Source organism: Pterocles gutturalis, unplaced genomic scaffold (assembly GCF_000699245.1).
Source record: "Pterocles gutturalis isolate BGI_N339 unplaced genomic scaffold, ASM69924v1 scaffold7109, whole genome shotgun sequence".
In the NCBI taxonomy this organism is placed as follows: Eukaryota; Metazoa; Chordata; class Aves; order Pterocliformes; family Pteroclidae; genus Pterocles; species Pterocles gutturalis.
This window is the reverse complement of record NW_010133110.1, coordinates 3,160-61,526: the sequence shown is the minus strand read 5'-3', so window position 1 is coordinate 61,526 and position 58,367 is coordinate 3,160. Positions and strand designations below refer to the sequence as shown.

Here is a 58,367-nt window from a genome sequence, read left to right as displayed (position 1 = left end):
TTGCGAAACCTCCCGGGTAGGGCCCTGCCCGCGCTGCGGCTCCTCGCCACAAGTTGCCATTGCTGAGCCCAAACCTCCTGTGTTTTCTTTTATTTTCTTTTTTTATTTTATTTTTTTTTCCCCCCCCTGCCAAAAATACCCTCAAAACCTACAGGAGGGACTTCCCAGTCCCTGGCAGCGTGCACCCAAAATGGGGTGGTTATGGCCCAGGGCATTTGTCAAGGTGCTGCCCACTGCTTATTCCACCCGCTTTGTGTCCCCAAAGACGTTAAAAATGCTCCTGGTGCCACATAAGCTACTTAAAGATTTCGCTGTGACCTCATTGCTTGGCCTGAACTCTGTAATTACTCATTTTTTCCTCTTTCCCAGCGAGTGTGGTAAAACCAGCGTTTTAACATCATTTTAGGAGCTTCTGTTTATTTAGCAGTGTCATTTATTGCGCAGTGCATAGTTAACAAAGTTCCTCGAGTTTAAGCAGCAGCAGATGTCATTAGTACAGCCTATACACCTTTGGACGTTCAGGAGCTGTTTCCTGAGGCAGGTTGCACCTCTTGGCACCCGGTTACCTGCCAGAAGAATGGGCTCTGCCTGCGGCTGCCCGCAAGGCCAGAGCTACTGGGAGATGTATTTTCATATTCACTTTTGGTTTTGAGCAAGCTATTTTGTGACGGGCTTCCAGGCTTTCAGCACAAGGGACTCTAATCTCCTTTTTAAGTCTGGAGGTAGCTCTGCAGAAGTCCTGGGGGGGGGGAATAGTTAATGTTCCCTTTTGTAGGTTGTATTTCTGTTGCAGGCTTTGGGTTAGCCCTGTAGAGAACACACCTAGTGCAACTATTGTTTTGCAGCCCTGGGGACAAACATATGGAATCTAATCTCAGTGCCCTGAGCTTCTGACTTTGATGACTTTGAATTTAGCTCTCCCTAGTGTTATCTGCTTCCTATCCCACCCTCGCAGGTTGGTTTTTCTGAGTCTTATCGGGAGGTATTTGGAGTATGAAGCATCTCCACCGAGTTCAGCTAAAAGCATTTTTAGTTGGGTGCCTCCCATGAGTGGGTACCCATGGAGGTGCCTGTCTGGGCTCCAGCGTCCTCCTCACGAGTGAAGCATGTCCCCTGTGCTGCCCGGTGGTCCCGCACCAGCTCCTTGCCACCTCTCGTAGTCCCTTGGCATGGAGAGGAAACGTGCACCACTGCTGGGGCGTGATGTCCACTGGAGTGGAGAAGAAACAGCCCTAAGCACTGAACGCAGGTATTTCTGACAGCTTTGTTCAGGGCTGAACACTCACAGCATGTGTTTGGAAGGTTGGAGGTGGTTTTCTGGTTAGAGGAACAGCTCTGCCCAGGGACCAGGGCAGCGTGCCAGGGTGTCTGCAGCATTGCTGGGGGTTTTTAGACTTTTTCCCCCCCACATACTGGCTCTGTAAGCAGTGTTTGAGCAGCATTGAGCTGTGTTTGTTATCAAGCTGGTGCAGGTGGCACCGGTCCCCCCAGCCTGGGCAGATAGCAGCTCCCACTGCCCGCCGTGATGCTGCAGCTCTGCCCCATACCCAGCCCTGCAGCATCTCTGTGAGGTTTGGGTTGGTCCCCTTTCCAGCTCTGTGGGAGGCGAGGGCAGCCCATGGTGATCTCCACAAAGGGATCCCCAAGCTGCCATCTTGCCCTCGGTCCTGTACGGACAGCACGGGGCTTCAAGTGATGCTTGTTTTGTGGCAGTGGCATTGCAGAAAATTCACTGCAGTTATTAAAGGCTGCAGATTATCTGACACTTAAGATCCCATAGGGCTCCTCAGACAAATATTGTCACCTCTCCACTGTGTGGTCTCTGTCAGAGTCTCATAAATACTAAAGGATATTAAAAATCCTGTGTTCAGTTGTATTTCACAGCTTAGCCACAATGAATGTGCCTTGTCCTGTCAATGTGACTGTTACGTGCCTCTGTTTCTCCCTCCTATAAACTTTTTAATCCTGGATAGGGTATGAAACAGGATGGTAAAAAGAACAAGGGCAGAGTGGTGTATGTGGGTCTGTTTGGCTACCCTGGGGTACAGACTGATGTTCTCTGCAGAAACAAATTGGATTCTGAACTTCAGTTCACACGGCTGAAATCATCCCTGCCGAAAGAAGAGTGGGCCAGGATTGCTGCAGGGGGGTGGGATTGGATTGCCACGGTTAATCCACTTTCATGAAATATTTTCAACTTGAAATATAACTGTAATTATTTTTTGGGAACAGATTATGGCATTGGAGTCTTATTGTTAGTCCCATGCTACTTGTGTGGCTGCTGTGGGGAGGGTGTGGATGGGGGGAGTGTGTTGGTGACCAGGGGAGGGTTTGGGTCCTTCCCCTCATGCTGGGCTCCTCACAGGAGCAGGGCGAGTGCTGCCCACTTCCAAACATGCTTGGTAGATGCCTGGGAAGCACTGGTCCCGTGCATCAAAGACAATGTGCTTTTTTCCTTAATTACTTTTCCTGGATTCTTCTGAAGCCTGCAGACAGCCTTACCTCCGGGCCACAGCTACGCACCGCGGCTCTGCCGATGCAGAGCTGCGCTGTTGTAAGAACTAAGTGAGAAATCCAGAAAGAAAAGTGACTGATGCCCTGTACAGGTGCAGGAAGGCTGGAGATGGGGGTGGAAGCACCCCAGGGTGCCCTCTCTCCTCTTGGGGTGCCCAGTGCCAGCAGAGCCCCTGGGCCAGTGCTCGCCCGTCGTGGTGTTGCTGCCTGGGTCTCTTGCCTCTGCAGTTGGTGCAGGTTCTTGCTCTGGTGTTCTCCTGTTCTCGTGTAAGATCCAGGGTAAGAACATAACGAACAGTCCCTAACGGGGAGCAAAATTCTTCATTTCATGCATTGGTGCAGTGTCACACAACAGGAGCTTAGTTGTGTTCCCTTTTAATTAAACACCTTGGGCCTGATCCTCTGCAGCCCATACCCTGGTAAATCCCTGGTGCTGGCTCTTGAGAACATTTGCTCGATGTTGAGGGAAAGAAGATGCTTCTTAGATGGGCATGCAGTGCTTGTCCCTGGCCTGGACCTGTGTTGTGACTTGGTGCCTTTGCCTTGCTCTGGGCTGGTGATGCTGTCCCCTTGCTGCTCTTCTGGGGTCTCCATCCATCTCTGCTGTGTGGCTGCCTGTGATGGGGGTACCCCCCCACGGTTGGTTTCCCCACTGGAACACATTGGGCTTGTCCCCTTCACAGCAAGGGGACAGTAAGGACAGTGAGGGGGGTTGTGTTGTGCAGCCCTGGAACCATGGAGCTGCCTTTGGAGCCGACCGTTGCTCTTAATTTGCATGTGTGGTGCTTCTTTCCTGTGGAGCTTTTCTGCCTGGGGCTCATTTTGTCTAATTAAGAAAAAATTGCGTGCAAACTGCTGTGAGGCAGGGTTGCAGGGACAGGCACTCAAGGCCAAGCTTTGATGTCACCTGTGACTCGTAACCTCTATGGGGGCTGCCCCAGCCAGGTGCCCTGGGCACTGCTTCGCCGCTTGCTTTGCATCCCCCAGCTACACCCACTGTGTCACTGGTGTTCTGTGGACAGCACGGATGGGTTTCCCCTGTTAAAGCACTTGTGAGCATCACAAACTTCCAAATCCTCATCCTTCCCAAAGGAAGGACGGGGGACAGATGCTGTCCCGGCGGGTGGGGGCTCACATGGCCAAGAGCAGTGCCTGGTGTGAGATTTGGGCTCTGTGTGCACTCTGCTGTAGTTTTGCAAAGCCCCTTTGGGTTTTTTTGAAGGTTGTCTTACCCTGAGTGCCCCTGACCCCACATGCTTTGGGGGGCAAGGCTGGTGATGCCAAGGGGGGGGTGGGTCTGGGTGAGGATGCCCCACTGCACCCAGAGCCATCAGCAGGACCAGTGTGCAGTGTTGTGTCCCCTTGCGTCCCCAAAACACTGCCTGGTCCCTTCCGGAGGAACAGAGGCAGGAGGAGGCGGGTGTTGACTCAAGAGGTGTGTGCCGGAGGTTGGGAGATGATTCACACCCGGGAAGGAGCAGGGCAGGTGGTGATGCTCAGCCCTGCGGGGCAGGTCCTACCTGGTGCTCTGCGGGAAAACACCCCCATTGAGACCTAGTCAAAGGGCAGAAAGTGAGAAACAGCCAAAAGTCATTTTTTTAAAAGGGAAATAAATTCCCCATGCGTGCGGTTGGCAATGGGGATGGGTGAGGAGGGGCAGAGATGGATGGGAGAGCCCCTGGGGTGCGCTGGGCTGACCACCGCTGCCTGCCACCCAGCCAGCCTGGTGTGGGGGGATGCTGCAGTACGTCTTGAGGGAGATGTCGGAGTCTGGGGTGGACGATGCTGATTTACACTCCCGTCTTTGGTTTTTGCAGCAAATGTGTAATAAAGTCTATTTTGGGACACAGAGCACATCTGTGATTTTCTTTCACACTTTTTTTTTTAGAGAGTGTGAACCAAACATTAGAGTGTGTGATTGCAGTTCCTGTTCTAACAGGAGCAGCATAGGTAGGAGGAGGAAGAAGCCTTGAGGATCACTTTATTTTTTCCCAGTCCAGCCATGCTGACACCTCAAGAGTGAGGCTGTGTGTCACATTCCTTGTACCTGACTGCCAGCTTCTGTAAGAAGCATTTTGCTTTCATTAAGCTGACAAAAACCCACAGCAAAGGTTGGGGCTGGGGTGTCTCTGTGACACCAGATGGCAGTTCTGCATGGAGAAATCTCACACTTCAGAAGGAGCGTGGATTTTAATGAAGCGACTTGAATTTTTCATGAACGTTGCTGGAATTTATTTTGTAACGTGTATTTAGCGTGATAACGGTGTTTCATGCGCTCAGGGCCAGTTCCCCTGTAGCAGCCACAGGACAACCCATGCTTGACCGCAGAGAAGACAAGCGTCAAACTGGGAACCTGGAGCTGCAAAAGACTCTTTACTGGGCCTGCAGTCCCTCATTGATGCCCCTGCCATGCTGCATGGGAAGGTTCATGCGTGCAGTGAAAGTCTGTAGAGGTTGGGAATCACTGTAAGGAGGGACTGGAAAGCGCTGGTCAAACATTAATGATAGGTGGTGATGCCAGTTAAACCCGTGGTGTGCAGAAACTTTTCTGTGGAGAGTAACATGCATCTTGAGGCTGGTTTTTTATTCGTCATTCAAAGCCATTTTTGTCTGGGAATGATAACGATTGTATGGGCTGTGCGGGGAAAGTTTGGAGCGGAGTTGCAGCTGAAGGCAGGGCAGTTTGCTTTTAACAATAAAAGTTGTCAAAGCAAACAGGCCATCTATTAATAGCAGGCTTTTCAGCCTTGCCTTTAATTTCATCCTGTTGCCTTTGGTTTATGCACTTCCTTTCTGATTAAAACTGCTCCTTTCTGGCTGTAGCCGTTGCTGCCCTCTTTAGTGGAGAAATATTTTTTTTTACATGTTAGCTAAAAGCAAAGCAGGTGGGAAGTATTAATGGAGTCTGGCAGCCAGAAGAAACCTTCACACCATCAGTTCTGCCAGTCACCGTGTTTTCAGCGATGGGGTTGGGTCCCTGTGAGCATCTTCCTCCCGCAGTGCTCACACTTGCATCTCTTATGTGTAGGGGTCTGCAACAGAAAAAACAGCCTTTGGCTGCTAATTCCGCGGGGTGTGGGACTCAGTGTCCCCTTGGGGGACTTTAACCTGCTGTCCTTGCTGAGAAGGTGCAGGTGGCCTGGTGGGGGGACATCCCTGGTGATACCTGTGGCTGAGATGTGCCTGCCGAGGGGCAGGGGGTCCCCGAGCTGCTCAGCCCAGCTGGGATGTCTGGGAAGTGTCAGTTTTCCAGGAAACTCGGACACGGGGTGGCTGAGTGCACTGTTAACCCGTTTGCCTTTCCCCAGAACATTTGCTCGGGGGATTTCTCGAGGGAGTTTCCAGTACTTAGTTGGGTGTGGGAAGCGGGTGCTGGGGCTGCAGGGCAGTGCCGAGGTTTTCCTGTGTCGCTCGGCTGCTCGCTTTGGTCGCCTTCTGCCCAAAAGTGTCCCCCAGACCCCCTGCTGAGTCCTGCCTGGGGGAGCAGGCAGCAGCTTTTGCCCTGTGCCAGGAGAGGCTGTCCCCAGATAATCTTAGAAAATACCTTGCCAGTGGGTTTCGACTGAAATCTGCTTCTCGTTGCTCATCTCGGGACTATTTATGAGCTTGCTGAGGTCTGGTGGGGGGAAGGACGGGCTGGGTTTTGCCAGTGCTGTGCATGGGGTGCTGCGGACATCACCTGCCCAGGCTGTCCCCAGCACCCAGAGCTGGGCCCTGGGCTCTGCAAGTGATGCCCACCCCTGCATGGGAGCTGGGAGAGCCCTGCCACCCATCACCTGCAGCCTCTGCCCCTTCCCCAGATCCCTCATCTCTTGCAGACAGTATCTTTGTATTTTTTTTCCTATTTTAATTGCCAAGCAATACTGAGGTTCTGTGATTTTTACTATTTTCCCTTGTTTGCTCAGAGATCTGCAGCTTTCTCCAAGTTATGGGGACCAGGCAGGGCTCGTCCCTAGCAGCTCTGGGTGCTGGGCTGGGGCTATTTACTGGTGATTAACAGCTCCTGCTTGGGAGCCACATGCTGCTGGGCTGGTGTTAGCAGAGGGGGTGGTGTGAAGGACACGTCGGTGAAGTTTGCTGTGCTCAGACCACGTCTTGCCGTTAGGGACATGGTGCCAGTCAGAAAGTGTGTCCTACTATTGGAAATGGGTCATAAGGACACTGCTGCTGATGTTGCTGATGATTGTAGGCCACTCTATTATTATTATTATCATTATCATCATTATCATTATTATATACTGATCTCTCTCCCGTAGTTCTGCTCTCCCGTGGCTCCCTGCACCCTTTCCGCAGGCTGCCTCTACAACCACAAGCCAACCCCGGCTGCTCTCGGTGTAACCGTTGCACTACAGTTTGCTCAATCGCTTTGAGTTATCTAACATCTGACCAGCAAGTTGTTCGCTGGAGTTTGCCTGAATTGGCTAACATTTGGTATGGGCAGTTAAGTATTTTGCTTTTTTGCAGTAAACTTGGCTCCAAGACTTGTGCATGGAGCCGTTACATGGATTGCCATCGCCCTGTTGTGGTGGGAGAGCGATGCCGGTACTGCCTGTATGCTGCAAGGGATGGGCAGTAAGTGGCAAGCTGTTCTAAAGTTTAATTTACTAATTTATAGCCTGAGGAAATGGTGAAACTTTCCTGTTTTAAAAGATCTCCTCTGGCCCCTGCCCTCACCCAGCTCCTGCCTGGCAGCAGCACGGCTGCTGGGTCAGGAAAAGCCTGTTCTGCCCGGAGGCTGCAGTGACTTCAAAATACATATATATATATATGCATTAAATATGTATGTATGCAATATATACACATTAAATATGGATATATGCAATATATATAGGTGCATTAAATGTATTTATTTTTGCTTATGGGCTCTTTCTTGGCTGTAGCCGCTGGCCAGTGGTTGGCAGAAGGCACCACTTTGGCTGCAGAGGGCATTTGGGTATCGAGCTGCACCTGCAGGTAAGGCAGCGGGGCTGGCGGGTAGGGGAGCTGGTCGTTACGCTAATGAGGGGCTTGCTGATGGAAGGGAAGCAGTCCTGGGTTGTGCTTTCCCTCCCCTCTGTCGTTTTTCATGCTCTCATGGGGATGCTCTCTGCCACGGATGAACCAGTACCCAGTAAAAGTCTTTTTTAGCCCATCTCTCTTTTGGACACTTGTTGCATCTTGCTGACGCCAGTCATTTTTTTCCCAGAACTTTAGTTATTTTATTTGAGATGGAATTCCAACTGAAGCCAGTTTAGTCTGAAGGCGTGCCTGCTCGTGACATCCAGCTGTAATTGATAGCCTTTGTAGTTCAGAGACGTTTGTCCTGTTCTCCTTAATGGAAGCTTAATGCACTTATTCTTGGTCCAGCTGTTTGTAAAGGACTTTTTGTTTTCCTCCTGCAGCAGAAAGGAGGGGCACAGACCTGGGAGATTCTTGTAGTGGGGGATTTTGGGAGCAAATCGGGCTCGTTATTTTTGTTCACAACTTGAACACGATTCCTGTTAACCTCCTTTGTGGCCTTGGGTGAGCGTTGCTTCACTGGGGGCTTTTTGCTCTGTGATTCCAGCTGGATTTTGCAGGATCTGTAAGCAAAATACTTTACTTTCATAGGGCTTGGTAGGTTCTAGCTGTGTGTTTTCAAAGGGTCAGCAAGCAGTCTTTATGTCTGACCTATCTTAAAGGATGCTGTACACCTTAATAAGATTTTATGAGACTACTGAAGTGTAAACCAGAGGAAAACGCTCACTTAGTAGGTGTAATTTGTTTGCAATATTGTGACAAATGCACTGATTTGCCAAACAGGGGGATCCTATTTTTCTTGTCCAGTACAGGAGCTAGAAAAGCTGAGTGAGATGTGCAACAGGCAAGACTAGACAATTTGAAGTGTTTCTTTGGTATTGCAGTCCAAGATCTTTTCAGCAGTAATAAAAATTAAGTACCGCTAGACTGCAGCGATGCTGTGCTCCGTCACCTGAGTCTCAATTGGCTTAAGAGGGGAAAATAAAAAATCTCACTGCCGGAAAATTAAATGTAGGAAAAAAAATACACTTTGTGAGCAGCCCTGCCACCTTTTATTATGATTTCTGTGTAATTCCTCCCCAGTGTTCGCACAAAGCCAAGCGGCTGCTGCCTGTAGGGACCAGGGGTGATGTGAGGTCCTAAGCACTGGTTGGGGCTGGGGGTCTCAGACGAGCGGCTGCTGCCTGTAGGGGCCAGTGGTGATGTGAGGTCCTGAGTGCTGGTTGGGACTGGGGGTCTCGGATGGCACTGGGGGCACCCGCTCAGCAGCAGCCCTACTGTTATGGGGCTGCAAAGCCAGGCTTAAAATGCAATATTGATTTTTTTTTTTTTTTTTTTTTTGGTCTCACAGAGTGGTGTGTTGCATGCCAGTTTTGTTCGCTCTGAGGTGTGGAAGTTTTTTATTCTTTTTTAATTTGTTTTTTTTTTGCCCTTCCTTCCAGCTCACTTTTCCTTGTAAATGTTTGCTCAGGGAGGGAACACAGTAAAATTAGCTGCGATGCCCAGAGGGCTGTCATCCTCGTATCAGCCACATTAATTTTGTGGAGTACATCATTTCTACAGGGTGGTTTCTTCCAGTGCAGTTGAATGGATGGAAGTGACTCTTTCCACTTGACAAGTACCATTCCAGTAAGCGCAGGGTGGGACAATCGGATGTGCAGAGAGAGGAAACCTTAGGTGAAGGAGCTCATCTTGATAACTGAGAGCAGGAACGCCCTTATCCCAGTGCCCATCTAGGGAAGGTGGCTGGTGGGATGGGGGTCGCTGTGAGTCATCTCCCAGGATGCTGCCCTGTGGTCCGGCACAGGATGGGCTTCTGCAGCTGATGGTACTGGGATGGACCCCACCAAAACCCCTCCAGCACCAAGCCCAGCATCCTGCGGCTAGCTCAGTCTGTGTCCCTGTGGATAAGCGGATTTCAGCCCCGGCAGCGTGTGCTTTGCTGGAGCTGCTCTGCATTTACCCAGCCTGGCGGGAACAGGAGCCAAAAGGATTTCCTGAAGATAAACAATTCTGGGCCACATGTTAAGGATTTCTCTCCTGACTGGGTGGATTGCACTGAGCCAGTATCCTGGTGTGACTGTGCCTGCAGCCCCAAGGATAAATCTGCTGGTTGCTATAGTATCTGGAGGTGAAAATACTTCAAATGCGGTCTGGGGCGTTTGGGGCTGGTTTTGGCTGTGGAGCAGGGGGTGAAGTAGGTGATTTCTCCCTCTCTTCCCCCTTTTATCTCCTGCTACTTCAGTGGAAGCATTTCTCTGCAGGACAGCAAGGGGAGTGTTAGAAAACCACAGAATTTACTTTTTTGGAGTGGAAAAACTTCACCTGAACCAGCATGAGTGTGCAGCATGGGGCGGCTGGGACCTCAGACCGTGGGTACCCATTGCAGGGGTGAGGGCACCCCGTGATGCTGGTGCAGGGCTGGGTCACCCCCTGATGCTGGTGTGGGGCTTGGCCACCTCCTGCAGCCTGGACCTGCACTTCCATACCTCCAGGCAGCCATTCCGTGGGAAATCCGGCAGCCTCCCTGGGGAAAATCCTGACCTGGGGGGATGTGGGCTGGGTACCAACCCTTGCTCTGGGGTTGCTGCGGGGATGCACACCTTGGCAGGGGGGTCTGCAGCCTCTGCCCCTGGGGGAAAGGGAGGAGACTGCTCTGGGAAATGAGCTTCTTGCTGGCAGCCTGGCTCTGAAATGCTGGGAAAACTTAAAAAGGGGTGAAATGTTTGTAGGTGGCAGAGTTCAGAGTAATGTCTGGTTAAACTGGGATGCATAACATAGTATTTAGGGGCTTTGGTTTTTTTTGTTTCCATAACTGAAGAGCTCAGGCTTTCGGAGGACCAGAAAGCAACAGGAAAACCAACAAATTACAGCTCTGCTGGCTGATGCAAGCATTGACAATTGCAGACTTGGAGATTTTTTTTTTTCCAGTTTGCTCTTACTTTAATTTTTGCCAGGGCAAATCACAGCACTGAGGAGCTTGCTGCCCTGCTAAAATAGCTGCTGATGAGCAGACATATGTGCACAGCTTGAGCCGGGGAAAGGAGGGAGGAAAAGGTTTGAAGATGGGAAGACCTTGTTGTATTTGCTTTGTGACCTCTGCAAAACATTTGTGCTCTTTATTCAAAGTCGTTTTTCTGTTCTTGAGCCTGAAGTGTTCATATGAGCCTGAATTTGGTATGCCAGCAGCATGCTGGTCAAACTTCTCTTTTGAACTGCCAAAAAAAAAAAAAATGCTGTCTGCATTTCAAGATGAGCGGTGGTTTCATAACCCTGGCTGCCAACAGGGCAGGGAAAAAGAGTTGACATTCTGAAAGCTTCCAAAAGTTATGTTTGAACAGGAGCAACAGATTTTCCCCCAGAACAGCAGCACTGAAGTAATGCTATCCTGATCGATATCTTCTGGGTTTGCCTTTCGGCATCATACATGAACCTGACTTTCTGCGAAGCGCCGCTGAACTGAGGCTGTGATTACAGATGATGTGGCGTATTTGCTGGGCAGATGCAGTACTGTGTGATTTGTGAGTAGACTGCCTTCAGATGGAAAAAAGAAAAAACACAACCAACCATACCAAACCCCACACCAAAAAAGCTCTTTTTGGCTGTCACCTCTGTGTGCAGTGCTCCCTGAGCCCGGGAGAGGGCTGGGCCCTCCTGTACATTTTATTATCTGGGGAAAAAAAACACCTGTATTTCCTCCCACCACCCTTCTTAAATCTTTCAAGTAGCCCTTTTCCCTCCCCTCCCTGCCGTGTCTCTGTTTTTGTCGGTGGCTTTGTTGGCTAAGTCAGCTTCTCCAGGAACCTCAGCCTGGCTGGGCTCCGCTGTTCTCCAGCCCATTGTCCTTGGTGAGGTGACCTTCCTGCAAGCCCTTATGGTGATATGGTGAGGCAGTATGTCCTTGGGACAGAGGGGACATGGGGACAGGCTGTGGCAGGGTCCTCTTGTGTCGTTGGATGCACCTTGACTTGCCTTAAGGATGCTGTGATCTGGGTCGATGATAGTCTGCTGGAGCCCATCACCCGCCACTTTTTCATCCCCAGCAGGGGACCAGGGACAAGGTCTGGGCATTGAGCCCCATCGTGTGTTGACCACAGTTTAAAAAAAGTATTTCTCCTTTTCCCATGGCTTCTCTTCTGCTCTTGCCTGTTCTGCTTGGTCTGGGGGCTCTATGGTTACCCCTGCTGTCCCCTTGCCTTGTCTGGAGCCACCTTGCCTTGGGTGGTCTCTCCTTGGTGGTCCTGTTCTCTCTCTGCTTGAAATATCAGTAGCAGCTTCAGCCTCAACATAGAAGGGAGACTGGTTTAAATTTCAACTTTTTGCTTTCCCAACTTACTGGCCTTCCCTCGTCCGCTTGGGGATGAGCAGCAGAGGTCCCCTCCAGTGGGACACGAGCTGGGAGGTGTGCTCACCTTTAGCCCTTCTCTTGGCCTATGGGCTCTGAGGGTTGTTGCAATGCTGATTTTTTTTTTTTTTTTTCCTCTTGCATGTTATCAACCCTTTGCCCCAGGGGAGCAGGGGGGTTGATCCTGATTGCTGGAGTTGTCTCTGTAAATCAGGAGATTGGCCTAAAAATGTCATTTATGAGGGTAAGCATAGTCCCAGCTGCTCAGTTATTAAGGGTTTTCTCAAAGCATCGCTTGTACTTGCGTAGAAATGACTAAGGACAAAGAGTAATAGAAAAATTGGCAAGAAAAATTTCAATTAAAAAATATATTGGTTGGGCAATGAGGTCGGTGTGCTGAACGATGTTCTGATACTACCGGAGAGTTTGGGGAGGTTATGGTAAATTTAGAGAAGCTTTTTAAAATTGTGAATGCGTTTTTTGGGGGCTAAACGAAACAAGAGCTAGAACAGGCTGTTTTGGGAGGTGTTGTTTTTTGCTGTCTTTTTTTGTAAATCAGGTCATCTTCTCTACTACTTTTATGATAAATGGAACAATACAGGAGTCATTAGACTTTAAACGATTCATGAAATCGAAGCCAAGCAATGTGATTTAATCTTTTTTCTGCATATGTTTAATATAAGCTGTGATTTCATTCAAATGTTTGAGCTTTGTGTTTGTACCGTATAATTATCTCTGGTTTTAGCAGATGTCTTTTTTTTAAAAAATGCCTGTGGTTTTCAGTAGATCTGTTTTCTATGAGTTATTGGTGTTTACTTTGTGGCTTGAAGATATCTTCAGCAAACATGAAAGGAGTTTCTTGTGATTAGTTAGTTCTGGTTTAGGTGCTTTCTGCAACTGTAGTAAATCAAATGGTGGGTTTGTGGTTTTTTTTCTTTTTTTCGTGCCACTATTATTTTCTGGAAACAGGGCCAGCAGGTAGCACAGACACTTGTTTTCCATATGGGGGGTATAATTAAACCCTCTGTTTTGCAGCTGCCCTAGAAATAGCCCCCTCAGAGCGGCTCCTCACGAGTCATGGCTGCAGGGCACAGGTTCACCTCTTCTGTTGAACTGGGTCTAACTCCATTAATTTTTTACCCAGGATTGCTAATTTTTACCCAGGTTTGCAACTTTTATCAAGTGCCAGCTGGCTCCTGTACACGATGCCGTGATGGATTCCCAGAAATTTGGGAGGGCGGGTGAAGGGGAGCCTCTCCAGGAGGCAGGCGGGAGCTGTCGTGCTGGGGCAGGAGATGTTTGTGGGAGAAGGGCACAGATGGCGAGGGGAAAGAGGCACGAAGGGAGCCTTGCCCAAACTCAGACGGAGAATTCTGGGGATTGCTCTGGGCTGCAAACATAATTCCTCTGTCTCAATGCAATGCTCCAGTGGCTTTAAGTCATAAATTATGTTGGGTCATTAGTTGCACCCGTGGGCATTTTTTAGCCCTGCTCTGATGCCTTCAAATCGTACCTGTTCTTAACTCCTCAGAGAAAAGTTTATAGCAAAATGCCAAGCCTCAGCTCCCCTTCCATGGGCTCATTGATGTGTGTAGGTGGACTTTTAAATTTGCACAACATAGGAAAATACCTACTATCCCTCCTGCCTTCTTTTCAAAACTGCTGCTTCCAGCAGTAAGTGGGTTTTGTACAAAGTTGAAAGCATAGGAAGGTTGGGTTACATCAAAATGTTTAACAGAAATATGTTCTGTATCTTAATTTCTCCGTGGTGCGAGGAAAGCGGTACCGCAGCAGCAGCGCTTTGCCCTGCTCTGTGTGCCTGCACCGGCGGGGACGATGCGATTATTTATTACTGCAGCCCGGGCGCCTGGTCCTGCCTGAGCTGGGAAGCAAAGACAGATAGCAACCTGTCAGGTCAGAAAGATGTTCCTGGCAGAACAGCCTCACTAGCCTCATTTTTATCTCCTATGATTTGTGTTTGACTCTCTGGCTGTTGTTTTCCAGCCGAGCTCCTTCAGCAGCAATCTGATTTGGATGCCCTGCTGAGGGGTTGGTTAGATGCTGGGGGAGCGGAGCAGGAGCCCCGAACTGAAGCTTGAAACATTGCACAAGAACCCCACATCTCTGGGGCTGCTCTGCTGGGTGGTTGGGGTGTGGTATGGCAGAGCTGGGACTGGGGTCACCTGCCACGATCCTCATGGTGTGGGCTTCCCACCGTGCAGCTCCCGGGACGCGGGCAGCCTGACGCCACTCATCCCTATGGACAGCTCTGGTTCTCCCACTGCTCCTGCAAACACTGCGCCTCGGATGGAGGGAGGTGATAAAGTGCATATGGGGGGAATGTGATTGTTTATTTTCACAAATAATCCTTTTGGCATGCCTGGCTCCGGACAGCAGAGGAAACTCCGGCTTTTGCTTGCCCCAGCTGACTCCTGCCCCGTGGGCTTTATAAAACCCCACTGAGTAATGAGGCAGCTCTTTGAATTGTATCCAAGTAATATTTTCTTTTTTTGCCATCAGAATCAAAATTTTTGATGAAAGGCAGTCAGGAAAAGTTGTCTAAATCCTCTCCCTGCTAATCTGCATATTTTATAATTTTCCCCAAATCCTGGCAGTTACTCCCTAAATCTCCTCTTAAGTCTCCGTTGAGAGCTGTTATTAAGACTTAGCAATCTATTAGCAACCCGGCGAGCCGTCGGAGGTGAGCTTGTCAAAGTGAGAGCTTTTAATTGCCGAGCTCAGCCAACGCCTCTCGCTGCGGGTATCATCACGGTGCATGCTCGCTTTCTGCAAGGTGAAAAAAGTGGAGAGATGCGGTGTGAAGCCTTCCAGCTGCTCGTGTGACACCGTGGGGTTTCATTTAATGGGAAATGAAATGCTGGGAGTGGTGGGAGTCTGGTTAGACCATGGAGCGAGGACTTCTCGGCCGCTGTCCCCATGGAGGGGGTTTCTGTCATCTTTGTAGGAGATGTTTCAAATAAATAACTGAAGGGGAGTTGAGGGCTGAAAGCCCACCTGGGAGTTGGTGATCCCTTGGTGGAAGAGCAGAGGAGCGGGCTGGGTTAGCTGACACACTGCACCCAGGATTTGGCTTCTCTTCTTCACATGCTGGATGCTCCAGGTTTTCTGTGGCTTCCTAGGGACAGTCTTGCAGGGTAAATACTTGTGTGTATTTTTCCAGGAATGTTTTAATCAGAGGTTTGTTGCTTCCGTGCCAGTGCGTGTGTTTCACAAAGCCTCGCCTCGGCTCCTTCCCACCGCCCTTGCTGGTGTCGTGGGCCAGGATCTCCTGTTTCCTCCCAGTGCTGGAGGGGTGCTTGCCAGGCACATGGCTCCAGCTGCTGCCTGGGGACACTGTGCTTCAGGCTCAGGGACAGCCTGTCTCTGCTCCCCGGCACCGCTGTGGTGTGGGTGAATGGCTCTGCCTCTCGCTTCTGGGGCACAGGTTGGCGAGACCCGTGGCTGCCCCCTCCACAATGCAGCAGGTCCATCAGGGAACCTTTTTTGGGTCTGGTTTCCAGTTCAGATGTGCTGTTTGCTGCTGTGGGTGATGGTGAGGCTGGGAGGGTGCTCAGCCCGGGCCGGGGCGGTGCCTTGGGGCAGACCCTGGTTCTGGTGCAGCAAGATCCATTCAGTTGCTGCTGCTCCAGGTACATGGATAGGGCTGGCTTACTTTTTTTTTTTTTTTTCTTTTTTTTTTTCCCCTCTTTGCACTTCCACCAAGCAGCAGTTAGTCCCAGGCCTTGCTGTATTACTTGTTCTCAGAGCACCTTTTCTCCAGCTGAGTTTTGCTTGCAGCTTGCCAAGCAGCTGCCTGCGGCGGGCCCTTCGCACAGCCGGGATGCTCAGCCGGAGCCGGGGCACGCTGAGCCCATGCCGGGCAGCTGACACAGGACAGGGATTTGGCATTTTTGGCACCTACCCTGATGAGGTTTAGAAGCAAACAAGCTCTAGGGTTGAGGGATTAATAAGACTAAGCGGAGTATGAACAACATCCGCCGGTGTTTTAGCAGCCCTGCCGCCTGTTAATGCCCTTGAACCATGAACAGTGACAAATGTCTTCCCTGATCATGTTTTAAAATCCAAAACCTTAACTCTAAGAAAACCTCAGCCTGGCCTAAGAAGACCCTTTTTTCCCCCCCCACTCCATCTTCTTCGTGGGCAATTTAAATTCACTTTATAATATGAAGTTCAACCTTGCAAAATGCTTCCTGGTGCCAGGCGGGTCCCCTCCCTTGGCATCTCTGGCAGGGACACTTTGTTACGTGCAAGGTGGAACCTGGACAGAACAAAAAGCTGATTTTTGAAGTATTGCACAGTTTTGTTTCATTTGAAAATAGACTTCCCTGATCCATCAAGGACCTTGCATGTGCTGGGCAGCTCGGAGCTGGAAGCTGATGGAAGCAGAGCCCAGGGTGTTGTCCTGTCCCCCCGAGAGCTCTCCTGAGGGCTGGGGCACTGGTGGGGACCTGCATGGCCTCTGCCTTGTCACAGGTTTGCAGGGGTTCTTCAATGAAGTTATAGGAAGTTGGGAATTTGATACTTAGGAGTTACATTTAAGGAGAAGAGCACTGTTACTCTCATTATATTCAGATACCTTGTTTACTTTGTGTTATTTTAATATGCTCTCCATGGGATTGGGAGGATCTCTCTTGAATTTTCTGGGTGCTGTGACCTCCCGTGGGAAGCCCGCAAGCACCAGGGCGATGGCTGGGGCTCTGCTCGAGCCCCGTGTTGCTGGTTGCAAGTATCTCTCATGGCTTCGTGCAAGGGATGCTCTCCTCCCAGGGGGTGGATCTGCTTCCCCGCTGGGTTTATTCTTCTGTTATATCCCTCATCTTTCCCCTGGCTGCCGTGGAGCAGAGGGATTATAATTCATTTAGGACATCTCGTTCTGCTTTAAAATAAACCCCAGCAAGACAAGCTGGTGTCCCCAGCACCCTGCCTGTCTTTTTGAGGAGTTTGTGGTGTGAAACTGTCCGCTTTGTTATTTATGGTTTTATCTGAGATTTTAAAAGAAAAGTATACCTTTTTTCTTTTTAAGCTAAATCCCAAGTCTACGTGCACCAGTGAGACATTTTGGGTGGGTTTGAGGGTTTGAGTGAGTGCAAAGGAGGGTGCAGTTTCCACCATCCTCCGTGGGGGCCTGGGGTAAAGCCTGGAGCTGCTGTAGAAACCCAAGGCTGAAGGGACCAGAAGGATGTGTAGAAAAGAAATTATATTCTTAATGACTTGAAGTGCTTGATAAAGATATATTCTCCTTCAAGAAGGAAAAATTGTCTGTCAGATGGGCACAGGCTGCAAGTACAGGCAGCAACCATCCTGCATTGGGCAGGAGTGTGGTGTACGGGAGCAGTGACCTGTCACCTGTCCTGTGGGGTGACAGCTGTGGGGTGAGCTGTGGGCATCCTTTTCATTCTCTATTCTTTTGCTGGGTCAGAGAAGTGAATGTTTGAGGTTCCCTCTGCCTTATTTCCCATGAACAGCAGGGTACATTCAGCAGCTGGAAGCTATAAATACAGACATTTGAATTCTTTTGAGCTAAAAGCTAATTTTTTTTCCCTTTCCTGGTTGCCCCGACAGTGTGCTGGGGAAGAGAAGCGGGTCGGTACGCGCACCGTGGTGGTGGGGCACCGGCCGGTTTTGGAAACAGATGCGTACGTGGCACAGAAGTTCTGCGACAACAGGATCGTCTCCTCCAAGGTGAGCTTGCTCCGCTCCTGCGGGTGCATTCCCTGCTCATGTGTTCACCCTGGCTTTATTTGATGGTTGTTTTTGAAATTGAGGAACTCTGAATTCCTCAAAGATGGATGTAAAAGTCCCTTTGCAAGCGGAGCAGCCTGGTACACACCTTCCACCACAGCTCCTGTCTCTCTGAGACTTTTTTTCTTCCTGACATTCCCAGTGGGGGTGCGTACAGGTTCCTTTCTTCTGGGCTGGGTGAGAGCAAAGCACATGGACACACTGGTTTTGTGGGGTTTTTTGGATAAGGTGATTGATGTGGGGTTTTTTATGTTTTCGGGTATTTCCATTGTGAGGAAAGGACAGTTAAGTGTAATACAGCACAAAATGACAGCAACTCAGATTTGCAAAAGGAGGTGGGGATTATTTTATAAATAGACAGAAAAATACAATTCCGCTTTTTTTTTTTTTAATTCTGTGGGGTTTTTTCTCCTCTTGAGATAAGACGAAAATAACCATGCTCTGTTTATCCCTTTGGATGAAAGAGGAAACATTCATACGGTATTAATGCAGCTTTTGTTTATGGTGGAAAACTGTGATGACACCCGTCTGCCTTCTGCTTAGCTTTTTTTCCGTTACATTCATGAAGCTGTTTCAAAAGGTTTGAAGCCAATTCAAGTAAAATATCAAACAAGTGGCATCCCATATTGTCAACACAGCTGCATACATGTGATGTTGCTTAGGATTCATGGTGCTCAGCATACAGTGAGGCTTCAGTTTCACTGTACTTGAGCCGTAAGGGGGGTTTTTCCCTCTCCTTTCTTTTTTATACAGCTTGGATCTTTTTTGTTTTCATGTCTCTGAGCTGCCTGAGTTTATATTGGGGAAAAGTTTTAAGTCTAATCATGTTTAATTCGTTAGCATTCCCACTGATGCTTCCCTGGGTCCTTCAGAGAGGACACCTTCCCTTGTTTCAGTTCCCTCTCAGGGGTTGTTTTAGCGCTAATTTTAATTATTCCCTTTTTTATTTTTGAAAGTTGTGTCCTTGCTCTTTTTTTTTTTCCATTTATATTTGCTAGGCATGGAGTCTTCTTACCTGACCAGTCTCTTTTTATAATTACGTGGACATTGGACTTGCAAATTGGCTCCTTATTATTCTTTGTTTATTTGAGGCAGACTGAAAGTTCAAATATTAGACCCATTATTTTGCATGTTGTTCTTAAATTCTACGTTTTCCAAAGCAGATGATTCAGCAGCCTTCTTCAAATGGTAATGAAGCACAACCTAATAACAGATTTGTATGGGCAACATGGCTTTTTTTTTTTTTTTTTAACAGAAGAATGACTCTAAGTTGTTTTTTGGAATTTGTTTGGAAAAAGAAATCTCTGCGCTGTGCATTACCTCTTTGTGAGATCACGTCTCTACAAATGTTTGCTGAAACAGATCCTGTTGTTTTTATCTTCTTTTACCTTTCTTCATTTCCAACCATGTGGTTTGGGTTATTTTGACAAAAGAGAAATAGTTGCCTACTTTAAAGCAAACAAACAAAAAACCCCAGGTGAGTGAGGGACACTTCCAGCTGTGTAATGAACCGGCGGAGAGCTGGAGCAGGTCAGTGGCATCTAGGCATCCAGCTGCGTTACGTTCCCAGTTTTAAAGCAGGGACCTGGAGCACGCCAGGGCTGCTCCGACAGCTCGCCAGGTTAAAGGGAAATCTCCTTTCCGATTTTGTGCAGATACTTCCCATTTTGTAGCTGCAGTCCCCAGGCAGCCCCGTGCCTGGGTCTGTGTGTGAGCCCCCCTCTCTCCCCGCAGTACACCCTCTGGAACTTCCTCCCGAAGAACCTTTTTGAGCAGTTTAGAAGAATTGCCAACTTCTACTTCCTCATCATCTTCCTCGTGCAGGTAAGAACTCTGATGCCAAGGGTGGGTTTGATTTATGTACTCATGGTAGCACAGCTTGAACGGGAATTGGGGTTCAAAAGTGACTCTTGGTGTTTGGTTTTTTTTTTATGGGAAGCTGTGTTATAGTTCTGGCACCCCATCCAAGGTAGTATAATAATTAAAATATTTGGGCTTGTCTGAGATGGTGTTTGAATGACTGAAACAATTTAAAACTCATCTTAACTCTTTTAACCATTAAGATCAGTCAACCAGTGAAAATACGTTTGATAGTACAGAACTAAGATCTATTTTTTATCACCTTTATTACTTCTGCTGCATAACTGTATTTTCCCATGTTATATGATATTTCTATATCTTGGTTATAGTGAGTTTCAAGGCAAGCAGGAGAGAGGCTGTACTCAGTAAAATTCAGAAAATGCATGAAACATGAAGCTTCAGGAAGCTGCTCTACACAGACAAAATAGCAACTTTGATACAGGGACAAACATTTTCTGCTCTGCTTTGTGGCTTTGGTTAAGGGGCAAAGCCTGAGCAAACCTGAATACTCATTCTCTGTTCTGCCAGCCAAGAAGAAAAGCGGGCTGTCTGGATGCACTGGGAGGAAGGCAGTTTGGGAGAATCACCGCTGTGGATTTGTTCACCTTTAAGTCCTGTACTCGGGTCTGGGGCTCAGCAGACGACCTGCTCTAGGGCTGAAAATAGGCACCAAAAACTGCACCCCAGGAAATTCAGTGTCACCATGCAGCTACAGCACACAGCCTGCTGTTAGATGACTTCTCTGGGGTTTTGGTGGTTCAGATCTGGGGTATCTCACTCTTCTAGGCTGCATGGTCAAAAGATGAGTGCTTAAAATGTTTTATCCTTACAGTGAAGAGTTATGGTTTATAGTCATTTCGGTGGCTGCCACAGAAAAGGGGGATCCCAAGAAAACAGCTGAGCGTGGCTCCTCCTGGCAGCGTTACATGGGAAGCCAGTTCACATCACACATCAGCTGGCTCTTCACCACTTGGTTTCACTGGCAGTGCTCCATTTTTGTCAGAATGGATTTGTAATTTGCCTTGAACTGATGCCCCAGAGTCAGGATGTCCTTTTTGTGTAGTTGGCCATTTAGGGACGTGGTATTGCATTTTAGCTGTCGACCCTCTGGCCATGAGGAACGTGGGATGTTCTTGATTCTACTTACAGAACTGGTTGCACTGTAGCTGCTTACCCATTTTAGGCACAGGGGGAGGCAGATGAGAGGAGAGCCTTGCTATTCCTCCTTATTTTTATTCTGTGATCTGTGATGACCTCTAAAATAAGGAAGCAACCCTCATGAGAGGAAAAAATAAACCCCACAGAACAAAACCCAACCTGACAGCACTAATGTACTCGCTGCCCTATAGAGTAACCGACTGCCCCCAGGCGCTCGTTGTTCTGGAGATGTCACTTGCTTTAAAAAAGCACTCAGGGCAACTCCATTCATTTAAAATAGTCAGGGTTATACCTTGATAAATGGCATCTGGAGCTGAAATGTTGGGGCTTATCTTCAAAATAAATTAATAGAATTGTCTTACGTGCTGCATTCGGAGCGAAATATTGCTGGACTTGGGGAATTGCTGGTGCATCTGCTCTGCGTGCTGCTGAAACCCTTATCAAAATGTCTTACTCTGAGACTCCAAATTCGGTTATTGTTTTAGAGAGAGGAAGAGAAGGTACATTCATTAAACATAAACCACTGATTAGTGCACAAACAGGGAGACATGTAGCTGTTTCTTTGGTTCATCTATTGCAACACTGAAAGGAAACTGCAGGTAACCTGGTGGAAATGGCTGGCCTGGGGTAAGCGTAGTCCAGGTGTAGACAGGCCAAGCTGATGGCAGCAAGCTAATTTAGGAGGTGCCAGGAGTGAAAAATGTCCCTTGTGATTGATGGGCTGTGGTCTTCAGTCTCCTGAACAATGAGTGGTGAAGAAACTGATAAGCAACAGGAGGATTTTGTCACTTTTAAGTGGATCCAAATTAAGCTGTTGAAGTCCTAAACCAGCTCAAAAATAGCTTCAAAGGAGTCTGCCTTTGGTGTTCTGGCACGTTGCTCGTTTTTTTTTCATTCCACCAGCCGGGAAAGGGAAGAGCAGTGTCCAGCCACGGGATGCGCAGGGAGTGTGATCTCCAAACGCACAAAGGAGTTATTCTGGGGACTTCATCTAATATTTGTGTTCATACATCTATAACACTGCATTTGTGTGGACAAATATAATTTGTTTAAACAAATACAACTGCATCTTGCCTAATCCAGTGACGTCTCCCCCTGGGCAGCAGGAGGTCTTCTCCCCCTTGTCCTTCTCGGCTGAAAGCCAAAGTTCCTCTTGTATTTCCAAGGTCTGTCCTATTTTTGCAAGATAACTTTTGGCTGAGTGGCCTAAACATCAATGATGCCACTCTGATAAGTGTCCATCACACATGCCATGTGTCCATGTGACGCTTGGCACCATCCTTGCTCAAGGTTGTTCCTCCAAAGTCTGGTTTCTACCAGACTTTCTGTTTGTAAATATTTTACACCCACTTGGGTGAGCCAGGGCTTTGTGTTCCTGGAAATACTTGTTGTGTTACGCTTGGTTTACCCTCACGCTGCTTAACTCATACACCACTTACCTGGCTGCTGCTTGTGGTGTATCTCTTCCACTTTAATACCTTCTAGCTCTTCTCTGTTTGGGTCCAACAGTGCAGGGTAGAATTGTGGTGAATGACATTTGGTAGAGTTAAAAATTTCCCCATAGCTTCCTCCCAGCCGGTAAGAGCAGTCCTGCCCTAAACCAATAACTATACAGATGTTGCTGTTTGCCAGCGTGCCAGGAAAGCACAAACAAGTGGAGGGAGACAAAGTCCCTTTGTGGGGACACAAAGCCTTTCTGCTGAGCTTCCCCGTCCCTTTCGTCACAGCCCTCCGCATCTGCCTCTTGTGCTCCCGTCTGCTCCGGGGATGGCAGGAAAACTGCAGAATTTTCTGTGCCCGGGTTTGGAAGGTGGGGCAAGGGCACAGCTTTTCCTCCTCTGATGTTATTCCCTCCCGGTTATGAACCTGTTCTGCCGTTCTTACCCTTCAGGCCAAGTCATGACAGAGTCAGAAGCAACAGCGGTTTCCCACAGCCCGGAGGTTTAATTAGTGATGGAAAGGCTCGGTCTTCGCTATCCAGCTATCCACCCCAAGGCCCTTGTGTGGTCACTGTGATGAATTGTGCTCTTAACTCCAAAGAGCTTGTTTTGCTTAAATATTCATGATCCATTCTGCAGTGTATTTCCGAGCTAATTTGGGCTGATGCATGTTATTTCTAATCTGGGTGTCAGTAGTTTGGGAGGTCCTGTCCTCCCTCTCATAACCAGCTGTGTTTTAGGGTTCAGATGTGCTCCATTTTCATTGCCAGAGGCAAAATGACCCTCCTGTGGCTCAGTGAGAAATGAGGGTGTTTTTCACTTCATGCATTGCTGCTGCCTCTGCCCCATCCTGCTTCCCTGCCTCGGTCCTCTCCAGCACACCCCGCGATGGGAGCAGGCTCGTTGGCGTTGGAGTAGTTGTGTTTATGTAGCCCGTTCCCAGCCGCCCACTTGTCCGGGCTTTTATTTCCCACTAGTGCAAGGTCAAATTTAGGTTTTAAGCTACTTCTGATAGGGTTTTTCCTACCTGAGGACATCCCACAGTCTTCAGGAGAAGGGATTGTAATCTTCTCAAGATGCAGGACAACCCTTCTGGGGACATCTGTGCCCGTCCTTCTTCGTGTTCCCCTTCCTTCCCCCCCTCCTCTGCTGGGCTGTGACTCACCCTGGTGGGCTGAGCCCCCTTTTCCCCCATTACTAGAGTTTTTATTTCTTCTGCTGCCTGAAAACCAGTTGTCAGCAGTACATTATTATTTTTTTTCTCTCTGCAGGTGATAGTGGACACCCCAACCAGCCCGGTGACCAGTGGCCTCCCGCTCTTCTTTGTCATCACTGTCACAGCTATCAAACAGGTACAAGTGTCAGGGTGGGGAGAGGAAGATGCTCTTTGGCACGTGTGATAGAAAAAATTATGAATGTGTATATAAATATACTCAGAAGCCACCTAAATGGGCTGGGAGGTTTGGTGAACCCTTCTCAGAAGGTGAGACGTGTATACTGGTGCTTTCCCAGAGAGGCTGCACGTTGAGCGTGGTTATTGGTGTCTCTTTTGCTTTGGCGATGTAAAACATCTCTGTATGTGCTGTTGTACGCAAGCCGTGAGGGTCAGTAAAGGTTACTGCTGGAGTTCTGGCTTTGGTTGAATTTTTCTTCTCTTTTTAGAAATTCTCGCTGCGTCTTTGCAGAATGCAGAGACGTGCTCCAAATATAGCCCCTGCTCTGCTCCCGTGTTGGTAAATGGAAAGAATGGGTTCTGTTCAACCACTCAGCTAGTCCTAGATGCAGCCTTCATCTTCTTGTGGTGCTAAGAGACCTTTTTCCTCCCATCGTATGCACGTGTGCTATTTAAAGTTTCCTTTACAGAAGGACTGAATAATAAAAGAAGTTTCCTCTGCAGGGGCTAGAAAGGGAGAGCTGAAGTAAAATGTCTGATTCAAATCTGAATGTTGTAATTCTTTCAGTGAGGACTGAAGAGGAAGAGTCTTGTCCTGCGTTGCCATAGGAAAGAGTCGCAGGGTGCTAAGTGTATTATTCATATTATCAGCCTGTTCTTGCCAACACTGAGAGTAATAGAAACATGTTACAGTCATTTAGCTGCTCGTTGCATGCGCTGCATATAGATTATTTTTGTGTGTTATTTTAATTTGTTCTGAATCTGTCAAATATGCATATGAAGTTTTTAAAAAAAATTGATTCAGTCTGATCTACTCTGGTTGATGTCGGGCATGAAGGAGGTCTGAGGACTGCTTAATTTGTTCTTTTTTATTTAATATCTTGCTCTCTGTCCCTATTCATCCTTTTCCATTAGTTTACTCGGTTGTGTTGCCTGTATTTGTGTGCCTAGGGATACGAGGACTGGCTGAGGCACAGAGCTGACAACGAAGTGAACAAAAGCACCGTCTTCATTGTCGAAAATGCAAAGCAAGTGCAGAAAGAGAGTGAAAAAATCAAGGTAACTGTTAACAGAGAGTTCGTGTGTGGTTATCGCTGCAGCCGGTGGGAACACGAGGGGTGTGGTGGGGAGGAGGGATGGGCTGGGGATGGAGCTGCTCCGGTGTGCTCACTTTCAGACAATATGCTGTTCCCAGTTAGGGAGTGAAGCTGCCTTTGTTTGATTGCTTTTGAAAAGCTGTCTCACAAAAGCTGTACCAGGGCTGACAAGTGACAGATCTGTCAGTGTTTTTGCACTTCTCTGGGACAGCCAGTCCTCTTCTATTTCCAACTCTCCCAAGGACACCAGGAAAGTACACTTAGCTTTGACGTTAATTCATCACCCCGCACTTCAGACAAGTACAGAGTCTCTTGCTCCGTCGAGATTTAGCAGGTGAATAAATGCTACATGTGCCACGTGGGTGCTCGGAGCTGGTGCAGGGCTGGATTGACCTGGCTGGCTGTGGAGTGATGCTCGGGGACCTGTGCACCTCTGGAACCCCCATTTCCTTTTTAGCCAAGTCTCTTAGGCTTTGAGACGAGCCAAATCCATAAGCATCTAATAACCACCGAGAGGGCTTTTCATGTAAGAGTTTCCTTTCCTCCAGGTTGGAGACATAGTAGAAGTGAAAGCGGATGAGACCTTCCCCTGTGACCTGATATTTTTGGCCTCGAGCAGCGTTGATGGGACCTGTTACGTCACTACAGCAAGTCTCGACGGCGAGTCGAACTTCAAGGTGACGGGAATGGACGGGGTGGTGTTGGGGAGCTGGTGCTCTGGGGTTCTCGGGTGCCTGGAGCGGATGCTCGCGCAGGGAGGTGTGTGAGTCACTGGAGGATGCTCCCGCAGAGCCCATCCCCGTGGCCACGTGGCTGTATTTACAGCTCTTCCCTCTGCCTGCTCCCACTGCGTCAGCACCAAAGCACCGTTGGGATTGTTTGTTTTCTGTCTGTCTCCAACAGCCATTTCTTCTGGCGCTGCCCCAAATGGGATCGATCTTTGTCGATAGGGCTTCGCTGCCTTGTTACCCATCCTGGGGAGCGTGTTGGTGCTTCCCTGCCCCAGCGAGGTCTGGTGTGTCAGTAAAGCCGTGCCTGCAGCTGCTCCAGCTCCTTTTCCCCTACCTGCCAATGGTTCTCTTGTTCAACCAAGCTTTTCCAGTGAGATCTGGGACTTTTTGAGGCAGTGTGTCTAGATTAATTCGGGGGATTTTTCACCAGTGTGAGAAAAACATCTCTACTCTTTGTGGGATTTTGGGGGTTTTTTTCCTCTCCCTTTCCCTGAATCAAGAAGTGCAGTTTGATCTTAGTGTTGCTCAGGGTGAATCTCCTCTTCAGTTTATTTTTCCTTTATTTCACCCCGCCTCTCCAAACTAGGGAAAGGAGCAACAACAACAAAAAGCCGATACATCAGGAGGCAGTACTGGTGCACTGTACTGGTTCCACTAGTAAGGAGGAATAGAGCTTTGAAGTGGCTTGAGGCTAGAAATACGTAACTGTATTGAATAGGAAATTGCTTATTTGTGTCAGGTGTATTATATGCATGAGTTCACATAACTTTTGCAGAGTCTTGGCTCTTGCTAGCTTGTGAGTCTATAAGCAGAGTGCTGAATTTCTATATCGAGCACTGTGTTGTTTTTTCCTGGTTTGTGGATTCCTGTAGGTGACTGGGAGCTGTCTCCTGTTTCCTGACGAGATGGAGATGAGTTTGAAGGGCAAGGGAGGAGTAGAAAAGCAAGTGCTGTTTGGGGAGATAAGTTTAGTATTAGGAACTGGGGTTTGCTGTGAAAGAAGGGTGAGGGAAGCACACTTGGGTACACACAAAACCTCATCTGCACTCGCACCTGCTGCCTACCTGGTGGGGATTTTTTCTGGTATTTGGGGCATGTCAGGTCATGGTATGGGAAAGACGCCTGGTTAAGTGAAACTGGAGCAGATCTATAAAAGGGATTTTGTCAGAGCTCTGTCTTTGAAGTGTGAATCTTTGGTCATACATTATCTGAAAGAACACGTGTTTTGTAAATACGCTGAGGGATCGAGGATGTAAAGATCGTGGAATTAATTAGGAGGAGGCTTTGAAGTATCCCTCAGTAATTGCACAGTGACCATGGTGACAAGAGCAGCGGATGCAAAACCCTGCACAAGGCTCTGGGTTTGGTATAGGGCACTGCAGGAACAGTTTTGGGTTGTGTTTCACCAAAGCTGTGATTTATCCCAGAGATGTATGTGTGTACGTCTGCTTTCAATACAAAAAGCCAGGCAGGTTACCAAAACAGCACAGAGGAGGGTATTTATAACGCCGTGACTACAGCGTGTGTGATGTAACGGTTCCTGCCGGGATGCGCAAGGAGGGGAATGCAGACGTAAGGAGTGGAGGAAGCTTTTTAATGAATTTGTTGATGAGGATGGATGGAGGCAGCCTGCCGTGCAGCCCGCCGTGACTTGGAGCTTGGAGTAGCTCCTATAAATAGAGCCTGGAAGGCAGCAAGCAGATCCTTCGTGGGCTTTCCAGTTAATTGTGAGAGATGAACCTTTGCAGCAGCAGCTGCTAAAAATAGCTTGGAGTCTGCCAGTGCTCTGCCTGATCCCTGGGCGCTGGAGCTGGCGTCTAATTACCTTCAGGAGCCGGCGGGTGGGTGGTCCCTGGGAGCCCCTTTGCCCCGGGAGCACCTGCAGCCTCCCCCCACCCTGGCTGGCATGGCAGCAAGTCCCTGGGGAAAAACTGAAGATGCTCTGTGTTTAGAGCATGCCTTGCTGAACAGATATCCTGCAGCTCCTTCCCGCTATGGTTTCTTTCAAGCTTATTGACTTCAGGCTTTCACTGAGATGCTTCATCTGCTTTGTGGGAGAGGGACAGGGCTTGGGTGAGCTGCTGGTGCTGACAAGCCTTTGCATGGTGGTATTTTTTTGGGCTTGTTCAGCCTAGAGAAGAGAAGGCTCCAGGGAGACCTTCTAGCAGCCTTCCAGTGCTGCAAAGGGGGCTACAGGAGAGATGGGGAGGGACTCTATTAGGGAGTGTAGGGATAGGGTGAGGGGTAACTGTTTTAAGCTGAAGGAGGGGAGATTTAGATTAGGTGTTAGGAAGAACTTTTTTCCTGTGAGGGTGGTGAGGCAGTGGCCCAGGCTGCCCAGAGAAGCTGTGGATGCCCCATCCCTGGAGGGGTTCAAGGCCAGGCTGGATGAGGCTTTGAGCAACCTGGGCTAGTGGGAGGTGTCCCTGTCATGGCAGGGGCTGGAACTCGATGGTCTTTAAGGTCCCTTCCAACCCAAACCGTTCTGTGATTCTATGATGATTCTATGATTTTAAGTAATGCGGTATAAGAAATTGAGGACGGGTGGTGTTGCTGGGGGCTCGTGCTGACGCTGCCCATGCTTCTCTGCCCAGACTCACTACGCAGTGCGGGACACCACCGTGCTCTGTACGGACGAAGCCATTGACACCCTCACCGCCACGATCGAGTGCGAACAGCCGCAGCCTGACCTCTACAAGTGAGTCTGATCCTCCTGCCCATCCCACCCTGCAGCTGCCTGGTGTCCCCTCCCTGCAGACACCTGAGCACCGGGGGTTAGGGGATCTGTAAGTTACAGTTCAGCAAAGCAAAGGGCATTTCTTTTCATCAGCGGCCAAAAAGTTTCTCAAGGCAGTGATAAGCCTCCAGGCTTCTTCCATACGAGGATGGCAAAGTCGGCACCACCCTTCTTCAGGGCTCGGTTTCTTTGCAGCCAAACCTCCTCGGTGCAACCCTTGTCGTGGTGTAAAGAGCTGGGTTTTGTCCGCTCAGCTGCGGTGATGGCCCCTTGCTTCCACCTCCTGTCAGTGACTGTTTCTGCTATGCTTGTAGTAACTCTTTATAAGGTGCTTGTAATACAAGTTTCCCATATTTTTATTGCAGATTTGTTGGAAGAATTATGATCTACAGAAGTAACCAAGAGCCCGTAGCCAGGTTGGTCTTGCAGCCGTCTCACTGGCCCGTCTCAAAGAGGTTGGGCATCTACATCGAATTGCAGTGATCTGAACTTGTGCTGCCATCATTAGGGAATGGTTGTTTTTCTGTAACCATTCCCAATATTTCATTGTTAGGGGAGGCCTGTAGTTAACCTCTCCACTTCCTCCCTTCTGCCATCCTGTGATTTGTTTGAGCCCCTCTTGGGGAGGCGATGCAGGACCACTCGCTAACACCCTCCCCTGCTGATGGGGAACAAAGTTACCAGGGAATTGCAAAATATTGTTATTTGAAAGAAAGCGGAAACTTAAACATCAATCAGAGTGTTTCAGGAGATAAAAATAAATGAATAATGTTTATAAGTCATCAAAACCAGACAGCTGTCATCGGAGCGGTGCCAGCCGTGTTTCATGCTGTGGTGGATCTACCTGGACCCTAGAAGCAATTGGTTTTAAAATCAGTTTTTTATGTAAGTACTAGAACATATCTGAATGTTTTGCACTTATTCCTCAAAAGCCTTACTGGTAATCCCCCATTAACTTTGGAACTTTGAGCACCAAAAATAGTCTGCTTAAGATGAAATGGAAATAGAAGTATGGAAAGAGAAAAACAAACTCAAGCAATGCCCAATTTTACATACAAATGAAGTAATCAGATCTAAAGAACATCTGTTTAGCTTTATAATCTATCTCTGCGTCTAAATTACAGAGCAGTTTGAATGTTCTTTGAGTGATGTAATGTTATAACTTATTTACATTTAGGTCTTTGGGTCCTGAAAACCTGTTGCTGAAAGGTGCTACCCTCAAAAACACCAAGAAGATTTATGGTGAACAGTTTTTATCATTATTATTATTATTATATTTTTAAATTTAAATAGTTCCAATAAATAATTGCAAGTGGAGATGTTAATCACTAAATCTGGAGAGGGAAAATGCTTCTGTGCAGCCTGTCTGCCTGGGCTCTACACTTCCATTTAGTATGCAAGCTGATCGCAGAGCTGACAGGGTGAAATCAGGAGATGCTGGTTATATCTGCCGTGCTGCCAAGCGGTGCAGGTTGTGTTAATACACCTCAGCAAGCTTTTCTTTTTGCTTGAGATACAAAGAGCGGGGAGTTGTTCCCAAATCCTCTGCTGAAAGCGTGTGCTAGGATCACAGTCCCAGCCACTCGTGATGGAGGGTGACGGCTGTTAGGGAGGATTGATGTTTTCTCTGACTGTATGTGATCCATAGGCTCCTGCTCAGTGCTCTGGGATATATGTAATTATGTTACTTAGCAGCCTCGGAGGTTTCTGTAGTTGAACAGTCCTTGGGTAATGCCTCTTTCTTCAACTGGGATTCGAGTTTCATGTAAACACCGCTGCCCCTTACGGCTGAGTGCAAGCTGGGTCCCTCCGGGGCCACGAGTCCCTTATGAGCCCTGCTTTAATACCCTGTAGGAGTTGCAGTCTATACTGGAATGGAGACGAAAATGGCTTTGAACTACCAAGGGAAATCTCAGAAACGGTCTGCTGTAGAAAAGTGAGTATTTATAGTCAGTAAAAAAATCGGTAAAAACAGTTGGTTTTTTTTCGTGGATGACTTGTACGGAAATAATCCCCTAATCTGCTGCCTTTTGTTTCAGGTGCTCTCTGATTGCATAGAAAATCTGTATATTTGATTAAGCGTGTCTTTCAAGAAGCTGCATCATTTAGTAGCTTTTTTATTTAAAAACAAAATAAGAAATGTTAAAATACATGAACTGACCCTGAATATCAGCACTGTCAAAAGCACTTTTTCTGTAGTTCCCTCCTTAATAGTAAGGAAGTCCTGTTCCTGCTTATTTGCATGAGTTTTTGTAGAAAAATAGGTGCAAGAATTAAAAAATAAACCTGTTTTTCAGATCTATCAACGCTTTCTTGATAGTGTATTTGTGCATCCTGTTGAGCAAGGCTACTGTGTGCACGACTCTGAAATATGTCTGGCAGAGTAATCCATTTAACGATGAGCCTTGGTACAACGAAAAGACTAAAAAAGAGCGAGAGACGTTCAAGGTAAGCGGATTTGTATTTCAGCACCTCCTCCAGCTTTATTCTGATGGTTTTATTTAATCTGATAGTGTCTGCTGCCAGCCCCGCAAGTCCTGTTTGCTCGCTGGAAGTGCTTTTGTTTCCTCTGCTGTTTGCGTTTCTTTCCTGCATCTCTCCTGGTCGTGGATGCTTGTGTGGAGCAGGGCAGAGGATAAATAAATACTGTATATTAGAGAAATGCAGCAGCCAATTGAACCTGGATCCGTATCTGAACTCCACCCGTCTTTCAGCTTTGAGTAGGCCAACTTAAGTTGAGACCACATCAACTGTCGTCTTAAATTTGCTCAGATGCAGGAGGTCAAACCTGAAAATGTGTGTGTGTGTGTGTAGAGGTCGGTTATTTGATGGGTTATTGAGTAGGACTGATAGGTCTATCCTACTGAGTAGGATTGAGTAGGTCTGTGCATCAGTTTTACCCTCTCCATAGCTTGACTGGTCTCAAGCCACTTGCTCTTTGTTTCTAGTTAGTTGAGATCGGAATGAGCCTGTAGTGCTATATTCTTAAGAGGAATGTACTTGAATGAGGCATCGATTTGGTCGCTGTGAAGCAGTGAGATTTACCCTTGTGTTACAACCTCATAGATCTGCAGAAGACAGTGAGATTTTCTACACTGAAGGCAAATTGCATTTGCCCCTGTATCTTAGCTGTATTAATTTTCAGGTTGCTTTTTTCTATTTAACCTTAGAAGAAAAGCTGTCTAAAACCCCAGAGGTGTTGCTGTAAACTGCTGAGTTCTGCCTGATGGGCACAGACTGCATCATCTTCTCTTTCCGTTGCAGGTCTTGCGGATGTTCACTGACTTCTTGTCATTTATGGTCCTCTTCAATTTTATCATCCCAGTCTCCATGTACGTTACAGTAGAGATGCAGAAATTCTTGGGTTCCTTCTTCATCTCTTGGGACAAGGAGATGTACGACGAAGAAATAAAAGAGGGAGCGTTGGTGAACACCTCGGACCTGAACGAAGAGCTCGGGCAGGTCAGAACGTGCTCTGTTTGCATCTGCTTGGATGAAAATGTCCTCCCTGATAGGAACCCTTGTTGTGGCAGTCACTCGCGGTCCCCTCAGGGCAGAGCTTCAGCCGGTTTGGTGGCACTTTCCATTTAATGTGATTCTACTCACACTGTGGAACAGATAAGGTTATAAATAGTGCATGGAAGAGCAGGAATTGGGTCATGCCGATTGTTTCCATATTGGGGAATACTGGGCTCAGTGCTCTGCGTGTCAGGGTGGTTTGCTTTCGCTGCTTCAATTAAAAATTAAAAATTCTGTCTCTTTGAGTTCATGGAAATGCCTGCCCAGCCATCTCTCTGGGCATGCTGTGCACATGCAGCCACCCTGCTGCTGACTTCGCTGGAGCAGTTAGATAGCTCAGGCTTCGCTTTCTTATCTGCACCAGGGGAGTCTTGAGTATGGGGTATGAGTAGTGCCTTCTGCTTTTTATTTTGCTTAAAAAACCCCAAACAAATAAACAAAAAACCAAACCAATTTGGAGTTGCAACTATTTATTTTAAATCCAGTACCAAAATGAAGATCCCCCAAAGGAGGCAGCAGACCTGCAGCAGGTATATAAGTGCTAGGAGCTATAGCAAAGGACCCAATAAAGAGGATGAGGGGAAAACAAAGAGCCTGGAAACAGATTTTAAGCCTTCAGGAGCTGCCTCCTGTCCAATGGTCTGAAAAACAAAAGAGCTGCTCTGAGGAGCAAAGTAGCAAAACTACACGGTGGTGTAACTCCTGTGGGGCACCTGCACCTTTTTGGGGCCCCAGCTTCGGATGGCAGCAAAGTACCCTCCAGCATTGGCACAGGTGCACTAAAATGGCCCAGCCTCTTTGTTTTTGGGGGGCTTGTTCCCCAGCTCATGGGCTGGGGGTGCCCCGAGGCAGCCTGCCTGCTTGCTTCCAGGTGGAGTATGTCTTCACGGACAAAACCGGGACCCTGACAGAGAACAGCATGGAGTTCATCGAGTGCTGCATAGATGGGCACAAGTACAAAGACTGCATTTCGGAGGTGGATGGCTTTTCTCAGACCGATGGACCCCTGAAATATGGCGAAGCAGAAAAGGTAAGAAACCTGCACGTTGATGACTGTTGGGGTTTTGGGGTCAGCTCCTGGTTGGGTAAATACAACAGAAGCTGGGAGGGGGTGTTGGGTTTTTTTGTTTTAAAACATGCATTCACAAAAATCATGCCCAAGTGCTGCGAGGTGGGCTGGGGGCATGGCATTAAGCTGGTAACTGAGCCCTCCCTCCCTTCTGCCTAGAGCCGCGAGGAGCTGTTCCTGCGAGCCCTCTGCCTGTGCCACACCGTCCAGATCAAGGAAGGAGACCAGGTGGATGGGCTGATAGGACATATGGAACGCAAATACACCTATATCTCCTCTTCCCCTGACGAAATTGCTTTGGTCAAAGGCGCAGAAAAGTAAGAATATGAAGATGTTGGAGTTTTAATTCCCTCTCTCCTGGAGGGAGGGAGATGAGGGTTATCCAAAAGGGATATACCTGTTTCCTGGGTCAAGACTGCATCTTTCTCTAGGAAGCACGTTGTGATACCAATACTGGACCTGACCCGCAGCCCTGTGAAGCCAGAGGAGCCTGTGGGTTTAAATGAGCTCTCTGTAAAAGGGGATGCTCTGCAAAAGGTCTTTCCTGAGCAGTTACTTTTATCAAACCTGCGTTTGAATCCTGCTAAAGACGCTTGAGGATGGATAGGGCTTTGAGCACCTTGATCTAGTGGGAGGTGTCCCCACCCATGGCAGGGGGGTGGAACTAGATGATCTTTAAGATCCCTTCCAACCCAAACCATTCTGTGATTCCACACTATTGCCAGTCCCTAGGTTTCAGATGGAGGCTGTTGCAGCTGTGTATCCTTGCTCAAGGCTTATAAATCCGCTGGAGACCCAGGGGACCGCATCCAGAGCCTCTTGGCGTCTGTGTGCTGCGGTGCCCAGCTCTCCAGGTCATGGGAGCAGGGCCAGGACATCATCACAGGCTCTGCAGGGAGCAAGCAAACATTCAGACAAGCTTTTTTGCTCAGGCTCACTAACTTCTTTGCTCTCCTCTGCAGTACAGAAGGTGAAACAAAAACGTTAATGTTTGATATGTGCCAATGGGTGTTTTCAATGTTGTTCTGTCCTTTTGTTTATTGACAGGTATGGTTTCACTTTTCTAGGACTTGAAAACGATTTCATGAAAATACGAAACCAAAAGAATGAAACTGAAATGTAAGTGCTGCAGGGGCTGCCAAGGAACGGGGCTGCTCGTGCCACACCGACTCCCACCCCCCTTCATTGGGTTTGGCCAATGTGGCCAACCTGGCAGGGTCGAAGCTGTTCTGCGAGGGCTGTCAGACAATGCTGACCTGCCCAAAAACTCCTGTCCCTTTTTACAAGGTGCTTGTCCCTTTTTACAAGCTGAAAGGCTTGCTTGCAAAAAACCTGATGGTGGTTTTAGTGACATCTAAATTCAGGTTCCTTAAGTGCCTGCAGTCCTTTGCATGCATCCTTTATCCATGCCTGGTGGCTTCTGGGATTCATGGGGTGGCTATGACCCCAGGGACAGTGGCTATCACAGCAGGATGCTGTAAGCCTAAACTGCGTGATATGGCTCCCTTCCCTCTTAACTTTTTTTTTCCCCCTTCTGTGCTGAAAATAATGAGATTTTAGCCTGCGCTCCCAGCATGGGGGACATCTGAGAATCACTGAGCTAATCCCAGCGCTCTAAGAACTTGCCTTCACAAGCAAGTTTCACTTCTTACTCCCCTTATGGTGAAACTTCTTGTTTAAATGCCCGTGCCCATGTCACTGCCTGTGGCATGTGGTGCCCCGCTGCCAGCCTGGGGCTGGCTGTGCTCAGGACACCTGCACCCTCAGCCTCATGCTCAAAGCAGCACTGGGGTTGTTTTCCTTTTTTTTTTAACTCAGTTTTCTTCTGCAGTGGCTGGTTAAAGTAAATTTTGGCCCTGCCACTTGCAGCGTGTATTGATTTCTGCAGCTCGTTGTTAGTGATTTTCTGTCTTAAATAGTTATTTTCCTTTTGCTGAGTCTAAGATCCTTTTTTCTTTCCTTTTTTTTTTTTTTTTTTTTTAAGGTATCAACTCCTCCATGTGTTGAACTTCGATCCTGTCCGTCGCCGTATGAGTGTCATTGTGAGAACCACCATGGGTACAGTTAAAATGCATTTCTGGACTCCCATACATGTGTGCACATGTGCATAAATATAAAACACATCCTCTTTATTCCTGTAACCCAGAGAGGCTAAGCTGTTAGGTTTTGGAAGCAGGTCTCATCAAATTCTGTACTGGGTCTGGCTGGGATAGAGTTCTCTCCGTAGCAGCCACTGGGGACCAGCAGCAGATAAAGGGAGGGGACAGGGATGGGGACAGTGACCCATGGAGAGCTCCCTGCTTGCCGTGTTCCAGCCTGGGAGGCACAAATACGGGGGGAGATGTGAGACCTTCCCCTGAGCAAGGTGGGTTGTCATGGGGACAGCAGACAAAAATTCAGAGGTCACCATCCTTCTCAAATGTCAGTCCTGTCAGGTATGGGATGCTGTTTTCACCCTGCCTGAAAAGGTTCGCAAGGCTTCTGAATAGGAAAAAAATAACCTGCTTTGTCCAGCCTGTGGCAGGAAGCCTGCTCAAGGGCAGGTGGGGACACCCGGTGTCCCAGCCCGAGGTCAAAGAAGGTTTTGCACAGGTTCACGTGAGGCCACTTTTTGTGGGCAGCCGGGCTTCCAGCAGTTCCCTCTTCAATCCTGCCAGATTTCCTGCCTCTGCATCACTTGCTGGCTCTCGAAGCTGTTAAGTCTTTCTACAGCTTGTGAATGCCATGAACTATTTATCATTTGCTTTTAGGAAAGCTGTTTCTCTTCTGCAAAGGAGCAGACTCCTCTATTTTTCCAAGGGTGCAGCAAGAAGAAATCCAACAAACGAAAATCCACGTGGACCGTAATGCTATGGTGAGCACGCGGATGGAATTTGGCTGGCTCCTGGGGTCAGGAAAGCTTTATTCCAAAAGTAGGGATGTGACCTTGCTTTGGAGGGAAGTGTTGAAAATCTGAGTGTCACTTCACATTGTTTTGAAGCCAGGCTTCTTTCCTTTTCTGTGTCTTTGGCTTCCACCAGCTTTTGATGTACTTATATGGTCTCCATCACAGTTGTGTCTGAGCATCTCCCAGGCAAGTTCAAAATAGAAATAACAATAGCAGGCTGCTTTCCCTGCTGGGAGAAGTGCCTGATCCCAGTTGTGGGGACACCTGGTCCCCACTCTTCGTGCTGGATGGACGCTCTTGCCTCTGGTCCTTCTCTTAGTTTCTCTCTGCCATATTACATGCACATAATAAGCATCACCATGGTTACTCTGATGGGAAGAAGATACTGTATAAACACAGAGAAATTGGCCTTTTGACTCAAGCCAACAAATCGTCATTGCTGTTGGGGTCAGTACTGGCAGAAAGCACTGATGGTGGAGAGAAGCACTAACCCTAAAGTGAGGAGCTGTAGGAGATCTGCTTTTTAGGGCAGTTGTCCACTTTATTTGCTTTCCCTCCCTCTACCAGGATGGCTACAGAACACTCTGCGTGGCATTCAAAGAGTTAACTCAAAAGGAGTATGACAAAATTGACAGACAGCTTAACGAAGCAAAGATGGCTCTGCAGGACAGGGAGGAAAAGATGGCCAAGGTTTTTGAAGACACGGAAGCAGACATGCACTTGATTGGGGCTACTGCTGTAGAAGACAGGTAAAGAGGTGACCGGTACCTGCCATTCCTCTGTGACATTGTGTCGTGGCCCTGACCTGCTGCGGTGGATCTGTGTGCTCTCGCCCAAGCTGTGGCGAGACTCCCGTGCAGCCTGGGATTGCCTTTGACGTGGTCCTGGGACAGCCTGGGGATGGCAGGAGGAAGATGCTGAAAGCCAGAGCAGGCTGCAGGACCTGAGCAGCCAGGCAGCTGCTGGAGGTGTCCGGGGCAATTAATTACTCTGTGGTACAACACGTTACACAGTGCCCTAGTTGCTAAAATTGGCTGATGTAGTAGGAATTAGGATTTATTAATGAAGCTGCAGAAGTACTCTCGCTTCTATAAAGTGAATTAAGCACATGACATTAATTTGCACATCAAAACAAATTCAGCTTTGCATGCAGTTACAGTCACTGCATGTGTAAATTAAACTCTTACTCTTGACTCTCAGGTCTCACAGTATAAAGCGGTGATTTTTTTTTTTTTTTTGACTGCAAATGATTTGGGATTACTGGCTTCTAGTCCTTATTCCTGTGGCAGTGGTCTCTCCAGCATGGGGAAAATCATTTAACTTCTCTCGAGCTGGTACTTCCTACCTGCAAGATTAGGGTTATATGGATTAAGTGTGGGCCAACCTGAGACATGATGTTTTGGTTCTGCTTGCAGGCTGCAGGAGCAGTCGGCAGAGACGATTGAAGCTCTGCACGCCGCCGGCATGAAGGTTTGGGTGCTGACGGGAGACAAGATGGAAACTGCCAAATCCACCTGCTACGCCTGCAGGCTCTTCCAGACCAGCACCGAGCTGCTGGAGCTGACAGCCAAAGTGGTGGGGGAGAGCGAAAGGAAGGAGGATCGGCTCCATGAGCTGCTGATGGAGTACCACAAAAAGCTGATTCAGGACGTTCCCAAAAACCGGGGAGGCCTGAAGAGGTGAGTGAGAGGAACCAGCCTGTGTGCGTTTGGGATGCAGATATAAAATTTATAGAGAAATAGGACCATGGTGTGTCCCTGGGGATGGGCTGCTTGCACACCCTGCAGCTGGGTCCTTTTCCTTTGCTCATCACAGAATGGTTTGGGTTGGAAGGGACCTTAACAATCACTGAGTTCCAACCCCCTGACATGGGCAGGGACACCTCCCACTAGCCCAGGTTGCTCAAAGCCTCATCCAGCCTGGCCTTGAACCCCTCCAGGGATGGGGCATCCACAGCTTCTCTGGGCAACCTGGGCCAGTGTCTCACCAGCCTCATCATCTCTAGTATGAGCTGGTTTTTAACTTAATTACACAGTTCCCTTAGTGAAGGGCACATGTGGGAAGAAGATGAATACAAAAGCAGTTTCTTTTCCACTAAGATGATATGAGCAGCTAGGTTGACTTCTTAAAGTATTTTTTTTATTTCAAAAGTGTTCCTTGTTGTGTCCCAGGAGCTGGACACTGAGTCAAGAATATGGCCTGATTATAGATGGTGCAACGCTGTCGCTGATCCTCAACCCTTCTCAGGACTCCAATTCAAGTAATTACAAAAACATATTTCTACAAATCTGCTTGAAGTGTACCGCAGTCCTCTGCTGCCGGATGGCTCCTTTGCAGAAAGCACAGGTATTTACTTTTAACCATCTGAAGCACATCGTTAGGTGATGGGATGCGTTTTTAATCCATCCACTGCCACTTGACCTGATCGTCTTAATCAGCTAGGGCTTCTCCAGGCTATGTGTAAGCCTTGTCTGAGCATTGGAGTGTGATGGAAACACACTAGCCTTTCAAATCTGAATGTAAACCCTTTGTGTAATAGCTCACAGAAAGCCACAGACCCAAGCTAATTAGAAATAAACAAAACCCCTGTTTGTTCTTTATTGCTCTCCAAATCTGTTGTGTGAAGTCCATGACTTCCTCACGCCAGCTAGTGGTATCCAAGCCTGATCAGTGCCATGGTTCTGCCCTTGGGGAAGGTTTCTGGGGGGGTTTCATCCCCTGAAACTCCAGAGAGGTCCCATTGTCAGGAGAACGGCAGAGGGAAGGGTGGGATGCTGCTGCCTGGGATTTGCTTTTAAATCCTGTCCGTCAGCCCTGTGCAGCTGGAGCTTGGCTTTTGCTCTGGTTGGTGACAGCGAAGGAAGTAACGAGGGGTTTTATTAATCTGAACTCCAAAGGTGCTGTTTTGCTGCTGTAGGAGCCTAGTTGCTTGTCCTGGGGGGTTCTTGCAGATGGGGCAGCGGGGGGCATCTCTGGAGGCTTTTTAATGGAAATTTTTGTTTCTGCTGCTATCCTTTTTAAAAATCTTTTAGATTGTGCGAATGGTGAAGAACACAAAAGGGAGCCCGATAACACTCTCCATAGGGGACGGTGCAAATGATGTTAGCATGATTTTGGAAGCGCATGTTGGCATAGGTAAGACTCCTGTTAACACCCGGCTGACACCTCAGAGCTGTGTGCTCTTGCTGGGGCTCACTGCTGAGGCACTGTCAGGATTTCTGATGGCACGTGGCTAAACGGATCCCGCTGGAAAATGCAGAAAGTCTGCCACTGCTCTCTTTGGAGCCAGGGTTTGCCTGCAGATAAATGCTTGGGGTCATCACAAACTGCTCACCTTTGACAGTCCTGTTCTCTTTGTCAGGGATAAACTGCAGACTGTGCTCAGAAACTCAGTGGCCAAATTCAAGGTGACAGAGGTTGCTTGCTGGTCAGAAAAAAAAAGGCACAAGTAGCGAATTGATGGGTGATTACTGGTAGTTGTTGCAGAGGCAGTGCAGTGAAAATATTGGACTTTGTTAGGGCTAATGGGTCACAGCTGCTGGTAACTGGGCACTGGGGACCCACACGTGTTTCCCGAGGGCCAGTGCTCTATGGTGGGCTGTCTGCCTTGTCGTACGACTGACAGCAGGCTGGAGACTACCATCCTTTCTTGCAGACGGGTGTCAGAGATGTGGGAAATACTGGAGATTTTTTTTTAATGCTTCCAAAGAAAGGTTGATGGAAGAGAAAGGGCAGCCTGTTCGGGGCTGTTGGAAATGCTGTGGTGCCCTCTAGTGAGTGGGGTCCCAGCTCGTTTGGATGTGGCTTTTGAGTGAGCAGAACTCTTGCTCGAGCTCTGCTCTGCAGGGATGTCTCAGGGAAGCTGAGCGCCTGCAGTGAGATAACTCGACGGTGTGAGAAGTGGGCAAGCCTGTGGGGAAACCAATTCCTTATCTTTTATCAGGTTTGCTGAGACACTTCACCACACTCTTACATAGGAACTCGGCGACTTAAATATAGCTTCAAAACTCCAGAGGCAGGTCTGGCTGTCGTGGAGCCAAAACCACGCCGAGTGTTGTAGCGCTGAGCGCCTGCAGTGAGATAACTCGACGGTGTGAGAAGTGGGCAAGCCTGTGGGGAAACCAATTCCTTATCTTTTATCAGGTTTGCTGAGACACTTCACCACACTCTTACATAGGAACTCGGCGACTTAAATATAGCTTCAAAACTCCAGAGGCAGGTCTGGCTGTCGTGGAGCCAAAACCACGCCGAGTGTTGTAGCGCATTAGTGTTCTGCACTCAAGAGGGAATTATGGCTTTTGTCCTGCCTTGGGACACCAAGTGATGTGAACAAACCTAGTGGGTAGCAACCGTCCAGATTCCAGTCCCTTAGGGATTGTCACGCTTCTGTCTCCAGGTATAAAAGGCAAAGAAGGACGGCAGGCTTCCAGAAACAGCGACTACGCTGTGCCAAAGTTTAAACATTTAAGAAAATTGCTACTAGCACATGGGCATTTATATTACGTGAGAATAGCACACCTTGTACAGTATTTCTTCTATAAGGTAAGGATGTGCGTGCAGTTTATTTCTTTGTTTATACGATGGGGTTTTTTGACAATAGAAAAAATAGTATTTAATGATTAATTAATGAGTAATTTAAAAAATAATTTAAAGGTGATTCTGTAGCTGTTTTCCTTCCCTAGAACAGGCTGTGTCTCTGCCATGAGCCTGTCAATTGGAAACAGTGCTTACAGGGGAACATGAGCATGACTTTTTTCCAGTGTCTTCTGCAGATGCCAAAGAGCCCATTGGATTAGTTTTGTGCTTGGTGGAAAACAATACCCTAACTTGTCTGATATTGCAATAACAGACACTGATATCTGATAACAGGAAAAATTATTTGGATTTAGATTGAGAAGTCAAGCACTTCTCTGCTAACCATTTGTCTTCTGTTTCCCTAGAACCTTTGCTTCATTTTACCACAGTTTTTATACCAGTTCTTCTGTGGATTCTCACAGCAGGTAACTTCCAGTAACGCATCTATAAAGTCAGGATAAAAAGCAAGTGGCACAATGAGGCTTCTGAGCAGAGATTTGGCTTTTGGTGTCCTGTCCCTTCCTCACCTCACTTCAGAGGACAGTAGGAACTGACCTCGTTGCTCAGCACTATATCTGGAGCACAATATTCTTGAGGCCACTAACTGGAAAGAAAGAAAGCTGCTTTCTTTCCTTTCCCATCCACCACCCTAGAACACCAGATGGACACCTTCCTGAAATAACAAGGAGGGGGGTTTAGCGGGTTTCTCAGCACCTCATTTTTCTATTTCTACTTCTCTTAAAAGAAAAAGTTTTCAAAGACCTTCCTGATCTTTCCTCCTCTGCTGCGTTTCCCTGCATGAAAGGTGTCTCTAAGAGGAAGAACAGTTTGTTCTTTTATGACAGCCTTTAAAAAAAAGACACGATGAGTGTCGTCATGTTGTCCTAAATCTGAGTTCTTGGTGTGCACAAAGCCCCAGTCCCGGTGAGCGTCAGATGGAGAGATCCCTGTGATGGGTGGGCTCACATGCTGGGAGACAAGAGCTGTGGCTTTTGTGTCTATTGGGACTCAAAAGTAACAGTAAGGAAGAATAAATGATAGGAGATAATTCTCTGCTTGTCTCAGCAGAACCCCTCCCTCCTCTTCTTCTTTTTTTTTTTTTTTTTTTTTTCCAAAAATAAAAAAAAAAGGAGAAGGAACTATATTTCCTCTGAAGCAGTCTAGTCCTTAGAGAGTTGCTGGAGACGTCGTGTATATTAATAGAAACAGCAGCACAAGAGCAGCTACAGAAAAGCTGTGATAAGAGCTGTTTAATCACATTTTTCTGGAGAATGAGCTGGAGATGAGACCAGACAGTTACAAAACTTTCCAGTGGTGGGAGCAGGGTCCCGTCCATACAGCCTGTGGGTACCTTGGCCCCTCCAGCATCGCATGGAGCGTGACCCCTCTGAAAACTGTCCTGTGTGGCTGTGACAAAGGGATGAATCTGTAGATGATGTATGGAGACAAGGGCTGGAAACCGTTAATCTCTTTGTGGGGAGACTAAAGTGGAATTTCTGTCTCATTTTACCCTTTCTTCCTCTTTTAAAGCCACTATATGATGCTGCTTATCTGACCATGTACAACATCTGCTTCACATCACTACCTATCCTGGCGTACAGCCTCCTGGAGCAGCACATCAGCATCGACACGCTGACCTCGGACCCACAGCTCTACATGTAGGTAGCGCAGGAATGGGTAAGCCTCTGTACAACGTGGTTATCCCTGGTTTAAGTTTTGTTGGTGCAGGAGTGTGGGTGGGTGTCCCTGTCCTGTATCGGTGATGGGGTTGCCGTGAACTGCAGAAAAGGCTGTTCTGTCCCTGCCGGCTCTGCTGTTGCTGCCTTGGAGCTAAGCAATGTCCTATTTACTGCCTATTTCTACTTCTTTATGCTCTGTAATGTTGTCTGGTCTAGCAAATGGCACTGCTGTGCCTATATAAAAAAAGGTAATCTGTAGGTGGAATTCTTCATCCATAAGAAAAATCAAGCTGTGAGTGTGGCCAGACCGTTCATTCACGTGAGCTTCGAGCCAGGCAGCATGAGCCAAGCACATCACAGAGTGTGTAATGGATGGAGGGGAGATCTCGCTTTCAGGAGAAAAAAAGATCCATTCATTTTCTGAAAGACAGATGTTCCTGAAGCCCAGCTCAGGCAGGTAGTTTCTCAGCTGGTCTAAATGGATATCCTTCCCCAGGCTTGCCCTCCACGGGCCAAATCCCCATATGAGCCTGTTACGGGGGAACTCTGCTCTTCGATCCACGCACTCAGAGTTTTCTGCCACATTGCCCATGCAGAGCCCAGCAGAAGAGGAGACCGTCTCTCTCTGCTTTGCTGGTCGCTTTCTCTCTTTCCTTGGTTGCAACAGGAGGAGGCTCTGACCTCCCACGCAAACCGAGACCCTTCCCATCGTCCTCCCAGCCCTCCCCACACACACGCTGGGGTGCAGCCCTTCAGCACGGACTAGCGAAGATCCTTTTGAGGAAGCGCCTCTTTGTGCATCGCTGCTGATTCCCTTGGCTGGCAGTAAGCTCAGAGCCCAGCTCAGCCCCGTGGCGAGAGCCCAGGCCAGGGCTGCTCCGGCCAGTGCCCTGCACCAGCCTTGTCACCCTCGTACAATGCTCCTCGGCCGTGTAGGAGCCGTGTGTGGCACGGCCACGCTCGAGCCAAGAGGGATGCTGTTGCAGGGACAGCAAAGGGAATCAGCACGTACCTAAAGATACTGTGTGAAAGTGTAGAAAAATCAGTGAATGCAACAAGAGCTGTAAGGCTAGGGAGGGGCTTGGGTGTTTTTGAAGTACTCAGATCCATGATGGATTAGACTTCCCCTTGTATGGCAAAATGCCACCACATGTTTTTTTAAATAAATTGGTAATTGCATATTGTGCAGTGTAGACCAACAGCAGCCAGACCCCTGTGCACTCGCCTGGTGGGCTGTCTGATCTCTGGGGTCTGTCCATTAGGGAAAAACAGATTAATTGTGCGGGCAGATAGCTGTGGTTTGAATATTCATGACTGTGCGTGTGGGGCTGAATGCAGAACGGCCGCTGCGCCTCTGCCGTGCGGATTGCCGAGCTGCTGCAGTGCGGATCTCTGGTCCGAGGCGCTGTGAAAAGCCTGTTTACAGCGAGCGCTGCAGGACGTAAATGTGAATGCGAAACAGAGCTCCCAGCCACTTGTATTTTCTCTCCTTGCAATCAAACCCACTGACGGTCTGGTTTATCTGTGCTCCTTATTCATACCCACGTTGCAGCATGTAAGCATTGTCACCGCATCCTTGTGCAGCAGGGTTTGGGTTTGGAAACTGCAGTTGCAGGAGCCCAGCACCACACCGGTTTGTGAGGTGCATCTTGCTGAAAGTGGATGTATTGCTTTAATAGTTAGGAAGAAAAATGAAGAAAGAATGGGGATTTTTGGTTTTGCCATAAACATGCTGTTATCCCCCATCAATCTTAGAATTTTAAAGAAAGTAATCTGAAAAGATAATGAGGCAGGAAACTTTTTTTAACTCCCTCCTGCCCTGATGGCTGCTCTCCGCTCACCAGGCTTTGCGTGCGGTCCGTGCAGAGCTCTGCCCATAGCGCATCTGTTTGCTGCCGCTGCCTCCCTGCCAGATCTCATCCTATATTCAGCCAAAGGCCTCCTGCTACCACCCCCATGTTAAAAACGTGTTAAAAACGCCCACCATATGATTTAGGAAGTTATTTTCAGCCTGTGCAGAAAATGACTGGTTCCAGGAATGGGATTTGCAGAGCTTTTCTCAAAGAGGGAGTCTGAGCATTCAACAAAAAGGGGGAAACACACCACAGATTCGCTGCATCCCGTTCGGCTGCTCTTCAGCACTGTCTTGGTTTTAAAATTCAGCAGTTAATGTCCAATGCCGTGGGCAGTGCAGGGGCTGCGGGAGAGGCTCAGGACAGCGTTACAGCTGTTCACTTTGCTTGGGCTGGCTTAGATTTTAATCACGGCTACCTAGAGGAGAAGGACAACACAAATTAATGTGCTGAACCTCTTAGGATTTTTTGTGACCAACAGCTGTATCTGGCAAATGTTGTTTATGTCCTCTACGCTGGCAGATATTTGTGTTTTACCTCCTTGTCTCCAAATCGAGGGGCTTTGCAGCGCATCCTAAATGTGACAGTGATGTTGTTGTTACTCCATCTCTTGGCAGGAAGGTTTCGGATAATGCGATGCTGCAGTGGAGGCCGTTCCTGTACTGGACCTTTCTGGGCGCCTTTGAAGGACTCGTGTTTTTCTTTGGGGTTTATTTTCTTTTTCAAAATTCATCCTTGGAAGATAACGGAAAGGTAACGCCACCAAAAAGAGAAAGACAAGTGTTTCTTTTGCGCGCTGCCTCTTCTATACGCCTGGCAGGGAATATCTACACGCTTAATCTGTGCGCTGTGTCTTGAGTCTTGTCCGATGGTGTAGCGTCGCTTATGGTGTGATTTTTGCAGCAAATGCTTGAAATGAAACATTTTCCAAATTGCCATGGAAACGGGGCAGAGCTGGTTACACTCACTAGGTAAATTAACTAGTCTCACACACGGCTTTATGCCAACCCAGTGAGCTTTGCACAGCGCTCCTCCACTCTTCTGCACGATCCCAGGCACTGGCACAGGGCAGGAGCAGCATCCATCCTTCCCACCAGCATGAAATCCGGCACGTGTTTGGCTGGTGATGAGCGACTGAATTATCCCACCTCGATAAGATGCTGCTTGTCAGCGCAGACGTGGTAGAGAGCTGCTTGTGTGCTGCGCCTGCTCTGGGGTGTGATTGCAGCCGCCCTCCTCCCTTTGCGATGGTGCTGGGTGTTGCTGCTGTTCGAAGCCAGCAAAAGTTAGCAGGGCTGTCGGAACGAGCAGGCTGTTCTTCTCCGCGCCGTCTGCTCGCTCGTGCCTCTTGTGTCGGGACAAGTGCTTGTATCACCACGTGAGCAAGGTGTGGGAGCTGCTCTGGGTTAACTTGCACAGAAAGGGGGAAGAAAAAAAAATTGAATTTTTGTTTTTTCTTTTTCTTTTTTTTTTTTTTTTTTTCTTTTTACTGGTTAACTGAGTCCAGAGCAAAGCATTACTGCAGTGAGGCTGCCACATGTGGTGGCCTGGGCTGTCACAGGACCCTTTCCCCAAGGGAGTACGCAGCATGTTATCAGGTCTTGGCTGATGGAAAACTTCTTTACACCATCACTTGTGAACCTTGAAAATACCTTAGCTTTTTTTAGCAGCTAACACTTGGAGAAAAGCTGTTGAAATTTATATATGTGTATGCATATGTTGCATCAGTGCCAACATTTATGGCCCCAGCTGTAAGTAGTTGAGCCCTGTATTGTAGAATCAGTGCTTTCCTGTATTTATAGCCATTCTGGTTGTATTTGAATAAAACATGAAGCACTGATGTGTTCTGCAAATGCCTTGACAAGTCAAGTCTATGTGGCACTAAAATAAGATCTGTGGCTATGTCCTGTTTTGTAAACACTTATGCCTGTAAGAACTGCTACCAGCAATTGCTCATAATATCCATGTACGTTTGATTGACTCCTTTTTCGCTCCTATTGACTTAATTTTTTTGCATTTTTTGAAAACTTTTACATTTCACTTTCTGTTTTAATGTATGCATTCAGATCTTGACAGCCTTTGGTAAGCATCCCTCCCATTCATTGCCATCATTTGGATTTATATACAGTATCTGCTTTCCTTTGTCATGCACAGTCACCCGTATCTGCGAACCAAACCAGATGGAAAAATACCCATTGGTGCATTCTGCAAATGGGACTAAAACGAGACGGCGAGCAGAGGTGTCTTGAGAAAGCAGAAACTGAGTAAATTACCAAGAAATCATGAAATACAGGTGGTCCAATGACTTGTATTCTCGATCGACATTGCTGTTAGTAGGAGGTGGTTGGTGTTGCCATCCCAGCTCTGGGTCACCTGTCCGTGTGGCACTGCATGGCACAGGGTAGCGTAGCGGGTGGTGTCTGCCCGAGCATCCGTCCCCCGTAGCTGTTGTTCCATCCCGTCCCCCCCTCCGGTCCTGCTTGCAGCCCTGTCCTCGTTGTTGTTTCTGTGCCTCTCCCAGGAGATGGACAGAGACGCCTATGCAATGTCACATGTTTTTCAGGTTTTTGGGAACTGGACCTTTGGGACGATTGTTTTCACCGTGCTGGTGTTCACCGTCACTCTGAAGGTTAGGCTCTTCCTTCCTTTTTCAGTCGCTTGTTTTTGCAATCATTTTCCTATGCACTGTAAAATCGTGCAGTAAATGTGTTGAAGTTACTCTGAATATGTTTCTCACCACACTTAGATCTTCTCTACATCCGTAGGCAGAACTTGCCTATTGACAGCTGTCCTTTGTGTAGTCTCTGGTGTGTATTCCTGGGCTGTGCTGGTCTATAAGTGTTTAGGTTTTGCTTAAATTATTTTCCTATTTTTTGCCCTCTTCTGAGGACTCCAGTTGGTTGACTTTTTCCCACACTTTCATCCCTTGGCATTCAGTTCCAGGCAAAGGAGAGGAACAATAGAGAACCTGGGTTTGTCCACCTTGTTTCAGACACTGCTAAGCACTGGAGCAATCACAAAAGCACATCTGTCAAATAATAATAGCAGATCTGCTTTGTTTCACGGATCTTTCCAGAACAAACAGTTTGCATAAGACCTTACAAAAGGGCTTTTATGTTTGGTTCAGGACAGCAGGTGGTGGCAGGAGGCAATTACAGTCCCCAGAACCTTTACACATTTCTTTCCTGTGGCATCAGAGATTGGATCAAATTTATTCTATTAAAAAGTCTCGGTTACAATTAGAAACTTGTTGTTTCCCTGTTGACATTGTGCCAATCTGTCGATACTGAAAACATTTTCCCTGCTGCACAGATGCAGAGAGGTGGCTGTTTGTGGAGAATTTCAACCTTAGTGTGAAAGCAGTCAAATTTTGTATAAATGCAATCAGTTCATATAAATACACTCTGCATCTAATGCCTGTTCTGTCTCCTTTTTTTAACTCACACAGCTAGCGTTAGATACCCGATTCTGGACGTGGATGAACCACTTCGTCATTTGGGGCTCCCTTGCCTTCTATGTGTTTTTCTCATTCTTTTGGGGAGGAGTCATTTGGCAAGTATCTTTTCTTCTTTCCGTGGTGCTTTTGTAGGGGAATGTCCAGCGCTGGTTTTGGGGGGGACCTGGCTGCAGCATCCCCTCGTTGGGCTGGACAGAGATTTACAGATGGCAACTACGCTCCTTTCTCTGCCGGAGAGGGAAGGGATGGTATCTCCAGACAACGCCTACTAAAAGCTGGTGCGGGGAGAGGGCTCTTGCATGATGAGATGGGTTTGAGGAGGTCCGTCAGCCTACCAAAAGGGTAGTCTGAGAAGATAACGCCCTGGTTGCCGTCCAGGTGCTCAGCTTTGGCAAGAGGCAGTTTGCTTTGGGGTCATTTCTGGTGCTGAGGCTCTTGTCTTCTTTAGGAGGTTCCAGGGTGTAAATAGTTCAGGATCTGTTTGTGCATGTGGATCAGAAACAAAGAAAAAAACCTGATGGCAGAAAGAAACCCAGTGATAGAGAAGGAACAGATGAGGCAGAGCAAGAGGACCCGGCACTCTGGGGCAGCTTCAGAGGGAGAAATATGCAGGAGAAAGCGCAGATCCTGCTGCTGAAATCCTGGATCTGAGGAGGAGAATAGTCATTGATTTGAGTGTGACCAGGATTTTAGGCTTAATGTCTTGCAAATGCAGGCAAGCAATAGTACATTACAATATTATTAGTTTTCTGTTTCCCATGTCAGAGTAGACATTCATGTTGACATTGGCAGTAGACAGCATCTCCCGTTTTACACCTTTGCTTTCCCGTGGGCTAGTGCCATGGCTTATTGGCCAGATCTTTGACCCAGCCGCCTGCTAATAAAGATGTGAAATTGATGGAAATATTTTAATTGGGGCTCACAGGCTTTGTTTAACTGTTCAGCATTCCTAACCAACAGAATCAGATCTGTGATCAAGCCAGATCTCAGTGCTGAAGTGTGTGAGTTTTCTGCTGGGGTGTTTAACTCGCATAGCTCAATATTTTTGAGTTAATGCTAAGCAACAACTGCTTTGTGATCCTTGTCATCAGTTATTTATGAGGCATTTTTCGTAAGCATCTGTCGGTTCCCCTCCATCATCAGGGGAGGGAGAAAGAGGCAAATAACCTGCTGGGATCAAGAGGTTCTGGATTTCCACCACCAAAAACAAACCAGAAGGTGTAATGAAGTCCAAAGTTGAAAAAAAAAAAATCTGTTTTTTGACAAGGTGACTAATTCTCTTTCAGTGATAGTAGCAAAAATCAAACCCCTTCCCACCCTGAAATGGAGCAGATGTGTCAGATGTGAAATACATCATGGGAGGTGGCAGGACAGTCCTCCGGAACTGGTGGGGCTGGAGGCAGAAGATGTGTTGGGAGAAGGATGGACAGTTGTTTCTGTGCAGTCTGTGTCCAACTCAATCTAAAAGGGAGGTGTTACTGCTAAAAGTTTGATCTGAATCTGCTTGTGATTGTGACCTTCTTGGGAAATTTGTGTTAACCAGCATTTCTTTGTATCCTTTCTTTTTCAGGCCTTTCTTGAAGCAGCAAAGAATGTATTTTGTATTTGCCCATATGCTGACTTCTGTTTCCACATGGCTGGCAATAATTCTCCTGATCTTTATCAGCCTTTTCCCAGAAATTCTTCTAATAGTTTTAAAAAATATAAAAGAGAAAAATCATCAGGTAAGGAACGAGATGGTGTATTGCACAGTATTTTTAGGAAGACCTCTCTTAAGCACCAGATGAACCCGTAACGGTACTGTGTACCACTCGTGTCTCGAGGAAGGCTTTCTAGAGTCTCATCTTGCTCTTTCACATGCCAGAAGTGTCAAGAAGCTCATCTAAAAATACTGCCTAGGTCTGTAGTGAGGGGAGACTCAATATGTGCCTTTCCTTAGTTGCCTTCACTGGATGGAAACCTGCTCTCTCTTACAGCAGTACAGTAACCCTTTGCCAACCTGAACTGGTCATCAAACCCACCACATTGTGTCCTGAAAAAAAGCTACTTGTTTTTATACAGCCACGATGTCCCCCTTGGGTATGTTCTGAGGTGCCTGGTGCAGGTGAAACAGGGTCAGGTCTTGTCACATTTGGTCACCCCCCTTGATAACCGAGGGCTCCTACTGTGGTCAGGTCTTGTCACATTTGGTCACCCCCCTTAATAACGAGGGCTCCTACTGTGGCGTTAGCCTGCAGTGTCCAGCTCTCCTTGAAAGCGGTCTCCTTTAATAGCTTTCCTCCACTGCAGAAGAGGAGGGCTCATTTTAGAATTGTAAACCATCTCCTCAAAGTTTTCCTCCTCTCTCCTGCAACCAATGAATGCCAGCACTGCTGGGCTCACAACTCACACCGTGCTGAGACCCCCCTGCCCCTCACTCCCTGCTTGCCCAGAGGTGCCCAGCATCCCCGTCCCCGGGCAGCCCCCGCTCACCCTGCCTGTGTCTCTGCCGCTCCCCGTGCTCCCCTCTCTCCCCCGGCAGCATCACCAGCAAGTCCTGCCTGGGCTCAGCAGCCGGCCCTGGGCTCTTGCCATTGGCTCTGTGTGTCCTTAGGCAGCGGTAGGGCACAGCCCAAGGGACAGGGGCCAGCACTGCCCGTGCAGGGTCACCCCCCACCACTGGCACCCCATTGCTCTGCCTCCAGCACAGCTGCAGGGTTTGGGCGGTGCAGAGGTCCCCTGTGCAGAGGTGGGTTCTGCCCTGCAAACCGTGCCCTGGACCAGCACCCTGGTACCGGCACACCAGTGCCCAGCTGGTCTGACTGTGTCCCAGGAAACCTTCCAAATACTGAGGTTCAAAACAGGCTCCTCTCCGTGAAGCTCTTATATCCTGTGAGGTTTCACTGTCTTTTTCTCACCTGGGATAACTTGCTATCTTTGGTCCTTATTTAAAAATTATTATTATCTTGATTAAAAAGAAAATATATATCCAATGAAGTAGTAAAGGTTTTCCCATCCCATAACATTTGAAGTACAACTCTGGCACAGTGTCTGTGAAGGTAAAACACGTATCTGCAGGACAAAAAAAAGAACCCCAAACCACTGAAGTTGAAAAGCAGTAGAGATGGCAAAAGAAGCACAGTTGAATTCTTTGAGCCTCCATGTAATTTCTTCCAATTAAGTATGATTTAGTAGTTTCTAGCTTGACACCCCTGTTGAATAGGCTGGGAGCAAGGTCCTCTCAGCTGCAGGCACAGGACAGTTGGAGGGGGGGGACCTGGGGGGTTACCTGCAAGGTGAGCTGATGGCCAGATCTGTTCCCCCATGCAGTACTTGCTTTCAAGAGTGCTTTATATGCATTAGAAAAGGCTCTTGTGAAATCGTTTAGCAAAGCAAAGTGTCAGCTAGAAAAGTCTCTTTGTATGTGCATTCCAAACTAAACACAGGCTGAGCCGTATTTAAATGCACATTTTGAGGAAGAGCTTTATAAAACGCCTGAAGCAGATACCAGCTCTTAGATATGTCTGTGTTGGCAGACACCCGACTCAGTCACCTCATTTGTAAAGGCATCTAAGACAAGGTAGATAATTTCAAATCAAGACCCTTTTTGAAAATCCTGACCTTTAATATCAGGAAAAAATAAACATCAGTTTCCCAAAGGAAGCATTAAATGAAAAACAAGATTAGGGACATTATTTAGCTGCCTGAACCCCCAACTTGACAGCTGAGGGTCCCCTCTGGAAGGGGCTGATGGACTGAGGCCAAGACAATGTGCATTTGCCCTTGATCTCAACAGGACCAGGTTTTACCCCAAGTTCCCTATAACTCAATGCATCGGCTCTGCTCAGTCTCTATTAAATTTTCTGTGTGGAAGTGTTTTGGTTTTGCTTGTTTGGGTTTTTTTAACTGCAAGGCGCATTTGTGTTTTCCTTGGTTTCTGCCTTTCTCTCTCTTGTACTGCAATTTTCTGTCTTTTGTGCTGTTGTGAACTAGGTAACGAAGCGCCTTCCTTCCTCAGGAACATCCACTATCTTCATGCTTTCTCAAACTTCCAGCAATCACAGCTTTTCTTGGAGTGAATAAGGTGATTTCTTTTCTGTGTTGCTATGTGTTGCTTGCTCCGCTGCTTTTTTCCTCCTTGTAATGCCTAACTCCTGAAAAACCATGTTTGCTTACCCAGCAAAACCTTCTTTCGCCTCCCTCCCTCCCTTTTGCTTTAATTTAAATCTTTTGCTGAAATATTTCATCTGTCTCTTCCCCTTTGGTCTCTGCTGCCCCTCAGCTCAGGACGGCCGGGTGAGGCGGTTGCAGCCGCTGCTGGTTCCACTGCCCTTCCTTCTGTAGTTTCTGTGTTAGCGGACTAGATGCAAACTTCTCTAAAGCATGGGACAAGGTGGACTCGATGTTGATTGTCCTCTGGATGACTTGGCAACCAGCTCAGGCTTGTCTGGTCTAGGAGGAGCTCCCCAAGTGCCCATCTTGCCCAGTCCATCCCACCCTGGCCCAGTCCATCCCACTCTTGCCCAGTCCATCCCACCACCGCTGTTTGTATAAGGGAATAGCCCCCTGCGCCCAGCCCTTGCAATGAGGGGTGGTCTTGTACTCGCTGGCCATGGGGGTGGTGGGGCTACCCCACAGCCAAGTGCCTTGAAAACTTGTCCCTAGCATTTGCTTTCCCTGCAGTTCTCCAGTATTAGTTGCTTTTTTAAAAATACTAGTTCTGTGAAGATCAAGGATGGTTTCCTACTCTCTCAAAAGCACCTGTAGCATAAAGCCCTGAGCCTGAAGTTAGCTATCACGGGAAGCAGGGCTAGTTTCTGAATAGCCCCCACAGCTGCAATTAATCACCAGGGTATTTAGGAAGTGTGTATAGCTACCTCCCTTATGATGTGACTGAGCTGTAGAAAGGTGTGTGTGTGTCTTATATCGTTTGACTATTAGGCAGGGGCAAGTGTGGCGTGTGCTGTAAGTGTTTTTGCCTCGCTGTTGCAGAGCAGCAGGAAGGCACCCGAGTCCTTGTCGGCCAGACCTTCTGTCAGACCACTTCTTTTAAGAACATTCTCAGATGAGTCTAATGTGTTGTAACAGGTACCCTGTCCGAAGGAGTTGGGATGGTTTTAAAAGGCATTGATTAACCAAATGTAACACCCTAAATCAATTAAACTGTGGTTCTTGTAATCCTCTTGACTATCGGTGTGGGGCACCTGTCCTTGTGGAATGGAGATGCAATGCTTGGGATGTATTTTAATATCGCAGAATGGTTTGGGTTGGAAGGGACCATAGAGATCATCTAGTTCCAACCCTCTGCCATGGGCCGGGACACCTCCCACTGGCCCAGGTTGCTCAAAGCCTCATCCAGCCTGGCCTTGAATTTGGGGACATTGTCCTATCCAGCCTTTTCAGAATCCCATATGGGCACAGACCTTCTCAAACTGAAACATTTCACCGTATGTAGATAAATCTTTCAATAGAACTGGCATTTCAGTCTCATGTTAAGAGACAACTTAGTCTGAGAATACAGTCAGTGAACTGTGCTAACAGTGGTCGTAAAAGCTGACACTGGTTTATTTACAGTGAAGTATTCAAATCTCAGCTATTAAAATGATTCCAGCATTGCATCTGAGTTGTACCAAAATCCCTTTTTCTAGGGTGCATGCTGTTCTGTCAGATAGAAATAAGTACATTTGAATTAATCTGCATAGATGGAAACTAAATGTGTGTACTTGTCTATGTCAGCATACGTGCAGCAGGCATGTCTCTGTGTCTGTATGTGTATATACACACACAGAGCATCCTAGTACAATCTTACTTGATTTTAAACATTCTAGTAAGCCAATAGCAGAATAAAAAAAATAAAAGTGCCTAATTTAATTCACAATTTTGCTTTTAGGTGAGATGTTATGTAGCTGTGCAGTGTCTGCTGCACATTTTCTGCAGACTTCTCCTGCCTTTGTACCCACACCTGCTTGTAAAGAGATGGGTTTAATCGGAATGGCAGCTCCGTCAGCCAGGCTCGCCAGAGCTCCAGATGTATCTGGCATGAATCTGTGTTTCTGCTTGCCCAGGTGTTGCTGGCGAGGCGAGCGGCAGTTCCTTCCCTGCAGACGTTAGGTGGTGCTCTCTGCTACTGTATACTGGTGCAGACTGGTGCGGGAGGCGGCTGGACTGGGGTGGAACGGGAGCCGCAGGGGACAGAGAGGCAGGTGCTGCTTTTAGACTTCACACAGCATTTTGTGGGTTGTGGAAATTGATTTACATGGTTGTGGATGAAATTTGGCACTTTTATCATGGTTTAATCATTATTCTTCTCCTCTAAAATTTTAAGTATTTTCTAAAAATAACACAGGAAAAGGTTTATGAGTTCAGAAATGTAACAACTGCAATACATGTGTCCTTCTGATTTTTGCAGACTGGCCCCTTTGATCTGCCTATGTTAGTCTCATACAAACGTATAGAGAATGGTTATGTGAAGACTGAAGATGCTGTTACTAATTTGGCAGAAAAATATCCTCTCAGGATACTTTAAAGTGCTCCATAAAAACACTGCGTATTGTCATGCTGTAGGAAAAAAACTGTGGTTTTAACCTAACAGTTCTCTCTAACGTTACCAAGTGCAGTAAGCAGCCGTGCTGATGCAGCAGCAGCCGGGGCCCTGGCCCCACGGTACTGTTTGGTCTTGTGGTTTCCTCACCCCCTAAAAAAAATTCTGCCAAATGAAATGTCTGCGTCATTGGAGGCTGGGAAAGCATCTTTAGGAATTCATCCAAAACAGCAGAAATCGAAATGCAAGAGAGCAATGCCATCCTCCTTTCACACGGGGGCTTCCTCTGCCCGCGAGCAGCAGAGAGCTGCCGAAGCCTCTCGCTCCGCCTGACCAAAGAAGTAGTAGTACAGACTTTAAACCCAGTAACAGCCCCCTCCAGCTCCCTGAAGGCGCTGGGGAACGCCTGCTCCTCTGGTGTAAGAGCTGGATGCAGCCCTGCGAGCATCTCGCCTGGGGCTGGGGCTGCCCCCTCCCAGCGGTGGATTGCCAGAGGCGTGCGGCAGAAATACTTGAAAACTCGGGAGAAACCTTCGCCAACGATGCAAAGCATTCAGTCACATATTCCTCCTCTGGGTTCAGCTGGAAGCAGTCCGTGGTCCGTACGCAGCGGTGGTATCCGTGCGGAGACCCGCGGTGCTGGGACACGCCTGAGCATCTTCCTGCGGCCGGTGTGCTGATGGGTTTTCCTGCTGGAGGGTAAAGAAAAGGTCATTTTCCCTCGTGTTGTGGCTGTTTGTGATGGAAGGAAGCTTTCATGGGGGAGGAAAGAATCTCAGAAGTTGGGCTGTGTCAGACTTTCAGCCGTTTTGCCCGGGCTCCCGTGGTTGTGCTTAAGTTACTGCGCTGTGCAGCTGCATCGATGCTGTAAAGGCTGAGTGACAGCGCGGTCCTTGGATGGTCCCAGGGACACAGGCTGTGCCTGTCCACCTGCAGGCAAATAAAACTGCATCTTGAGTTATTTGCACTAAGGAAAAATAAGCCAGTTTAAAAAATAAAAGGAATACATGAACCTGATTTTATTTTAGACTTTATTTGGTTTTTAAATTGGCATGTTCTTTTTAAATCTACCTGTACCACGGTCATGGGAACTTTTCTCTTTAGGTTGTGCACAGCAGAGGTGAGATGCCTGGCGCTTGATTTCTATTTTTTTAATTCTCTTTCGTATGTGGAAAAAGCAGCTTTTTTGTTGCGTTAAGTCATAAGCAGTGACAGAGCACCCTGTGTGCCACCGGTGTTCGGTGGGAAGGTCCCCATCGTGCTGCTTGTCCCCAGCCCCAGAGGAACTGCTGTGAGAAGCTCCAGTCTCATTTCAGAAATAGTGAGCTCTACGCTGTGGCTGCGCTTGGCTCCCGCTTGCTTGGGCTGTGTGTCCCTTACATGCAAAGAAACAACAATTTGGGACTGAACAGAACATTCCCTTCATCCAATTTTGCTGACCAGCGGACTGTTAACTTTTGGAAGAACGGAGCCTTGCTCTCTGGCTGCCACCCCCGAGGTCCGTCTTCGGCTCTGGTGGAAGCAGGACGCAGATCAGCTGCAGGCGAATTCTGGTGTGTGTCCTAAGGACTCTGCAGTGGGCCTTACCCGAGTGGGAAGGGGGTGTGCGCAGTCCCTATGGTGGCTGCTTTTAAATCACCCAGCATGGGAGGGGACACATGGACAGGACCACTGTATTATACACCCTGCACTGGCCTCGACGTGTTAGTGACCGCGGCTCGACTCCTTGCTGCATGCAAGTAAGGAGCTGCACTTCCAGCATGTGTCCCATGGGCAAAGCTTTTTTTTATTCTTTTTTTTTTTTCTCCTAGCTCATTTCACGGACCTAGAACTCAACTTGCAGACCTTGTCCCATTCTCAACTTTTCTTGCTAAAATGTGGTGCCTACAGATCGAGTATGCGATGAATACAATGAGGATACGCTCTACATGCCAAATCTAACCTTTCTCCTTAAATATTCAACTGCTGACTTGTGTTTACATAACCTATAAAATGCGGGCACTGAAATGCCTAATTCCTGTGATTCCAAACCATTCCAAGCCCGAATGGTCCCAAGCCTGGCACCTTGCTTCTCAGTTTGTCTTGTGTCGTACTCTACTCCTAAGGTCAAAGTCTGTTCCCGTGAAATTCAGCTGGAGCTTTTGCTGGTGACGGCAGCGGGAACAGAGCGAAGCTTGCCATGTGTGTGTGAACTGTGCGAATAAAGCCACTTAAACGGGCTGATTTCTGCAGCCTGTTTTAAGACGGAGTCTTCTTAAGAACCAAATCTTTCTCTTCCCATTTCCAAGTGTCCGGTCTCAGGATGGAGCAAGCCATTGCGATAGCTGTGCGTTGCTGACAGGCAGGTTGGAATTAACAAGAAATATCTTGAATAGCGGCGCTTTTGGGAAAACGCAGGTTTTCTTGGGCTTGGATCTTCAGGTGGTGAGCTGGTGCCAAGGATGCCAGGATAGCTGGGCTGCTGTGGACCAGCAGAAGAGCTGATCCTTGTTGTTCAGCAATGGCAAAAGTAAAATTCTAATTGCTGTGGATGACTTGAGAAACCAGAGGAAACAGGAGACCTCTTTTGGGGTTAGAGAAGGGAAGAAAATACGGTGATAGTAACTGCGAGGTATAAGCCAGCAGGATGCTGAAGTGGCAGTAATCCGCCAGTGATGCTGCGATTGTTCATGTACCATAGTACACACTGCACTGTTACAGCGCTCCTCAGGGAGCTAATAGGTCAGTACAGGCTTATCGGTGGAAAAACTTGAAGGAAAAATAGGCTGGGGTTCTTTGTAATAATTCATTGAAGCTTAATTGCTGGCTAGTGACACTGAAAGATAAGAAAAGTAATTAAGATTCCCTCTAAAACTGTTATGTGATAACGGAGAAACTTGGTGTAGTCAAAGCTACTTTTCAAAAACTAATCCTAATCACTACAAGAATGTTATAAATGATTTGGAGTTGCATAAAAGCTTAAAATTGAATTTGTATACACACAGTTGAAAAACTTACCTAATACTGCACCATTTATCCAGTTTCCCAGCTATGGATTTTTTTTTTTAAAACCATGTAGTATATACAAAGTGTAAATTATATACAGGCAATGAGAAGATACATTTTCAGCTTCTTGAAAAAAAAAAAAAAAAAGGACTGCAACCTTACATTTTTTTCACTTAAATGCAATTTTATACATTTATGTTGCTTTATATAAAGGAAATTGAATGTGAATGTTACCTTTTATGAATGCAACTTGCTCTTTTTTCATTAAAGAAACTTTTGTTTGAAGTAATCAATAAACTTTGGTATGTTGTTCTGATTAATAAATACTTGTTGTCTGTCTTGTCTCCTTGCATGCTCCTAGGCAATAGTTCATAACATGGGCTTTCCCAAGGCAGTACGAGAGGGACAGTTGGCATTTTCACTGGGGGGCAGATGATTCCAGCAAGGCCATGCTTGAATCTCGGATGTGGAGCAGCATTTGCCTAAGGAAATACTGGATGCTTCTCATATTTTTATTTTTCCAGCAAGGTATTAGCAATTCTGCTGATAACAGCTGCTGTATGTAGCTGACCTGTGTGCTCTAAACCCATTTCTCTCAAAAATAGTGTAAAATTAAGAAAGTGAGTCTTGGGAATTAAGTGACTAAATTGATTTAACTTCATAGAAGAGTTGAACTGGGGGGGGGGAAAAAAAAAAAAAAAAGGAGGTCTGTGTGCCTGACTTCCATAGGTGCATGAAGAGTTTTTCTTAACGTTGTGCATTGGTCCTGTGGGTTCTGGCTACCATAAGAAATGAGCATTTCTTAGTTCAAAAACTAGAAGCACACAAATGGGGATTATTCTGTGGTTTGTAAAGTGCCTGGAGCCAGTGAAGTTCAGGCCAGATATTTGCATTGATGAAATTCCAACAACGCAATGAAACTGTTTAAGCAAGACTCACAGTGTCGGTGTAATACACAAGAAAAATACATAGGTGTTTTTTGGTTTTTGGTTTTTTTTTATATAGGACATGGGTCTGATTCAAACCGAAATGTTTGTACTGAAAAAGTGACAGTTTGAAAAATTCTGTTTTGGCTGCTTTGATTTCTTCAGCTCCCATCAGCCACCGCAGGACAGATGGCTGTGCTATTTAAATCAAACTATAACCTTTACGAAGCAGCTTGTACTATTGGAAACCAGATCCACGCATTGAGAATCTCAATCACCTGAGTGAGTGATAGTGAAAATCATCTGAAGAGCTGGAAAGGGTTGTATTCCGGGCTGGCTACGCAGCCTGATGGGGCAAAAGTAGGAAATGTAAGTGATGGGAGACAGCCACAGGTCACCAGGTATTTCAGAAAGAACCAAATTAGCATTTAAAGCACCCGTGTAACCCTTCCTATTATAGAGGAAAAGCAATGTCATTTTATAAGATGGTTTTTAACAAGGACAGTGATTTTTTTTAAAGGTCAGGCTGTTGGTGTGTGAGGGCTATTGGCACGCAGAGAGGCTGCGGTGTCCCTGTCCCTCCCCGGTCCCTTGCATCTGTGGCAGAAGGAGATGTGTTCTCGCTGCTGGGATTGGGGTTTGCTTCGTAAATCTTCCCATGTCTGGAGATAACCTGCTAAGCTGGAAAACACGCTGGGGCCTGGAGGAAGGGCGTGCGTGCACCTGCGCGTGAATTCCCTTCCAAACCCGGGGGGTGCAACAATAAATAGGGCAGGTCAGACTGGGGCAGAGGAGAAGTGAGAGTGGGAGAGCAGAGTGGAGTCCTTTCCCTTTCTCACATCGACCTAGGAGGTGATGTAAA

General features: G+C 47.6%; 1 protein-coding gene across 1 annotated transcript; it reads left to right on the top strand.

Annotated features, from left to right (window-relative positions):
* Positions 1-17,405: 17,405 nt before the first annotated feature.
* ATP11C (ATPase, class VI, type 11C) lies at positions 17,406-53,746 on the top strand (the record flags this gene model as incomplete). Its single annotated transcript, XM_010081092.1, has 29 exons — positions 17,406-17,560; positions 19,355-19,444; positions 23,349-23,429; positions 24,422-24,529; positions 25,116-25,244; positions 27,893-27,996; positions 28,401-28,451; positions 29,213-29,277; positions 29,890-29,971; positions 30,333-30,483; positions 31,300-31,497; positions 32,426-32,584; positions 32,783-32,940; positions 33,671-33,742; positions 34,608-34,681; positions 35,374-35,477; positions 36,078-36,259; positions 36,926-37,189; positions 37,682-37,856; positions 38,543-38,645; positions 39,907-40,052; positions 40,451-40,510; positions 41,616-41,743; positions 44,235-44,370; positions 46,181-46,246; positions 47,066-47,169; positions 48,645-48,798; positions 52,046-52,141; positions 53,463-53,746. Coding segments are annotated over 28 exons (3,392 nt in total), but the record flags the coding sequence as incomplete, so codon positions are not given.
* Positions 53,747-58,367: the final 4,621 nt, after the last annotated feature.